The 72,089-nt window shown below is 40.5% G+C and overlaps 1 protein-coding gene and 3 pseudogenes across 1 annotated transcript; all 4 read right to left on the bottom strand.

Annotated features, from left to right (window-relative positions):
- Positions 1-5,848: 5,848 nt before the first annotated feature.
- LOC122495246 lies at positions 5,849-6,836 on the bottom strand (annotated as a pseudogene).
- Positions 6,837-34,885: 28,049 nt separating this feature from the next.
- Positions 34,886-36,898, bottom strand: LOC122495245 (annotated as a pseudogene).
- Positions 36,899-49,680: 12,782 nt separating this feature from the next.
- Positions 49,681-58,241, bottom strand: LOC122495244 (putative protein ZNF720). Its single transcript, XM_043600992.1, has 5 exons — positions 58,236-58,241; positions 57,552-57,558; positions 55,815-55,951; positions 50,452-50,578; positions 49,681-49,954 (listed from the first exon to the last, which is right to left on the bottom strand). Exons 1-5 carry the CDS (start codon positions 58,239-58,241, stop codon positions 49,836-49,838), a joined length of 396 nt encoding a protein of 131 aa, XP_043456927.1. The 3' UTR covers positions 49,681-49,835.
- Positions 58,242-59,133: 892 nt separating this feature from the next.
- LOC122495243 lies at positions 59,134-61,521 on the bottom strand (annotated as a pseudogene).
- Between the last annotated feature and the right edge of the window lie 10,568 nt (positions 61,522-72,089).

The raw sequence follows: 72,089 nt of genomic DNA, 5'->3' as shown, positions 1-72,089 counted from the left end.
CCTCAGGGAAATACAAATCAAAACCACAATGAGATACCACTTTACACCTGTCAGAATGGCTAACATTAACAACTCAGGCAACAACAGATGTTGGTGAGGATGTGACCTAAATATGTTGTTCCACTTTCTTTTGGCAAAAAGTTTCACTGTTAAAAGTCTAGTGATATTCCAATTTTCTCCTATTTTGCAAATGTAGCAATATATTAAATTCTGTTAAATAGGGGAAAAAAAGAGTCTTTAAGTCAAACCTCTATTCTTGCTGCACTTATATAAATAACCAGGCCAAGTGTTTTTCTCCTAAACTAGACTTTTTTTGCAATGAAATTTGGCTATGTTTGGTAAAAATGAGGGTGATTATAGTAAAAAATGTTTCAGTGAAACATCTTTGTGGATATTAGACTTAAATGCTATTCATCATAAACTGGACTAAAATGCTGGATCAGTGACATGAAACCTGGTCAACTTTTAATATGTGAAACTCCCAAGGAAGTTTCAGATGACGGAACGGAAGGGGATTTGGACAGACGTTCCCACCCCACCCCCATAATGTGCCAGTTTGGCCTGTGGATAATTTCAGCTGAAAATACCTGAAACTGCAGCCTCAAGAGGAAAACTTCTCCCTCCTTTAACCACACGGAAGAATCTGAAATTGGAAGTCTTTCCCAGAAGAACAATTATTAACAGAGGCAAAGTGTATCTCAGTGACCCATCTGTAAGTCAGGGCAAACATCTACCTAATAGCTGCTCTTACTGTCCTGTGAAGTCCATTCATTTCCTTAGGAGTTCTAGGCACCTACACCATTTTCCTTAGTTCAGGATGATATTTGTACCTCATCTTGCCTGACAGTCTTTGGAATGTCCCCATCTATGTGAATTCCTTGTATGTCTACCTATTAAATTTTATTTTCTCCTGTTAATCTCTGTCATGTCAATTTGATTCTTAGTCCTTCCAGAATGACCTTTGAGGGGACAAGAATTCTTGTTTTCTGACAGAGGATTTGATTTTAATACCTCATTTTCTGGCATCCCATTTCAAGTATAAAAAGATGGTTGAGAAGTAGGAAATACTTCTACAAGGGTTGATTAAAAAAATTTTTTTTAATGTTTATTTTTGAGAGAGAGACAACATGATCAGGGGAGGGGCAGGGAGAGAGGAAGACACAGAATCCGAAGCAGGCTCCAGGTTCTGAGCTGTCAGCATAGAGTCCGACGGCTCTATGGGGCTTGAACATATGAACTGCAAGATTATATAACCTGCACTGAAGTCAGACACTTAACTGACTGAGCCACCCAGACACCCTGGGGTTGGTACATTTAAGCTCAGTTTTTGTCACTATTTCAGAAGGCTCCTTTTTTATTTCTTGCATGGTAACTATCTTGTCACTGTTTCCTTTAAAAGCTTCTAAGTTGCAGTCAAAATATATACCCCATTTAATTTGTTTAGGTGAATAGATGGCTGTCTGGAGGAGGATGTATACGTATACAAATTGAGTATTTCTAGGGGTCTTCATTGAAGCCATGTGAATGTTAAAATCATGCCATGAGTCCCATGTTATGTTAAAAAACATCTAGTTAGAATTCAGCCTTTCGTTGCCTTGTTACAATAAGGTGAAATTGAGTATTTCTATTGTCCTTAGCTCACTAGAAATAATAGAAATGGTGTAATTTTGTGGGGTAAGGTGAATCTGCAATAAACAGAAAAGAAAAAATATAGTAGATCTCAGAAAAAAAAATGATAGTGCCATTGACTAACAAGGTCTGGTCAGCGGTCAGTGTGTCAATACTCTCCCCAAAATAAGCACTCTAGGCAGCTGCTGGCTGAAATCTTTGAGATGCCCCCACTGGCCAGGGGCCAATGAATCATGTATAGAACATCTACATGGGACTAGGTTCCCGCTGTGCTCACCAAAATAGTAACCAAAGCAAATGAGAGTTTGTCTACCATGTGCAGCAAACCATAAAATCATACACTGAGCTTTTTCAGTAAACCAATTTAAGCTATTTGTGTGGACCCACCCAGGAGAAGGAGGAGCTAATGCTCCAAAGACTTGAACTCCTCAATGGCTTGCAAATTAAGGTTTTTAAGGAGAAAATTGGGTTCAACAATATTCTGATGATACAGAGCAGAGACTAGATTCAGCTTTCCTCAACCATGAAATCCAGCATTTTTTGACTCCCTGGATAAGGGAGGGGGGGGGAACCAACCTAAAACTCTAGGCCTCTTTAGTAGTTTGTGTTGCAGGAATTCAGAGGGAGGATGCTTACTGTGAACACTGGTAAAGACGACCAAACTAGGGTAAGTCATGATGAATTCCCTGATCTCTAATTTAGGGGGTATGCCAGGGGACAGACACTTTCCTTTCCTTGGTGTTGTGTTCTTCATTCTCAAGCATGCAGCCCACTGAAGCTTTGCATGAAACTCCCAATTTGTTTCATTGTTGATTTCTATTGATCAGAGAGCTCAAGGACTGGGTCAGTTTTAGTATCACCGAGAAAGTGAATGCCCTTGATTGGAGACCTGTGAGGCCATGTTAGCAGATGTTACTTAATAACTTTTGGCCATACGTCACCTGGTACCCCAGAGGTATATTCCATCTCAAAAGTCTTTCAATCAGAAAAATATCTTTCTTCTTTATGTTAGAGGTTTCATTAGGGGCATCTGGTAGTTCTGTCAGTAGGGTAGTGCTGATAATGTGTAAGCTAGTGGGGATGCATTCCAATCTCTTGAGTCTAGGCTACCTGTTCCTTGGCTGGTACTGCTGTGCCTAGGGGCAATATGACCTGTGCACTGTTTCCTCTGAACCGTCAAGATCAATGCTGGCTTCATTAGATCAATTTTGTGTAGATAGTGTCAGGGAGCATATGAATTTCTTTCCCCTTTAAGGTCCTTCTAGCTGGACTAAGAATCCAATTGAAATAAGACAAATTAACAGGAGAAGATCAAATTAAATTTTGTAAGTAGAAGATACCCTCACAGACATGGAAATCCCAAAGATAATCAGGCAAAAGGAGGTATACATGTCATCCTGAACTAAGGAGGCAGGTCTGGGACTTCACGGTGGAGAAATGCCCTTCACAGGGTGATAATAAGAGCAGATGTTTGGTAATTAGATGTTTGCCCTTTCACACAGGTGGGTGACTCAGGAGAGATTGATCTCTGGTAATACTTATTCTGTGAGGAAAAAAAAAACACAACAACAACAAATTTTGATTCTTCTCTGTAGTTAAGGAGGGGCAAAAGTTTCTCTTGGGCCTACAGGGTGTCAAATGCCTTTAGCTCAAAAAACTCTTCCTGCCAAAGTGTCCCATCTTGGAGCAGCCTGCCCGGGCCACTAAAGAACATTGCTTTAAGGTAGTCTCTGTACATAGAGCTGTGTGTCATGTTAGATAAACTCTAGTTCAGGTAACCTTGGTTGAAACCTAGTTTGCCTTTATTGGTTGGTTGGCAAAATACTGTCATAAAAGAGGAAAAATAATATATTTGGTTTTTTTTTAAGTTTATTTATTTTGAGAGAGAAACAGAGCATGTGAGTGGGGGAGGAGCAGAGAGAGTGGAAGAGAGAGAATTCGAAGTGCTGTCACTGTAGAGACAGACTCTGGGCTCGAACTCACAAACTGGGGGATCATGACCTGGGCTGAAATTAGGAGTTAGATGTTTCACCGATTGAACCACCCAGGTGCCCCAATATGTGTAGCTTTAGAAAATTTTCTTTTAGGGGCGCCTGGGTGGCTCAGTCGGTTAAGCAGCCGACTTCGGCTCAGGTCATGATCTCACCGGTCCGTGAATTCGAGCCCCGCGTCGGGCTCTATGCTGACAGCTCAGAGCCCGGAGCCTGTTTCGGATTCTGTGTCTCCCTCTCTCTGACCCTCCCCCGTTCATGCTCTGTCTCTCTCTGTCTCAAAAATAAATTAAAAAACGTTAAAAAAAATAAAAAAAAAAGAAAATTTTCTTTTATTTTTTGCATTAACTTACAAAAATTGTTGTGATGTTATCCAGTGACCAGTAAATGTTTAAAGAGGATTATTGTTGCCATTCTTCATATAACCTATAGAACCTATAATTGTCATAAAAATTATTCCATTCACTCATCAAATAATATTTTGGGAAACTATTTCCTAGAATTCTACGACGTCCTCTCTTCTCTAATGAGGACAATACTGGATTGAAAATTAAAGAATCCAACAAAACTCATACTACTATTTTTAAAATAAATGAGTCTTGCAATATAGGATGAGTCTAAGCCCTATCTGATCACCTCATGGAGCAGAGAAGGAATCCTGGGATGTGAATAGAATGGAGCCTTACATCCAGGTAGGTTGGAATGAATGAAGCAGATGACCAACGTGAGGTCCAAAGGTCAAGCAGGAGACCAAATCTTAAAATGTGGATTGAGAAGCACTACTTGAAATAATTTTCCAGAAGCTTCAGTTCATATCTCCTGCTGTCACAGAAGGACAGTCCTATCCAACACTATCTTCCTATGTCTTCTAAGGATTCTCCTTCTGCTCCCCTGGTCTTCCATCATATTCACAGTGAGGGCCAAAGTGCTTTCCATAGTCTGTGAGGGCCTGCATGATCTGCCTGCTTTTCTATGGCTTTGGGGGGCGGTGGTCTGGGGAAATCTGTGCATATTTCTGAGGAGCTCTATGCTAAGCCATTTTTTTTAAGTTCATTTTTGCTCCATAACAGATGTCAATTGTTACTGTATTTCTTAACAATGATGATTTTCTAATTTTGTCTTGTATATATTAAGTTTGCATGACTGTGTTCTAGATGTTTTCACTTTGTGGTTAGTTTTCTGTGAAATTCAGCTGTGATTTTAATTTCTCAAGTTCTGACAGAACATGCTTGAATGTACATGTGTTTTAAAAGTAGTGAGTTTGATCATTAGTGAAAATCCCCATGTTTATTAAAATGTTTTGTTCATATATATAAATTTCCCTTGAGACAAAAAAAAATCATCAGGATTTTCATCCACTTTCCTTAAAATGTATCTGAATTGTGGTATGATTAATACCTAAATGTTTATTTTATATAGCTGTGATTCTCAGCATATTTTGCAATAATCGTGGTGTTTCTTTATTCAGAAATGTTTGTTATTGTTGTTGCTTCTAAGGAATGAATAAACAGACTTGCCATTCTGTGTAAAAATAGGAGTAGCTCTTAATAACACATTCTCTGATGTCATTTAAATATTTATCATACAAAATTTTTAAGTATTTATTTTGAGACAGAGAAAGCAGAGGAGGCAGAGAGAGAGAGAGAGAGAGCGAGCGAGTGAGCGGGAGAGAGACAATCCCAAGCAGACTCCATGCTGTCAGCACAGAGCTCAGCATGGGGCTCCATCCCAGGAATGGTGAGATCATGACCTGAACCAAAATCAAGAGCCAGATGCTTAACCAACTGAATCAGCCAGCCTGCCTCTTTCATAAGATTTTTATTAGAGCATTTTATGATCGACTATAGTGAATTTTCTGAACAATTTATGTCATATAATACATGCTACTTCAAATGCTTCTTTTCTTGAGTGCACAGTCTCAGTTTAAAATGAGAGTTCTGGGGCGCCTGGGTGGCGCAGTCGGTTAAGCGTCCGACTTCAGCCAGGTCACGATCTCGCGGTCTGGGAGTTCGAGCCCCGCGTCGGGCTCTGGGCTGATGGCTCAGAGCCTGGAGCCTGTTTCCGATTCTGTGTCTCCCTCTCTCTCTGCCCCTCCCCCGTTCATGCTCTGTCTCTCTCTGTCCCCAAAATAAATAAACGTTGAAAAAAAATTAAAAAAATAAAATAAAATGAGAGTTCTATAGAAGGATCCTTTTATAATAGAGTATCTATGTGTTGTTTTTAAAAAAAAATTTTTTCTGGCTGTTGATTTATTCGACACAAAACAATCTCCAGCTTTGATGAGGTGGCTGACCACATCCACAACCAAATCTGCATGTAAACTGGAATTCAGTTGCTGACCCAGCCCAGGCGCCAGCTTTCTTGTTGGCACCAGGGGGCACAGCGTTTCATCTGTTGGTATCTCTGTCAGCTTCCCCTTGTGTGAGACTTGCAGGTCACTTTCCCTCCAGGCCTTTGGGCCATGGCCTCCCTGTCTCAGGACCTCTGTGGGGCAGTGTGGCAGGCATAATTTCAGGGGGTAGGTGGAGGTAAGCATGGAGATCCTGGATACCCTCATTGGTAAGATGGCAGTAGAAATGTCTGCAGGCAAACTGTTCCTTTATGTAGCCTCATGATTTGAGAGACTGCATGGCCTTCATGATGTGAAGTTTGACATGTTCTTCTCTGCCAGCTCAGGGTGTTCTGGCATGTGGACATCCTTCTTGGCCACCATCACTCCCTCCTTGAAAGGGAGTTCATAAATGGCAATTCAGTTCTTCTCCGGCATCAAAATCTTGGCAGCTGCTATGTATGGGACCGGTGCTGGAAAGCTAGAATATCTAGGTTTTATTCAGAATTTTTTAACATTTCTCTTATTCTTTAAAAAATTTTTTTTAACATTTTTTAATTTTTGAGAGACAGAGAAGAGTGTGAGCAGGGGAGGGGCAGAGAAAGAGAGGGAGACAGAATCCAAAGCAGGCTCCAGGCTCTGAGCTGTCAGCACAGAGCCCGTCACCGGGCTCGAACCCACGAACACCAGATCATGACCTGAGCCGAAGTTGGACACTGACTGAGCCACCCAGGCGCCCCAACATTTCTCTTATTCTTGTTTTGCAATTCAATAACAAAGCTTCCTGTTTAATGATGGTTCCCACAGCATTAATTAGTTGTGCTTTTGTTTTTTAATCTATGTTTTATAATTTTGGATAACAATTCAACCCAGTACTTGAAGACCATGTAGGGTTTAATTCAAATAGGATTTGGGTTAGACTTGTCAATTGCCAATAAAAGTATACGTGTATTGTTTGTATAAATACTACCTATACAGTATTTATACATGACTTACCACATTTGTTTCATAAAAATAACTTTAAAAACTCATATCTCTATCAATTTTAGGTGTCATAATTTATTCTTAATTGTGGCAAAAAATATATGCCATGAAATGTACCATTTTAACCTTTTTTTTTTTTTTTTTTTTTTTTGAGAGAGAGAGAGAGCACAAGTGAGCAACGGGCAGAGACAGACAGGGAGAGAGAGAGAGTCCCATGTGAGGCAGAGAGAGAAGCAGGGTTAACCCGAAGCAGAGCTTGTGCTCACCCAAAGTGGGGCTCAAGCTCACCTGAAGTGGGGCTCCAACTCATGAATTGTGAGATCATAACATGTGTTGAAGTCGGATGCTTAACTGACTGAGCCACCCAGGTGCCCCTTAACCGTTTTTTTACTAAAGTGTTAAGTGTATTTACATTATTGTAAAGTCAATCTGGAGTTTTCTCATCTTGCAAAACTGAGACCCAATACCTTTTAAGCAGCCGGTTTGACATTTGTCTCCATTTCTAAGTCCCTGGCATGCTTTCTCTCTCTCTTTCTCTCTCTCTCTCCCCTCCTTCCTCCCTCCCTTCTTCCCTCTCCATCCACCCATCCACCCATCCATCCATCCATCCATCCATCCATCCATCCTTTCCTCCCTCCCTTCCTGCCTTCCTGCCTTCGTCTGCCCATCGTTTCATCCTTCCTTTTTCGTGAGGTTCTCGATACTAGGTTAGTCAGTTAAATGAATCATAGTGTAGCTCTCTGTGACTCATTTATTTCACTGAACATAATATCATCACATCTTAACCATGTGTATAAAGTGACAAGATGTGTTTCTTTTTTTTTTTTTAATTTTTTTTTTCAACGTTTATTTATTTTTGGGACAGAGAGAGACAGAGCATGAATGGGGGAGGGGCAGAGAGAGAGGGAGACACAGAATGGGAAACAGGCTCCAGGCTCTGAGCCATCAGCCCAGAGCCCGACGCGGGGCTCGAACTCCCAGACCGCGAGATCGTGACCTGGCTGAAGTCGGACGCTTAACCGACTGCGCCACCCAGGCGCCCCTATGTGTTTCTTTTTTAAAGCTGGGTATTATTCTAGTGCATGTATATGCTACATTTTCTTTATTTGTTCACGAACATTTCTATTGTTTTCATTTATTAATGGTTTCCTGAATAATGCTGCTATGAAACTGCTTTTGCAAATATCTCTTGAAGATAGTACTTTGAATTCTTTTGGTTATATACGCTCAAGTGGGAGGGCTGGATCATATGAAATATGATTTAAAAATTTTTGAGGAAACTCCATTCTCTTTTCCATAGTGGTTGTGCCATTTGCATTTCCTCTAGTGGTGCATAAGGGTTCCAATTTCTAGTCTTGCTTTCCAACATGTGTAGGTTTTGTTGTTGTTGTTGTTGTTGTTGTTGCTGCTGTTGTTTAATGGTGGGATCTGAACGGGTGTGAGGTGATACCTCACTGCTTGATTTGTATTTCTCTAATGAATAGGGATTTTGAGCATTTCTCATATGCTTGTCTATTTGTATATCTTTCTTGGATTATGTCCATTCAATCCTTTGTCCATTTTTTAATCATGCTAGTTGCTTTTTGGTTGTTGTTGCAAGAGTTCTTTCTATATTCTAGATGTTAATTCTTTATGCTGTAGAGGCTCTGTAAAAATTTTCCTTCCATTTCTCAGATTACCTTTCTACTCCACTGTTTCCTTAGAATTACTTTCTCTGAGTTCCCTGAGTTTAAATATATTGTGTTTCATTTCATTAGCCTCAAGATATTTACTGGTTATTTTTTGAATTTCATTTCGACCCATTGATTGTTCAAGAGGTGTTGTTCAATTTCCAAATACTTGTGGAATTTCCAATTTTCCATCTGGTATTCATTTTTAGTTCCATTCCATTGTGGTCAAAAAAGATACTGGTATGATTTTAATCTTCTTTATTTTGTTAAACTTATTTCATAGACAAACAGGTTGTCTCTACTAGAGAATGTTCCATGTGTGATTGAGAAGATTGTGTATTCTGCTCTTGCCTGGTGGAGTGATCTATGTTACGTCCATTATATGTAATTGGTCTATAACATTGTTCAATTACTCTCCTTATTGAACTTGAATGTAGTCTTTTTATCCAGTTAAATCGAAGTATTACCCTTTGCTACTATCATGATGCTGTTTATATCTTGCTTCTGTCTTTTGTGCTTCATATATATGGGATCTCTGGTGTTAGGTGCACACATAATGATAATTGTTCTGGTACCTGAGTAATTTCATCTCTTTATCTACATATAATGCCATTTTTCTGTTCCTGCACCCTTTGCACTTAATGTGTATTGTCTGATATTAATATGGCCACCTGTGCCCTCTTTTGGTCTCCATTTGCATGAAATGTTCATTTAAATACTTTTACTTGCGTCTTATGTGTGTCCTTAGATTTGATGTGACTCTCTTGCAGACAAGAGGTTGTTGGATTTTGTGTTTTACTCACTCAGCCAATTTATGCCTTTTAATGGGGGAGTTTAATCTACTTACCATCAAAGTAATTACTGAAAGGGAAGGGCTATTACTGCTGTTTTTTCATAGTTTTCTATACTTCTTGTGCCTATTTCATCCCACTTTTCCTCTTTTATTGTGTTCCATTATGTTTTTTTGATGTTTCTAGTGATATGTTTCATACCATTCTTATTTCCTTTTTGTGTCTTCTATAATTTTGTTTTGTTTTGTTTTTGGTTACCATGGGGATACTTAAAACATCTCAAAGCTGATATTGTCAATACGTACACAAATGTACTACTTAAAATGTCCACCCCTGCACCCACTTTATGTCACCAATAACCCAAATTCTTTTGTTTTATACTCTATAATTTAGATATATCATTTTTATGTCTTAAAAAAATTGTCACAAAAAGAGCAATTTGTGCTATTCATAGCAATAGTCCAATTTTCTCTACTTGTGTAAACACATTTACCAGAGAGCTTTATATTTTCACGTGGTTTTAGTTACTGTTTAGAATCTTTGCATTTTAAGCAGGAAGACTCCTTTTTTTTTTCTTCCTTAGTTTACTTATGTATTTATTTTGAGAGGGAGAGAGCAAGCAGGGGAGGGACAGAGAAAGAGAGAGAATCCTAAGCAGGTTCTATGCTGGCTTGATGTTATGAAGTATGAGATCACAACCTGAGCTGAAATCAAGAGTTGGATGCTTAACTGATTGAGCCCCTACAATATTTTTGGTTGATATTTTCTGATCTTTAAGTACTTGAATATATTATCCTATGCACTTCCTCATATATGTTCTGCTGAGAAACTATTCATATTCTTAGAGGAGCTCTTTTGCACAAGTTGGATTGCTTTTCTCATGATGTTTCACAATTCTCTGTTCACATGTGATTTTTGATAAATTAATTATAATACATCACTGTGTTAATGTCTTGACATCTATCCTACCTAGAATTCACTGAGGTTCTTGAATTTGTCTCTTTTCACAATTGTGAGAATTATAAACCAATAGTTCTTTATGTAAGCTCTCTACCTCCTTTCACTCTCCTCTCCTTAGGGGATCTCCTTAACTTGTATATTGGTCCACTTGTTGGTATCTCATAAGTCCCTTAGACTCTGTCCTTTTCCACATGTTTTTTTTTTTTCTCCTCTCAATGGGTAACTTAAACTAATGAGTCTTTAAATTGTCTAATTCTGGGGCCCCTGGGTGGCTTGGTTGGTTGAGCGTCTGACTTCGGCTTAGGTCATGATCTCGCTTGTGAGTTCGAGCTGCGCCTTAGGCTCTGTGCTGACAGCTCAGAGCCTGGAGCCTGCTTCAGATTCTGTGTATCCCTCTCTCTCTGCCCCTTCCCCGCTCATGCTCTGTCTCTCTCTGTCTCTCAAAAATGAATAAACGTTAAAAAAAATTAAATTGTCTAATTCTTTCTTCTGCTTGATCAAGTCTGGTGCTGGCCCTTTAGTGTAATTTTAAATTCAGTTATTGTGCTTTTCAGCTCCCAATTTATACTTGGTTGTTTTTCAAACTCTGTCTCTTTTGATTTTCATTTAAGTCATGCATAGTTTACTGGATATCATTTAGTTACTTATCTATTTTTGCCTCTTCCTTCATGAGCACCTTTATGATAGTTATTTTGAATTCTTTGTCAGGTAATTAATAGTTTTCTATTAATTTAGAGCCAGTTTTGTAGTTTTATTTTGCTCCCTTGATTGGAACATGTTTTTCTGTTTCTATGTATGCCTTGCGATCTTTTGGTGAGGATTGGGAACTTATTTTTCTTAATTTTATTTAAATCCAAGTTAGTTAACATGTAGTGTAATAATGGTTTCAGGAGTAGAGTTTAGTGATTCATCACTTCCATATAACACCCAGTGCTCATTCCAACAAGTGCCCTACTTAATGCCCATTGCCCATTTAGCCCATCCCCCCACCCAACACCCCTCCAGCAACCCTCAATTTGTTCTCTGTATTTAAGAGTTTCTTCTGGTTTGGCTTCCTCTCTGTTTTTATCTTATTTTTCCTTCCCTTCCCCTATGCTCATCTGTTTTGTTTCTTAAATTCCACATGAGTGAAATCATATATATGTTTCTCTGACTTATTTCACTTAGCATAATACAGTCTAGTTCCATCCATGTTGTTGCAAATGGCAAGATTTCATTCTTTTTGATTGCCAAGTAATATTCCTGTGTGTGTGTGTGTGTGTGTGTGTGTGTGTGTGTGTGTGTACACCACCTTCTCTTTATCCATTCATCTCTCAGTGGACATTTGGGCTCTTTCCACAATTTGGCTATTGTTGATAGTGCTGCTATAAACACTGTTGTGCATGTGCCCCTTAGAATCAGCATTTTTGTATCCTTTGGATATATATCTACTAGTGCAATTGCTGGGTCATAGGGTAGCTCTATTTTTAATTTTTTGGGGAAACTCCATACTGTTTTCCAGAGTGACAGCACCAGTTTGCATTCCCACCAGCAGTGCAAAAGGGTTCCCTTTCTCCACATCCTCACCAACATCTGTTGGTGGCTATGTTGATAATTTTAGCCATTCTGATAGGTGGGAGATGGTATCTCATTGTGGCTTAGATTTGTATTTCCCTGATGATGAGTGGTGTTGAGCATCTTTTCATGTGTTTGTTAGCCATCTGTGTGTCTTCTTTGGAAAAGTGTCTCCATGTCTTTTGCCCATTTCTTCACTGGATTATTTGATTTTGGGGCATTGAGTTTGATAAATTCTTTATGGATTTTGGATACCAACTCTTTGTCTAAAATGTCATTGCAAATATCTTCTCCCATTCCATAGATTGAATTTAGTTTTGTTGATTGTTTCCTTCTCTGTGCAGTAGCTTTTCATCTTGATGCAGTCCCAGTAGCTCATGTTTGTCTTTCTTTCCCTTGCCTCCAGAGACAGATCTCGTAAGAAGTTGCTCTAGTCTAGATCAAAGAGCTTGTTGCCTGTTTTCTCCTCTAGGATTTTGATGGTTTCCTGTCTTACATTTATGTCTTTCATCCATTTTGAGTTTATTTTTGTACATGGTGTAAGAAAATGGTATAGGCTCATTCTTCTCCATGTTGCTATCCAGTTTTCCCAACACCATTTGTTGAAAAGAAGGTCTTTTTCCCATTGGATATTCTTTCCTACTTTGTTGAATATTAGTTGGCCATACGTTTGTGGGTCCATTTCTGGGTTCTCTATTCTGTTCCATTGATTTATGTGTCTGTTTTTGTGCCACTATCATATTGTCTTGATGATTACAGCTTTGTAATACAGCTTAAAATTTGGAATTGTGATGTCACCAGCTTTGGTTTTCTTTTTCAACATTGCTTTTCAAGGTCTTTTGTGGTTCCACACAAATTTGAGAATTGTTTGTCCTAGCTCTGTGAAAAATGCCAGCGTTATTTTGATAGAGATTGTATTGAATGTGTAGATTGCTTTGTGTAGTATTGATATTTCAACAATATTTTGTTCTTCCAATCTATGAGCATGGAATGTTTTTCCATTTCTCTGTCTTCTTCAGTTTCTTTCATAAGCTTTCTATAATTTTCAGTGTACAGATCTTTTACTTCTTTGGTTAGGTTTATTCTTGGTATTTTACATTTTGGGTACAATTGTAAATGGAATTTATTCTTTGATTTCTCTTTCTGCTGCTTTATTATTAGTGTATAGAAATGCAACTGAGGGATGCTTGGGTGACTCAGTAGGTTAAGCATCCAGCTCTTAATTTCAGCGCAGGTCATGGTCTCATAGTTCGTAGGATCAAGCCCTGCATCAGGCTCCGCTCTGACAGTGCAGGACCTGATTCAGGTTCTCTCTCTCTCTCTCTCTCTCTCTCTCTCTCTCTCCCCCTCCCCCACTGATGCATGCTGTCTCTTTCCCACTCTCTCTCAAAAAAAAAAAAAGGAAGAAAGAAAGAAAATAAATGCAACTGATTTCTGTACACTGGTTTTATTCTATCTTGTGACTTTGCTGAATTTATGGATCACTTCTAACAATTTTTTGATGAGTCTCTTGGGTTTTCCATGTTGAGTTATCATGTTATCTTCAAAGAGTGAAAGTTTGACTTTTCCCCTTTGCTGCTTTCGTAATTCTTTCTTGTCTGTGTATTTTGTGAATTTGACTATGATATGCCTTGGTGATGCTGGGTTTTTGTTGAATCTAATGGGAGTTCTATGTGCTTTTGGATTTTGATGTGTGTGTCCTTTTCCAGATTAGGAAATTTGCTCACATAAGCCTCCTGCCCATTTTTCTCTATCTTCATCTTCTAGGACGCTTATGATTCAAATGTTATTTGTCTTTAATAAGTCACCAATTTTTCTAAGTCTTCACTCAGCTCTCTAGTCTCTGGTGTGGGAATTTTGTGCCCTTAGAGACATGCGATCAGGTACCCCTCCTTTGTCTCAGGTTTCTGTCCACTCCCCCACCTTTACCCTGTTTGTATCCAGGCTGTGTGCCTTCCAGATGGTGCCTTCCTCCAGAGTTTTATCTAAGATCGGGCTATGTTTCAAAACCCCATACTTCAGAGATCACTGCAGCTTGGACCCACACTGATTATCTGGGGTGGGTCTTGCTGAGCAATGGCTGGGTGCCACCTTGTCCCAGAAAACATTTGCATGATTGTACAGCAGCAGAGGCTCAGAATTTATGGTAAATGCCAATACACAGCTGGGATCTGGTTTTGCTGTGCTCTGGCATCTTTTTTCCAATATCCATAAATGTGGCAGCTCTTCAGGATCTGCTGGAACTTTTGCCCAGAGGGAAGCTGTATGGCCCCTAAGCCTCTATCAAACTCATTTCAAGCAGGGGAACCACTTCTGCCCATGTGGCACATGGAATCCTTAGACTGCGATCCTGCTTCTGGGGATTTGCCCTACTTCCTCACCAGAGCACCACCAGGCACTGAGAGCTCCAAAACTTCAGACTCTGTGCTCCACTGTTTATAGAATCCTGGTGGTATTGAAACCCTCTCCTTTCTCCCTGTCAATGGTTTTGGGGAACAGATTTCTTGTCCACTCCTCTACAAATATTTAAATATTTTCACTCTTTGTCTCCAGCTACTTTCGGGGGGTAATGGTGTTCTTGTGCAATCACAGTGTGCTGCACTCTCCCCTTTCTCTTTCTCTCTCTGTCCTCTTTCTGTGAAAACTGCTCCCTAAGGTCTGAGTCTCTGCAGCTTTTCTCTCCCCCAATTCACCTCTCCATACCACATACCTGCCAAGTTCTCTTGCTCAAATTATGCAGATTGTTGTTTTAATCCTTAGATCAACTTCCTAGGTGTTCAAAATGGTTTGATCCTGATCTAGCTGTGTTTCAGGGACAAGACAAGCTCAGGATAGATACCCATACTGAACGAATCCTCGAGGATTGGGAATTTAAAAAACAGCCATCGGGGCGCCTGGGTTGCTCAGTCGGTTGGGTGTCCGACTTTGGCTCAGGTCATGGTCTCACAGTTTGTGAGTTCAAGCCCTGCATCGGGCTCTGTGCTGGCAGCTCAGAGCCTGGAGCCTGCTTTGGATTCTGTGTCTCCCCCTCTCTCTGCCCCTCCCCTGCTCATGCTCTGTCTCTCTATATCTCTCAGTAATGAATAAACATTAAAAAACAAAAAACAGCCTGTGGTCCCAGGATTTATGGACTTGCTTAAATGGAGAACACAACAGCCAGCTGTACAGTAATTCTGGGGTCTGTCAAACATATTCTGGAGATGTGTAATGTCTGAGTGCTTGTAATTTCAGTTAAACAATTATTGTTTCATGTTAATTGCACATGATACACCCCTCTCCTGATGTTCCTCAGCTCTGCATTCTCTCTCGTGTTGGAACAAATACTTACCTATTCTGTGAATAACCACTACAATGCAACAAGAGGGTGTTCCCATTCCCTCAGCCCTCCATTTCAGGCATAACAGAAATAAGTCCTCCAGGCAGCTGCAAAGAATCAGACTGTTGCCCATATACATCACTCACGTCTTTCTCTCCTGAGCAGAGTTGAGAGTTTTCTCACAGTCTTGCCATGGAGTGCCAGGTAGGGTGAGCAGCTACTGTGGGCAAGTATAACAAACTTTTCTTCTTTCTTCAAACTGGATCTTCTTCATTTGTGCTTGCCTGTGGGTGCTGTGTTCTCCCAACTGGCTTTTGGAGCACAATTTGTGTCTTCATGGAGGAACAAAGTCTTGGTGCTTCCTATTTCTCCATCTTCCCAATGCCCTATGATGAATATGAATTTTGTACATTAACATTTTAAAGTATATATATACATAAGTGCAATAAGTGGGTTAATTCTTTTGATAACTTCCAGCTGTGTCTTCTCATCACATCCTGGGATTGTTGACAAAGACAGGGGAAGAAGATTTATTCCCTACAGTGGTACTGGGAAGATATGGAAGCTGTGGCTTCAAGAATTTGGTTAATAAAAGACTAAGAAGGTGATGGATAAAGTTGAAGGGTAGAAAGAATGTTATAATGGATGTAACTAAACTGGGACAATTACCTTTAAAGGAATCCTTACTCCCAGAAGAGATAAAGAATATAAAACATTTGGGGAAAGCCCCAGTTTAAGACACTGATGTTTGCAGAAGAAGGTCTTTATGAACACAAAGACCCAAATCCATTTTTTTTTTTTTTAGCATGTGTATTCTCTGAAAGGAAATTTGGAAATTCTGGAAAGCTACATATTCCATGCTGAAAGTAATGTTTTGGACCATTTCAAATATATGAAGGATTAATTACTAGAGCATTTTTGTAGATTAGAACTTTGAAAATAAAGATTTAAAAGGCTAAATATATATAGGGGAGCCTGGGTGGTTCAGTCGGTTAAGCCTCCGACTTTGGCTCAGGTCATGATCTCACAGTTCGTGAGTTCGAGCCCCGCATTGGGCTCTGTGCTGACAGCTTAGAGCCTGGAGCCTGCTTCAGATTCTATGTCTCCCTCTCTCTCTGCTCCTCCCCCACTCATGCTCTCTCTCTCCTTCAAAAATTAAAAAAAAAAAGGCTAAGTATAATCAATTTGAGAAGTCCTTTTCTAAAGGTTCATTATTCTTCTACCAACAAATTCTTCCTTGTTCCGAAGTCCCTAATTTTGATAAACACGGGAGCGTCTTTATCCAACCATCACTGTTAAATAGGTTTCACATAATACACAGCCTACAGCAACTATGTGTAATGCCTTAGGAAGGCCTTTTGTGAGGACTTTATCTTTAATAAGTATCAAAGTGTTTATAGTGGAGACAGAACTTATGAATACAATGAATCTGGGGAAAACATTTACAAGGTTGAAATCATAATAAAGTTTAGAGAACTCACTTTCCAGATATCATTATAAAAGAAAAAATGTCAGAAAGTCTTTTTTCAAAGCTTCAGCCTTTTTATATGTCATTGTATTCTTAGTGAATAGAAGATTTACAAATGTGAATGTGGCAAATCTTTTTTCCAGTCTTCAAAACTCACTCATCAATAGATTTCATACTGAGAATAAACCTTACATATGTAAAGAATGTGGCAAAGTCCTTAACCAGTAATCAAAATTATCTGGAAGGTACATACTGGGGAGAAACCTTGAAAATGTCAAGAATGTGGCAAAGCCTTTAATCAGCACACAAACCTTTCTGAATATAAGAGAATATTTACTGGGAAGAAATATTAGAAATCTGAACAATTTGGTGAAGCCTTTAACCACTGCTTAAATCTTCTTTGATATCAGAGTATACATTCCTGGGAGAAACCTGAACAACATAGAAATCATAGCAAAGCCTTTCACCAGGACAACATAAGTTAAACAAGCATACTGGGGAAAAAACTTATAAATGTAAAGAATGTGGAAAAGCTTTACGTGGAACTCAACATTAGAGAATGTATAGTGGATAATAACCCTTGAAATGAACAGACAAAAAAAGTTGTTGTAAATGTACAAATTAGAAAAAAAGAGAATCATACAACATAAAAATTTAAATATGTAAAGCTGGCAATGTGTAAGATGAAAAAAAATATATAATTAAGAGCAGAAAATTCACAGTGAAAAGCACTAAGTGTACACAACTTTTTAGATATTAATCTAAATCAGCATATTTATTACTGAGAATAAAACAGGTTAAAACACATTGTTTATAGTAGAGCCTTCCACATGTTAGGGGCTCTGACCTCTATGCAGTTGAAATAGGTGTGTTGCTTTTGATTCCCACAAAATTTAACTATTAACAGCCTACTATTGACCAGAAACCTTATGAGAATATAAACAATTTGGTCAACATATATTTGGAATGTTATAAGCAAAACCATGGAAACCACAACTCTCAGATTATTATATCAGAGAAAGAAGACTGGTTATTGAATGTTTGTAGTCTGTATTTTGACCAAGTATTATACAGTGATTTTGCAGTGGTTTTTTTTTGAACTGAATATATTTTAATTAATAAAACTGAATGGGTTTTCATGTGTTAACACTGATTTGTAATGAAGGAAGTGTTATCCTTGAACCAACCTTAACCTACTCTGTCTTAAACAACATTGTAGGTAAATAGACTGTAATGACAAAGTACACTTGAACCTTGAACATGTGGTTTTGCACAGTGCATATCCACTTACATCCATATTTTTTAATGGTACAATACTGTAAGTGTATTTTCCTTATGATTTTTGCAATAACATTTTTTGTCTACCTTAATATAGTTTATGATATGTATAACATAGAGAATATGTGTTTATGGACTGTTTATGTTTTCAGTGAGGATTCTGGTCAACAGTAGGCTATTTGAAGTTAAATTTGGGGGAGTGAAACGTTATATATGTATTTTCAGCTGCTGGGGGATTGAAGAATCAACCCCTCCATTAGTCCACAGTCAACTGTACTTATGAATGCCGTGGGATAACATCACAATATTCCCTTTTTCCAGTAACCTGAAATTATTTGAGATTATTTTCCCCCAATTTATGTACTGTATCTTTTCCTCCATTTTGTAACTACTCAGACATTATAATGGTTCAAATATAGATGATATAAAAGTATTATTGAGAGTGTAGCTAATTTGTTTATATTGCACTGGACTCCATTTTATATAACCAGGTTGCCTGTAGGAGGTTCGAACTGACATTAGCTCCTTCTAATAGCTAATGTATTAGATAAAAGCCCCCAAAGTCACAAGCTAGTGTATGTTCCTGATATGACATCCCCATTAGCCCTTGTGAACACCAGTCTCCACCCCCAGTGTATTTACCTGTGCACCCTTTGGAGAAGACGCCCACAGAGTTTACCATACTCCACTCATTTTGCTTCAGATTGTGCATTTTAGACTTGGCCCAGGCATGGCAAGGCATTACAACCATGAACCATAATAAAGGCACCTGCCCCAGTTCCTGCCAGTCTCTGCCTCAACTTGAAGGCATACTGTATACATGCTCTTAGGTCTATGAGTAATAAACCTATTTCAATTTCCTCTGTGTTCTTGCATTGAACTATGGCTCATGATCTAATTCCCAGGGGCTCTACTTAACAAATAATAATTTACCACAGTCACTGCAAATATAATTATAAGCCATACCTGCACAATTCTAAATCAGTATTTGTAAAATTTTGTTCTGTAGTATCCTTTGCTCATGTCCTTTTTCTGAGTGTTCTGAACACAAAAGACTCCCATGATTTTGATATGCATGGAATGCAAATTATAATTTTACCAAGCTTAAGATATAATTGAGGTGTAACAGGACTAATGAGGGAAAAGTTTGTGCGTGTATGTGTACCAATATCTTCACAATAAAAGGGAACATCAGATCAATGTAGGTAATGTCAAAGTTTCAAAATTGATTTCCTGGCAAACTCAAATGTTACAGATTCATAATAAGAACACTTTTCTGTACATTGTGTTGAATTTTTCTCTCCCAAATCTCATGACTCTTGATGTGAGAATCTGCCCATGCAAATCCTGTCATGTCTATCTGCCTATTACTTGTGTGGGATATACTCTGTTTTCCTTGTTCCAATGTTCATGAACCATTGTTTGTATGACTTGCTCAGGGATTTTAAGAATGGCTTGCATTGAATTACATGCTGTGCAGATATTAATTAACATGGGGTTAGTTATACAGTAAGCCTATTAAGTTCCATGTGTAATTGATATATTTCATTCTGTCTCAGTGGGACAAGAGCACTGTTTCAGCTTTCTTTAGTTAATGTTTCCTTCACTTTTTATAAATGATATGTTCCATGTTGTTCACATTGCTGTGACAATCAGGCAATGAGAAAGCATGAAATATGGCCTTTTGTAGCAACGTGGATGGAACTGGAGAGCTTTATGCAAAGTGAAATGAGTCATACAGAGAAAGACAGATACCATATGTTTTCACTCTTAGTGGATCCTGAGAAACTTAACAGAAGACCATGGGGGAGGGAAAGGAAAAAAAAAGTTAGAGAGGGAGGGAGCCAAACCATAAGAGACTCTTAAAAACTGAGAACAAACTGAGGGTTGATGGGGGGGTGGGGGGGAGGGTGGGTGAGGGGCATGGAGGAGGGCACCTGTTAAGATGAGCACTGGGTGTTGTATGGAAACCAATTTGACAATAAGTTAGATATTAAAAAATAATAAGTAAATAAAAAAATATGAAGATGTCATAAGTCATGGGTCATTTTGATATTTGAAGTGAACAAGCATGGGACAGTTCTGGGTGTGTAGCAGTTTTCTATACTTAGGAAGATAACAGTATTCCATTGGGAGTAATTTTACTGCCCCATGTAAGAGATGAAAACAATCAGATGAAGTCTTGGCCTGAATTCTGCATGTAGAGAGAGACAGCACACTTGTCCTGGGCTGCACTAGTGACTCTTAACTTAGGAAGGTAAACTCTAATCGTTTTCTTTCCAAATCATCTCTAGTTCTTCGATGTCTCCTCATTTCTATTCCCATCAACCTAGGCATCAGAGCTGTCCTACTCCCACATCAGTCACTCGGGCCCTTGTAGGTTTGTTCTCATGAGCAGTTTGGATTTTTTTCTGAGCAATGAGAAATGATCTTTTTTTTAAAAAAAATTTTTTTACATTTATTTATTTTTGAGAAACAGTGAGACAAAGTGTGAGCGGGGGAGGGGCAGAGAGACAAGGAGACACAGAATCTGAAGCAGGCTCCAAGCTGTGAGCAAGCGGTCAGCACAGAGCCTGATGCGGGGCTCGAACCCACAAATTGTGAGATCATGACCTGAGCTGAAGTCAGATGCTCAACTGACTGAGCCACCCAGGTACCCCGAGAAATGATCTTTAAACAGATCATTGGAGGCCATACTTAAGACTTTTTTTTTTTAACGTTTATTTCCTTCTGAGAGACAGAGCACGAGGCAGGGAGGGTCAGAGAGAGAGGAAGACACAGAATCTGAAGCAGGCTCCAGGCTCCGAGCTATCAGCACAGAGCCCCATGTGGGGCTCGAACCCACGAACTGCGAGATCATGACCTGAGCCAAAGTCAGCCCCCCAACCAACTGAGCCATCCAGGCGCCCCTATGTATAAGATTTAAATACAACATTGTCACCACTTCATTAAGATAAGAGGAAAGAGGTGTCAGTGGACCACAGGTTTAATTCAGACACTTGGCACTGAGAGAGTTATGAGGGCAGATAAAACATGATGATGGTATCCTTTGAGAGAAAGATAAGACTGACCTAAGAAAATATGGAGAACTCTTGAAATGTGGGTGCACAAATGGGAGGGAGTTCTTTTTGTCACTCCAAAGGCTTAGGAACCTACATGTGATGAGCAAATGTGACAGAGATGGAGACTTGGGAAATGTGGGTTTCAGAGAAGTCAGTTCCTATCTTCATGAGTTCATAAATTTTATGTATTGCTGAGGACAGGGGATGCCGGATGACATAGATTCCTGTACTTTTCAGGCCAAAATCAGTTGTGGTGGATGGAGAGGGTTTGCTGGAAGATGCAAATGTTGTGGGCATAGCTTTCCAATATCACATGGCAGAGTAGATACGGGAAATGAGGAAGCCTTGTGGACCCTGGCAGGAACAGCAAACTGCACTGACCTTCCACAAAGCACTAGAATCTTAGGTTTATAAACGCATATTGGTCTGATCCACTGTAGATGGATGACATTCCAGTGAAGCTGATCCACAGCTGGGAGGAAAACTCAGTCCTGCTTGAGCCCCATGATGAGTGTTCTACTCAGGATTGTGCAAGGTACTGATTAGTTGGGGAGCAGTTCACCAGTCTGAGGCAATGAGTATTTCTGCCCCAAACAGTTCACTCACTAGTTTTTAGGCTAGAAGCCCCTCTGTTCATTCACAGCCCATGTAGCATTTTTTTCCTATCTGATGTGTGTCTGTGTGTGTGTGGGGAGAAACAGGATTTCTGTCCATCGTGGAGACAGATGATATCATGAAGTTGGGAACCAGGTTATGCTTGCAATTAACATTAGCACAAGTACTAATAATAATGCATTTGGGGGTAGCTGTTCTTTTGTGTTCCACTATACCATGAAAAGGCCAATGTGTACGTAATACAAAAGAAGATGTATATTTGTACTATGTAAACAGTGAGTAGATAAATGTTCATGTCTGATAAAATGGCATATACACTCTATGGTGCGCTCTAGCTTTTCCATTTCTTCCCTGTGGTGTTGCCCACCTGCAGGCGTTGTGGTCACACTTGCTCTCTCGTGGTCATAGATGCTTGCCCCACTATCAGGTATCAGACCGTGTTCCACGCAGCAAGGAGGGTGTGTAAATATGATGGGACTTAAGGAACTTACTCTGCAACACTCCTTTTTGTCTCAGGATAGGCCATCCTTTTCAAGGCAGTTCTGTCTTGCTGGCATACCACAACTCTAAGTAAAAACATATCTGTAACACAGGTGGATATGTGAGATTGTTGGGAATGGCCAGTGTTACCTGAAGTGTTTCAAGGCATCTGACACAAAGGACATCATGCCTTGCACTGGAATCAGCTGCTACGGAAAGCACCTGAAATTTAGAGTGTGCTTACTCAGATGCACAAGAATTGTATAATGTATACAAAAGGAGTGCTAATTCTTTATACTTGGGCACAAAGAGCTGCTTAAGCATGCAATTATTTATTGTCTTGAACTAAAAATCATGAAATACAGATTCATAGTGAGAATGCTGCTTTATTCAATTCCATTATAAAATATAACACCTGTTAATGTGTGGCTATATGTGTTTAATATCTTATCTGATGAAATGTTTGAATAAATGCCAATTCACAATAAATTGTATTATTTGATGAAAGCTTGTGAGGACAGATGTATTTTGGGTAATTTCAGGATGCTCAAGGAGGGTGTTGAGGAGAAAATGAGTCATGGAAGACATTAAAGCTGAAATAGACCATGTTAGAGTCAGACTTATTAACATGTGTATGTTTTTGTGTGTGTGTGTGTGTGTGTGTGTGTGTGTGTGTGTTCCACTATGTTAGTGGAACATAGAGGGTTCCTAAGACTGACTTTTCTGTGCATAACTCAGGGATGACCTTTGATTTAGTTACTACAGAGACTGTCAAATTAATTTTGGATCAGATTTACTTGGGGCATTTACAAAATATCAGATATCTAGGCCTCTTCCCATGTTACTCTTTTTTTTTTTTTAATTTTTTTTTTTTTTTCAACGTTTATCCATTCCTGGGACGGAGAGAGACAGAGCATGAACGGGGGAAGGGCAGAGAGAGAGGGAGACACAGAATCGGAAACAGGCTCCAGGCCCTGAGCCATCAGCCCAGAGCCTGACGCGGGGCTCGAACTCACGGACCACAAGATCGTGACCCGGCTGAAGTCGGACGCTCAACCGACTGCGCCACCCAGGCGCCCCATATTTCTTTTTTTTTTTTTAATGTTTTATGTTTTTTTTTTTTTTTTTTTGAGAGAGAGACAGAGTGAGAGTGGGAAGGAGGAGCAGAGAGAGAGGGAGACACAGAATCCGAAGCAGGCTCCAGGCTCTGAGCTGTCAGCACAGAGCCCAATGTGGGGCTTGAACTCATGAAATCATGACCTGAGCCAAAGTCGGATGCCCAACCGACTGAGCCACCAGGTGCCCCCCATGTTACTATTTCAATAGTTCTGGGCTGTAACTCCCCAATTTTCCTTTCTCACAAGTTCTCAGGTGACACCTAAGGGCTAAGTTTTGGGAAGCTACTTGGAGAAAAGATGTCTGGGGGCATATTTATGGTTGTCATTTTCAATAAAGATATTAGCCCATGGTGGTGCCTCGGTGGCTCAGTTGGTTAAGGATACGACTTCGACTTAGGTCATGATCTCGTGGTTTTTGAGTTCAAGCTCCACATCGGCTCTGCCCTGACAACATGGAACCTGCTTCAGATTCTCTGTCTCCAAGTCTCTCTGCCTCTCCCCACGATGCACTCACTCACTCTTTCTCAAAATAAACAAACATTAAAAAAAAAAATCAGCTCGGGACGATGTAATCAGACACACAGATGACCATGAATTATTGTAGGTGGACTCTGATCTTGGTTTCTAGATGGGAAACCTGTGTTTTAAGCCTGAAAGGTTGACCAGTGTACCTTGTCCTCAGTAGTAAAATAAATACCCACTCTGTTATCTAACATCAGTAGAAAAGGAATCAGATATGTCCAAATGCATAAAGCCATAAGGGTTAAATCATTAGAATAAAGCATTAATAACAGTGAACCATACATTTTAAAAGCTTTAGAATGACTTTAGACTTTGGTGAATAGTGTAGATTGGATTTCATTTTTTGTGAGCCCACAACTCATGTTTCCCTGCTGTTTTCACTGTTTCTGAATATAAATATTGAACCATGGAAAATGGTAGCTGTGTATTGAGAGTGGAAATGATCTTCCTGGTCCAGATTTTCACTGGAAACCTGCAGGATTTCTAATGTCATCATTTTCCTTTACTGTAGTGGAACCAGGCAAGGTTGACAGGTTTTTCTTCTATGGGACCTGGAACACCAAATGATTTATATGCACATGAAAACTTAGCAGCACAGAAGTGCTTATCAGCCTGGGTTTACAATAAACATCCCTTGGCAGGTTTTAGAAACCAGCATCACCTGTGCTCCCTCTGAGAGTCTGTCTATTGGTCAGAGTGAGAGCATTGGTGCTGCTTTAACTACGAGCTCCAGGTGATTCTCAGGTGAGGTCAGGGTGAAGCACGAGGATTCGCAGGCATATTTGGGAGGGCTGGGTCTGCCTTTCAGTAGAAGAGATGATGATAGTCTGTCAGGGACTTGGAAGGGGCAGGTCAGTGCAGCCCCATTCTCTGAGCTGTGGCAGGAAGTGTGGCTGTCTGTAGGAGGGGAGGACATCTGAAACCGGGAAGGAGAAACTCACAGGTAAGTGTCCACGGAGGAGCTCCTTTATTCTGAATCTCTCCTGTGACAAAGTCAAGGAGAAGGCAGCGTTTACTGCATTTCAAGATTCTTCTGCCTCTGAGGTGATGAAAGCAGGTGAAGAGGCTGTGGTGAGGCCTTTAAAGGCCTACAGGTGTGATTTCTCCACCTACTAGCACCTCAGAAAGCACTTGAGAGCAGAAGGGAGAGGAAGAAACGGCTGCTTCTCAGGTAAATCTTGTCCTGACTGAACTCAGGGCCTGTGTCCTCATCTCTTACTGAAATGCTATGACTGTAGAGCTTGAAAACATTTTTTTTTTCTTAACCTTTGATGGACCTGTCTGGCAAATTTCTTTTGGACTAGTATTTATCCCTTTTATGATAGTCAAATTCAGCTCTTTAGGACATTCCTGTGTTACATCCCTGGGCCTTCTCTCCATTCTCTCCAACTGGGGTTTCCATACAGCATGAGGACTTGTACCATGAATTCATGAACTGCAACTATTGAAAATATTCCCTCTGTGACAGATCCATATGGTGCTGTGTTGATACCCAAGATTCTCACTGAGATGGGTCTGGTTTCAGGACCCCAGTGAAGGGGGAGAATATGTAATATTTAGGGACTGTCTGGGTGTGGCCTGAGTCTATGTAAACTAGTTAATGAACATGAACAAACAAAACAGATGACTGTTGGGCCCCAAATAAGTGGGTCTTTGGAACAGAGAGCCTTGCTGTTGAGATTTCTTAAAAAAGAAAGAGAGAGACTATTTAAAATACACTAAAGATGATAGGACATGGAACCAATATGTCGCTTGAAATTCGTATAAAGCTGCTGTATTTTGCATGTTTGGAATTATACCATGATTTGTGTTTGGTTTGTGTTTTTGGGAACTATATCACAGCAGCAATGAGTCATTCTCTGCATCAGGACACTGGTTATCAATTTGATTCGTTACAGTTCATGTTGACTTTATTCACTTGGTTCAGGGTCTCTCTCCCAGATTCACCCAGAAAGTGAAAGCTCTCACCTTTCTTTACTGGAGATCCTGGTCTTTGCAAATAAAAGTTCATATTAGTCCTTGATCTCTTAAGATTCCACTTTGTTCTGCACATTGTCACAGATATTCTCTCATTTATCACTCTTTTATTTTCAGCAAAAGGCAATCAGTATCCTATAATTATGGTATGTTCAAGTATCTTAAAATTCCATAAAGGACATCATTTCAAAAAGGAACTAATAAGGCATTTGTTGGTGTAAAGGAGAAAGTATTCATGATGTTTTATCTTTACTTGAACCTTCCCTTTGCCCTGAGGTAATATGATCCTCACTCTAGATTAGATATAATTCTAGGACCTAAATGGCATGGAATATTGTTGTACACATTGCGCAAGCAGCTATCTATTCTTTATTTTGACTCACTAGTACTTCAAATTGGAATTAAGGAGTGGAACATTGAAAAGACTTCCCAAGTGCTCTAAAGAGGCCACCAGGAAACAGGGTTGGGAGAAATAATTTTGTATATCGTTTGTAATATGCTGTCTTCTCTGATAAACATAATGCTTGAGTTGAAATCCTAGATTCTCCAGCAAGACTCATGTTTTTTGTTTTCTTTTGTTCTTGGTAAATAGGTCTTGCTCTCTCCAGATCTGGTCAAGATTTCTGGAAAAGGAAAGAGCCCTGACATGTGAAGAGCAAGGAGACGTTACCCACACATGCAGGTAAGTGGGAATGAATGCACCAGATGACAGAGGTAAGGGCCAAAGATCAAAGGAGAAAACGTGACCTTAAACTGTGGTTTTGAAAGCTCTGCTTCAATGGACTGATTCTGGAAACCTGGGTTTATTTCTGTGGTGGTCACAGAGGGACCTATCCTGCCTCCCTCTTGTCGTGTTCCTACATCCTCTAAAGAATTCTCTTCTGTGCCAATGTCTTCCATGGCATTCACAGTGAAACCCAAATGCCTCCCCATGGCCAGTGAGGGACTGTGTGATCTGATGGCTATTCCATTGCTTTTGGGTGGCATGTGAAAATCTCTACACATAGGCAGTTTCTAAGTAGAGGCCCCAATGTGATTTACTCTTCGCCCACTTTTGGGTACTCTTGTCTGTTGCAGACATGCACAAACTCTGGTACATCAGGAATGTGTGGGTAAATTGAATCTCCCATATCAAATAGTATACAGAGCAGCCTTCCCCATAGAGGTTTCCCTATTGACCAGACCCTATACTCCATCCTCAGAAATGTACCTTGGAGCATGGTGCTTGGGTGGCTCAGTCAGTTAAGCGTCCAACTTCGGCTCAGGTCATGACCTCATGGTTTGTGGGTTCGAGCCTTGCTTTGGACTCTCTGCTGACAGCTGAGCCTGGAGCCTGCTTTGGATTCTGTCTCCCTCTCTCTCTCTCTGCCCCTCCCTGGCTCACTTGCTTGCTCTATCTCTCTTAAATAAACATTAAAAAAAAAGAAATGTACCTGGGAGCCTCAGTGTTCACATTGGCCTCACAATGGAATACGTTGGGCCACTTCATTAATACCTAATTGATGCTAGGCCCCATCAAGAACTAAGTGCCAAAATCTTTGGGGTTGGGACACTGGAGATGGTAGTGCAAAAACGACACAGGGTATCCCAACGGGAAGGCAAAGCTGAGAAGAACTTTTCTAAATGTTGCTTGTCAAAATTTCATGTATATACCAATCAATTCAGGTTACCATTAAAAAAGATTCTAGGGCCCAACATTCAGATATCATGACTCCCTAGGACTAGACGAAGGTCATTAGTTTGTACTTTTAACAGCCATTGAGGTTGGTAACCCAAGACTACATTTCCAGTAGCACTAAGCTAGAGAAAGCAGAAGAGCACACCCGAGCCCCTTACACCCAACCATCTTATCTCAACGTAAACACTGCTGTTGCCAGTGTGAAGATTAACAGATTCTGGAAAGAAGGCCTTTTCTGCTCATCCCCTGCAAGTTGGAAAGGGACTAGATAAGGCAGGGATGTCTGAGCAAGGCTGTTTGGGGTACATAATAGGTACTCATTCTTGAATGTTAATGAGCATCTTTTCCATGCTCTAGGTATAGGAGGATGCAGTGTGCCCAAGATACTGTGCAGGGAATCAGACCCACATTACATGAGTCAATCTTTCCAAGTACCTTGGGAGTTGGGTACTGCACATTCATTTTTTCCAGGTGGGTTTTGGATGCTGGGTGAGCCTTCCTGGGATGAGAGATGGCTTCTCTTCTTTTTCATCATCAGTAATCTTGCAACAATGTTGGATATAATGGCACAAATATAGAGAAAAGATTGGGAAAGAGAAAAGAAGGGTGGATTAGAGGGATATTTAAAAGACCAGTAATTTTCCTTACCTATTTGGTTAATTTTATTAAAGAATTTTTTTAATGTTTATTTATTTTTGAGAGAGTGACAGAAAGAGAGAACGAGTGGGGGAGGGGCAGTGAGAAGAGACACAGAATCTGGAGCAGGCTCCAGGTTCTGTCAGCACAGAGCCCAAAGTGGGTCTCCAACCCACCAAATGTGAAATCAAGACCTAAGCAGAAGTCAGCGGCTTAACCATGTGAGCTGAGCCTCCCAGGCACCCCTAGGCACCCAGTGTTTGGTTAATTCTAAATGTGGACTCTCAAAGGATGTCCTGGGAATGGAAGATGGGATGCTTTGGGTTACCTTGGAAGCACTGTTTTAACCAGATAGGTGAAAAGGATTCACCAAGTTGTAAGTGCTTAACTCTCCTCTATCTGAGTCTGAGCCTCAAGAAATTTTGAGCATCAACTTGGGCCACCCAGTAGGTGGAGCTGCCGGAAACTCTGTCCTCTGAGCTGTTCTTTGAAAGGAGGATCAGGGACTGACTGTGGAGGCATGGAGGGCAATATCAGGGCCCAACAGGTCATCTTTGACAGAATCTGAAGGGAAAATTCTCTGTTGGGCTTTGCAAGCTGCATTTAGGCAGAGGGTCTCTTCCCAGTGCAAATTCAGGGGTAGCTGAGCTCTGTGCCCAGTGTTAGGCCCGAAGTATGGATCAGGAATGGGGCTGGGGGTGGTGTGTCATAAGGACCACTGGAGGTGGGATTGATGGGTCTGGTTGAGCCAAGATGCAAGGCTGGTGCTGGGGAGCCCTGGGCAGGTAAAAGGAGAAGCCCGTGACTACAGGTTTAGTCCCAAGAGGAAAGGTCTATGCTACAAGTCCCCTGTGCGCATGTGCCACACTTGGTAGCAACCTATCTGCGCAGGCGCGGTGGGGAGCCATTACCAAGAGTGAAGTCTGGGCAAGTGAGGGCAGAGTTTTATTGAGGTCTTAGGTGCACATGCAAGAGTGAGCAGCGAGGGGCAGGGAAAGAGGTCACACTGACTCTTAGGCCCACAATGCAAGTGGGCAAAACGGAAGGTGATATTGTGTGGTGGTAAATGATGAACTGATTTACATTCACATTTTCAAGGGTTATTTGATCATTTAATTGATCTATTCAGATGATTGGGCATGTTCCACTTGTAGGAGGTAGTGATAAGGATTTTACAGAGAAGAGGTGGAAGCCAATGAAGGAGAGTGTTTCATTGCACACGTGTACCTTAAGCATTTCCTTGATTTTTGGAAGGCCTATTTGACTGTAATTGCTTAAGTTCATTTTCTTCCTTTCCAGTGCAGTGACTGCGAATTACATCACAGTTTTCCTACAGATGCTTTGGTGGCATTAGAACCACTGCAGGCTATGGCTTCCCTATTTAACTGTGGAAACATAGTTGGTAGGATATCATGTGGTCTTTGTTTTAAATCCATTAGCAGGGGACATGTAGAAATAGTCCATTCAGTGTAAGAATGCAGTCATGATGATGCAACAATCTCCAGAACCACCCAGTTAAGTCACATGTGTTCACCTCAAAGATCACATTTCATGATGTGTGTGATAGGAAGAGACAGACACATTCAACTATGTAAGCATATAAACAAGAAACTGTTGGAACAAGGACGTTTTCTTTACAATTACCGTGGTATATGATGCATTTTTGTTTTTGTGAAATTGAATTCTACTGGTGTGAAAATACCACCCTCATGTAGCATTAAGAAAAACAATTTGAGAATAAGTTTGATGTGACAATATTTATAGAAACATTGAACCAAGCACAAGATATTTTAGCGCCTGTGTGTTACTCAATTTCAAGGGCAATTTCACATACACTCTGAATTTGCATAAGACGGAGGATCCACCTCTACTTGAAAAAGATATGTGTGAAGATCTAGCTATTTTTGACAAGAATTAATGTTACTTTTTATTTAAATATTTTGTGAGCATATACTTTATAATTTTCATATTATAATTAATGATATGCCTAAGATAGTTGTTTTCTATCACTACCATAACCAGTCATCATGATTTTAGGAGGGAATGTAAACACAATTGTGTTATTAATAAATGTGAATTTCAGTGGACTTGGCTTTACTTTCTGTTCAGGGTCTTGTGAGGTTAAAAATCAAGGTTTCATGAGGCAAATATCTTTTGGGTCACCACCCTCATTCCCTTATCCTTATGTATGCACAACCACTAGTCTGCTTAGGTTTTTTTTTCTACTTTTATTCAGAGAGAAGCTGTACACCTTAGTCTGATATGTGTCACTTAAGGATTTGATACATATATATATATATTGCAAAGTATTTACCATAAATCTAGTTAACATCCGTCACCTCAGTTAGAAATTTCTTGGGTGTGATAAGAAGTTTGAGGAGCTACTCCCTTGAGCATCTTTCAAATAGGCAATACAGTATTGTGAATTAAAGCCAGCATATACCTTATATATGCATCACATTATCTACTTCTCTGTCAGGGGCCACAAATGTTTTTCAAGTCCTGGCTTTTAGGAATGTTGGATTTTGTTGAGTTTTCACACTTGAGATTTTTATTTTGTTTTGTACTTCTGAATGACTTCTGGTTTTATGTCATTGTGGTTGAAAAAGATACTTGATGAATTTTTTTTTTTTTTTAAGTTTGTTCCTTTGGAGATAAACAGCATCAGAGTGAGCATACGAGCAGGGGAGGGACAGAAAGAGGGAGAGAGAGAGAATCCCAAGCAGGCTCCACCCTGTGATTGTGGAGTCTGGGGGGGTGGGGCTTAAACCCAAGAACTGTGAGATTGTGACCTAAGCCAAAGTCAAGACTTGGACACTTTTGAGCCACCCAGGCACGCTGCTTCATAGGATTTCAATCTTAAATTTATTAAGATTGATTTTGTGACCCAGCATATAACATATACTACAGAACATTCCATTTGTACATGAGAAGAACGTGTTTCTTGCACCTGTTGTATGGAATGTTGTAAGACACCTACTTAATTGCATTGAAGTCAGATATTATTGATTTTCTGTCTGGATAATCTACTCATTATGGGAAGGTGCACTATTGAAGTCCCCTGCTAATATATCTTGTCTTTTTCTCTATTCTTGTCTGTTAATAGTTGCTTTATATTTAGGTGCTTTTGTGTGGTGTGGACAAATATTTACCAAAGTTTTATCCTTTTGTTGAATTGATTCGTTTAGGTTCTATTAGTTCTTTAAAAAAATTTTTTTTTTAATGTTTATTTACTTTTGAGAGCAAGAGAGAGCTTGAGTGGGGGAGGGGTTGAGAGAGAGGGAGACACAGAATCTGCAGCAGACTTCAGGCTGTGAGCTGTCAGCACAGAACCCGATGTGGGGCTCAAACTCAGACCGTGAGATCATGACCTGAGCCGAAGTCGGCAGCTTATCTCACTAAGCCACCAGGCACCCCTCTATTTATTCTTTTTTTTTTTTTAGGGAAACCTGGTTTATATTTCTTTAAAAAAAACTATAAAAGATTTCTATATATATATTTAACAAACTAAAGTAGTTTTCAAAAATAAATAACTCTAATGTACCAAATGTTGACCACATTAACACAACAATCTGATGCACAAAAAGATTATTATGAACCTCAAGGAGAAAAAGCAACAAACACAATTAAATGTCTTGTCAACGCAGACACTACATGAATATACAAATCTATTGGTTTAATGTAACACGGACACATTCTAAATACATGCATTAGCTACCTTTCTGCAACATGAAAGGATTCCTGTTTTCTATTTGGTGAATACATATATAATGTATAAAACCTTTAGTAACAGGTACTGGAGGTCTACCAAGTGTGAGCCAAGTAGAATGTAAGGTTTTCATCTATCATTTCAGAAAGAACCCAACATAAAATAAATCCACTATCACAACTATTGCAAAGGTGATCCATAAAAAGTGATGACTGGCAATTTCATACAAAGAAAAAGTCCTCAGAGATGAATGTTATGAATTTGACAGACAGGTAATTTGGTAACCTGCCTGAAAGGACCAATAACTTATTTGGGGGCTTAATACATCAGATAACAATGCAAATTAATTGATATGTGAGAGGAAAAAAATGCAGTGTATTACAGCAAGAGGTTAACAAATGGAATACTGTGGAAAAGATTTATTAGCCTCCACAAGTTGGTTTTGAAAAACCATTGGTCACTTGTTACAGTCAAGTACCCAGATCTTCATTGCAACATTTTCCCACACTCATCAAAACCTGGAAGCGATAGGTGTTTCTCAAAGTGTCATTCACTGTTCTTTTATTTCCCCCCAACCCTCAAATCACAGGAATAGGTTTTTGAATATCAACTAGCCATTTAGGAGACTCCTCAGGTACAGATTTTCATAAACATTACACAAGCTATAATTCAGATAACTGCACAAATACCACCAACATTAATGGAAAAATGTGTTGGTTTTCAAAGTGTTAAACACTACATGAGTTACACGAAAACACTCTTGGTGTCCTTCCCAAACAAAAATGGGTGAACACCTTATTGCCATTCTGCCAAACACCACATAACTAAAAACGCTGCATGACGTGACCCCTCTATTTTGTAAGGACACGCACTGTGACTTCTTAGTCTTGGGCTTAAAGTCTGTTTTGTCTGATGTAAGCATGGCTACTCCACATTCTTTTGTTTTCCATTGGCATGGAAGATCTTTTTCCACACCTGTGCTTTCAGCCTGAGTGTGTTCCTACAGCTGAAGTGAGTCTCTTGAAGGCAGCACGTATCCTTAGTTTGTGTGCTTCTTTCCTTTCAGCCAATGTATCTTTTGGTTGGAGAATTTAATCCCTTTATATTTAAAGTGAGTATTGACACAGGTATGGATGGAGTTACTCTTGTCATTGTTTTCCACGTTTTTAGCTGTTGTAGAATTACTTGCCCCTTTCTTATACCTTTGGTCTTTTTCTTTGTGATTTGTTGATTTTCTAGAGTGGTGTACTTTGATTCCTTTCTCTTTGTTTTGTGTATCTACTACAGGTTTTGCTTTGGGGTTACCAGGAGGCTTTAAGGAGACATCTTATAAAAATCTATTTTGTTAACACCTTAATTTTGCATACCAGAACACTTTGAGACCTGAGATAATTCTTAGAAGATGTCAATGTACAATCCTATGCCATGTTAGGGAAGAGTTAGTTCCTCCCTTTCTGATATGTGTGAAGGTTTCTTCCTTTCAACCACATCAACTGGTATTCTCTACTTTTTTTTTTTTTTTAATGTTTATTTATTTTTGAGACAGAGAGAGACAGAGCATGAACAGGGGAGGGTCAGAGAGAGAGGGAGACACAGAATCGGAAACAGACTCCAGGCTCTGAGCTGACAGCAGAGAGTCCGACGCGGGGCTCGAACTCACGGACCGTGAGTTCATGACCTGAGATGAAGTCGGACGCTTAACCGACTGAGCCACCCAGGCGCCCCTGGTATTCTCTACTTCTAACTACATTGTTAAGAACTTGTCTCAGTATGTGCCTGGACTGCACAAAACCAATAAACAAAACATTTTATTTGTAACATTCAGAAACGTTTTCAGCTTTAATAAATGTTCAAGAATGACATTGTGAACACCCATTTCGTAATAACTTACATCAGTGTTAGAAACATAAGTGACATCTCCAGTTAGGTCTGTTCATAGATTGTACATGATATTGTCCTCCATCTTCCATGGAAAATCAGGTATGCAGGAGTCCCACCTAAGAGGGAAGGGCATCTGATATCTTTGATGCAGGAAGAATCAGCCACATACTTTCAACACCCACTGGGAATCAGTGAATTTTCTGAAGTGATTTAGGAGCACAAATAATGACATTAATACTTGTAGTCAACATCTTAAAGAGGGCCAAGGTAAAACAAAAACACGTTGAAATTACTTATTCCTATGCAAAAAACAGCCCCATGTCTATTTTCAAGCATACCTGCATATTCGATATCTAAGTGTTCAACTTTGTTTTATCCCATATGGTTAAGTATTTTTATGGAGAATAATGTCTGAATAGAGTGACCAATATACTCCTTTCTACTGTGAATTGTGACGTTTATTGACAGTTGATGTTCAGATAATTAGATGACTAACTATATCTTTCAAGTTACTTTCCTCTCTGTATGGTTTTGTTTTCCAAAGTGTATACTTAAAAAGGTCTTTCCTTATTCATACATTATCCCCAAGTAGGCATTTGGAGATACTGAGTCATGACTGAATTCCAGTTAAAGGCATGGCCACTCCCTTTACATGTTATACTTTTGTTCTTGTATCATAACTATGATACTGAGGCAGTTGTGAGGTCCAGGCTAGAGTTTTGCCACATTCATTACATTGGTAACGTCTCTGTGCGACAGGAACTATGGTAATGAGTAAGGCTTGAGCAGTCTGAAACGTTTTTTACCACATTCTTTGTAAGTTTTCTCTGCAGTATGAGTTCTCTGATGTTGGATGGGGCTTGAGTACTGATTAAAAGGCTTGCCAAATTCTTTGTATTGGTAAGATCATCTCCAGTATATATTCTCTGATGAAGAATCAGGGTTTAAGCTTTGCTTTGGTATCTTGCCACATTCCCAATGGGTATCATTACTCTCACTATGAATTATCTGATGTGGAATAACAGTGGAGCAGTCCTTAGAAATTCTGTCATAGTCTGAACATTTAGAAGATTTGCTCTAGTATGAATTCTGTGTTAATAAGTCAAAGTTGAACAGTAATCAAAAGTTTTCCCACGCTCTTTACGTTGGTAAAGTTTCTCTCCAAGATGAATTCTGTGATGTACATTAAGATGTGCCTGGGGGGAAAGGCCTTGCCACATTCATTACATTGGTAAGGTCAATCTCCAGTATGAATTTTGTGATGGTTGGTAAGGCTTGAGTGGTGCGTAAAGGCCTTGCCGCATTCTTTGCATTGGTAAGGTTTCTCCCCACTGTGAATTCTGTGATGTCTCTTAAGGGCCGATTGACAGTTAAAGGCTTTGCCACATTCTTTACATTGGTAAGGTTTCTCTCCACTGTGAATTTTGTGATGTCGAGTAAGTTCTGAGTGCCCTTTAAAGGCCTTGCCACACTCTTTACATTGGTAATGTTTCTCTCCAGTATGAATTCTGTGATGTACACTAAGATGTGCCTGGCGGGAAAAGGCCTTGCCACATTCTTTACATTGGTAAGGTTTCTGTCCGGTATGGACTCTGTGATGCATATCAAGATGTTCCTGGCGGGAAAAGGCCTTGCCACATTCTTTACACTGGTAAGGTTTCTCTCCACTATGAATTCTGTGATGTCTCTTAAGGGCCGATTGCCAGTTAAAAGCTTTGCCACATTCTTTACATTGGTAAGGTTTCTGCCCAGTATGAATTCCTTCATGTTGTCGAAGGGATGATTGCTTGTTAAAGGTCTTGCCACATTCTTTACATTGGTAAGGTTTCTCTCCACTGTGAATTTTGTGGTGTCGAGTATGTTCTGAGTGCCCTTTAAAGGCCTTGCCACACTCTTTACATTGGTAAGGTTTCTCTCCAACATGGATGCTGTGATGTACATTAAGATATGCCTGGCGGGAAAAGGCCTTGCCACATTCTTTACATTTGTAAGGTTTCACTCCAGTATGAATTCTGCGATGTTGTATAAAGTTTGAGACGAACCCAAAAGCCTTGCCACATTCTTTACATTGGTAAGGTTTCTGTCCAGTATGGACTCTGTGATGTACATCAAGATGTTCCTGGCGGAAAAAGGCCTTGCCACATTCTTTACACTGGTAAGGTTTCACTCCAGTATGAATTCTGCGATGCGTCTTAAGGGCTGAAAGCCGGTTAAAGGCTTTACCACATTCTTTACATTGGTAAGGTTTCACTCCAGTATGAATTCTGTGATGTTCTGTAAGGACTGAGGCCCGGGAAAAGGCCTTGCCGCATTCTTTGCATTGGTAAGGTTTCTCTCCACTATGGATTCTCTGATGTAACTTAAGGGCTGAGTGCCAGTAAAAGCCTTCGTCACATTCTTTACATTGGTAAGGTTTCTCTCCAGTATGAATTCTGTAATGCTTTGTAAGGGCTGAGGGCTGGGTAAAGGCCTTGCCACATTGTTTACATTGGTAAGGTTTCCCTCCACTATGAATTCGGTGATGTGTCTTGAGGGCTGAGTGCCAGTTAAAAGCTTTACCACATTCTTTACATTTGTAAGGTTTCACACCAGTATGAATTCTGCGATGTTTTATACAGTTTGACAAGTACCGAAAGGCCTTGCCACATTGCTTACATTGGTAAGGTTTCTCTCCAATATGGATTCTGTGATGTACATTAAGACGTGCCTGGTGGGAAAAGGCCTTGCCACATTTGTTACATTTGTAAGGGTTCACTCCCGTATGAATTTTGCGATGTTGTGTAAAGGTTGAGAGGTGCCCAAAGACCTTGCCACATTCGTTACATTGGTAAGATTTCTCTCCAGTGTGGATTCTGTGATGTCTCCTAAGGGCTGTGCGCCAGTTAAAGGCCTTGCCACACTCTTTGCATTGATAAGGTTTCTCCTCAGTATGAATCCTGTGGTGTTCAGAAAGTTGTGAATGATGCCTAAAGGTCTTATGACATCGTTTACCTTTGGAAGGTGTCTCTGCAGTATGAATTCTTTGATGTCTTGTAAGGGATGAGGGCCGGGTAAAGGACTTGCCATCCTCTTTATCTTGGTACATTTTCTCTCCAGTATGAATTCTTTGATATCCTGTAAGGGTTGAGAACTAGTTAAAGACATTGCCACATTCTTTACATTGGTAAGGTTTCTCTCCAATATGAGTTAACTTATGTTGAGTAAGGGTTGGGCACAATTTTAAAGCTCTTGCCACACTCTTCACATTCATAAGGTTTCTGTCCAGTATGCAGTTGCTGGTAGTCAAAGGCTTTGCCACATACGTTGCCTATATAACTTTCCTCTCCTGTACCAGTTGTCTGACCTGTACTGAATCTTGATGAATGACTAAACATGCTCCCAGGTTGATTACATCTGCAATGGTTTCTTCCCTCATGAATCCTCTGATGACCACCAACATTGGAAGACTGGTTAAATTTTTCCCCACATTCAATATATTTATAAAGACTCTCTCTCTTAGGGATACTGCTGTGTGGATAAGGCTGGCGCTTTGATAAAAGACTTCCCCGTATATATTACATTCATCATTGTTCTCTGGAAAAGGAGTCCCCAGATACCTTTGCCCTTCATTATGCCCAACCTTGGTCCATTCTGTTATTAAGTGTACATTCTCAAGAAAACTGTGTTTATATCTACTCATGACCCTTTTTGGAATGAAGCATCAATGCATGACTGTGGCAGGAATGTCTCGGTGCCATGTGAAAATATAGCTGACTGAGATCAAAAAAGAGAAAAGTAAAATCATGGGGTACGACTCTCAGAGGAATGTACTGACAACTTCTAATATAGAACCTTAAAATCAATCAGAATATCAGGAAGACAGCTAAGAAGAAACCACCAGGACTTCCTTCTTCCATGGACACGTAAACTTGCACACAAGGAATTGACCACATAGCTTAGTCGAGAATTCTGTAGCATCTCTTGCTGTAGCACAAATCACGTTCTTGTCTCTCAGAAAGTGAAGTGCTCAAAATTAGCAGAAGAAAGGCAATTGAAACCTAAGACAGAAATGAAAACTGTAGAATAAAGCAAAAATAGGAACAATCATCAACTTCTGAAAAATTGGTGTCAGAAAACCCCCCAAAGTCAACAGACCTGTCTCTAATGTAGTCAGAATGATAGAGAAGACTAAAATCAGAAGTGAAGAAGTGAAGGCAGACACAGTATACCTGATCCCATAGAAATAAAAATAAATCTAGCCCACAATAGATAATTATCTGGCAAGAAGTAGATAACAAAGAATGGTTATGACTTTCCAAAAAGATAAAACCTACCAGGACTCCATCATGAAGACATCTGTCTGTCTGTCTCCCCAGCGACCTAGCTACGTACTTACCTACCTACATATCAATCTGGGGTGTTTAACACAGCATAGAGATTTTGGGTACCTGGGGGAAAGAAAGGTGCATTTTGGCACACTGTTCAAGGTCATTTGGAGAGTAGAGCAAGAGCCCAGGCATGTACCACAATGGCATTTTGACTCCCTCCCTTACAGCCTTGAGAACTGTACCAGTACTCTTGTGGTCAGAAAGCATCTCCTGCCCAAGACTTTGGAGGAAAGATCATTCTCCTCTTTTCCACATCCCCAAGAAATGATTGTTACAACAACTGTGCCTCTGATTTTGAAGAACTAGACATAGATTTCCTTGTATTTGGAGTGTCAGGAGGTGAATTGGCACAGCTCCACAGGGTAAGAGGGCTTGATTATTTATAACAGGTGGTCTGCTTGAACATTTGGTACTTGCAGGCCTGTCCTGGCAGAATCATTGGTTGCCAGGACCAGAGGCAATACTGGGGCTCAAGCCTCCATTGTCTGGGGAGGGGCTCATTTGAGATGAGGTAGACTGTGGGCAAGCAGCATCTCAGTTTCCAGGTTAAGAGCTAGCCAGTAGATCCTGGTCACCTCACGGTGGTTTTCTATGGCTTTGGGCACATTTTGAATGTAATGGCATTGGGCAGGATATTATTGAACACCTGCCAACAATTGTGATATAATGAGAACTGTCCAAGGGGAGAATACTGGTTGTTGCTTTATTGGAATAAGCTAGTTTCTTAGGTGACACTAATATTTACACTGACTTTCAAGTTTTAAATAGATCCTAAGGATGAGAATCTTAAAATGATAGAAATGTCTCCCTCCTATCATTTAAAGGATTATAAAATTATTATCCGTATAATTATCCATGTATCCACCTATTAATACTCTACCAAAATACAAAGCTTTCTTTCCTTAGGTACTCTCCAAAAGTGTTTCTTTTTTTAATGCAATTATAAATGCAGATTATTTTCCTCCTTCCTTATAGTTGGGCATTATTCCATTTCATTGGTTTTCTACCAAAGGATTTTGGGTTGTTCCCAATCTTTGGCTTTTACATAGGGGTGGTGAATACTTGAAGGTCACTGTTGTGCAAGTTTACAAGTACTGTGTAGGTAAATTTGAGGGAACACTGTTAGCGAAGAGACGAAAAAGTATATATAATTTTCTCTAGATATTACCAAATTGCCTTCCACAGCTACTTAGATAATTTCACCCCCAATAGCAAGAATGCCTGTTTCTCCCCAAGGTCACCCAGAATGATTGGCACTATTTTGCTGATCTTTTAAGGCACATAGTCGGAGTTCAGTATTTCTGGCTTGAGTCTGCTTCATAGGCCACCAGTTGTGGCTGTCACAAATTTCCCTCAGCTAGTGCACCCTTCCCACAATCACTTGGCAATGAATGTGTGTGCAAATGTAAACTGGAGAATTCGGAACCCAAATTCTGCAATGTGAATGAAACACACAAAACGGTCTTTGCCTTTAAGGAGCGGCTGGGTGACTCAGTGGGTTAGCATCAGACTCTTGATTTTGGCTCCTTTCATGATCTCATGGTTTGTGACATCCAGTCCCTTCTCAGGCTCTGTGCTGTCCATACAGGGCCTGCCTGGGATTCTCTCTTTCCAAAAACAAATAAATATTAAAAACAACAACAGGGGTGCCTGAGCCCCTCAGTCGTTTGAGCAATTGAATTTGGCTCAGTTCACAAACTCGTGGTTAGCCAGTTCAAGCCCCACATTCAACTCTGCAGGAGGAGAAGGAAATACCAAGGAAAAAATAGAAATTCATAAAATAGTTGGGGCACCTGGGTAGGTCAGTCTGTTAAGCGTCTAACTCCTGATTTCAGCTCAGGTCATGATCCCAGAGTTGTGGGATCAAGTCCCGGGTACGGCTTCACTCCCAGTGAGGAGCCTAAGATTCTGTCTCTCCCACTCTGCCCCTTGCCCCAGCTTGCATGGGCGCTCTCTCTCGCTCAGAATAAATAAACAAATAAAGAAAACTAAAAACTTAAAAATTAGAAATGAGAGATCAGAATAAACAGTAACATGGAAAATAATGCCCAGATTTCTCAAAACAAACAAAAGTGGAAATTATCCAACTCCATTAACTAAGAAAAAAGGAGAGGTAACAAGCACCAAATGGATAAATGGAACAGAAACCTCACAACAGATAACCACAGAAATATATAGTGTGATAACAGATCACTATCAACAATTATATACTAACAAGTTAGACAAAGTAGAAAAACAATTAATTTTAAAGAACGCACAAGTTACCAAGATTGAGAAATGAATTTTGAGCTCAAGAAATAAGGAATCTTCTTAGACCATCACAAATATACAAGTTGAATTTGGAATAAAAAACCTCCCAGCATAGGAAAGCCCACAGTCTCTTGCCTTCATTGGTCAATTCTAACAAATATTAAAAAGAAAACAAAATTTAGGGCACGCTTCATCAAAATCTTAAAAATAGAATAGAAGGAACCCATTCAAAATAACCCTAGGAGGCCAGCATTACCCTGGTACCAAAGCGGGGTAATTGCCACACAAGAACAAAATATCTGGTTTGTCCGCCCTAAGTATTGCTACTCTGGCTTTCTTTGGACCTTCATCTGCATGAGAAAGGTTTCTCTATCACCCTCACTTTGTACCTGTGTCTTCAGGTCTCCATGGAGTCTCTTGTAGGCAGCACATAGATGGGCCTGGGCTTTATTTCTTGTTGTTTTTGTTTGGTTGCTTTATTCCATCCAGAGACCCTATGTGTTTTGATTGGAATGTATAGTACGTTTTCATTGAAAGTATTTATGGATACGTATTTATTGCCATTTTATTAGTAGTTTTGTCATTGTTTCTAGAAACTTTCTTGATCCTTTTTCTGTGTCACTTTTGGTGTCTTCTTTGCACTTCAAGATTCCCCTTTGACATTTCCTGCAGGGCTAGTTCAGTGGTGAGGAATTCCTTGAGATTTTGCTTGTCTGGGAAACTCTGTCTCTCCTTCCCTTCTGAATGATAGCCTTGCTGGATAGAGAATTCCTGGCTGCCTATTTCTCCCAGTCAGCACGTGGAATAGATGATGCCACTCTCTTCTGGCTTGCCAAGTTTCTGTTGAAGAATCACCAGATAACCTTATGGTTCTCCCTGACAAGTGAAAGATGTCTTCGTGCTTTGAAGAGTTTTTATCACCGTATTTTGAAAATTTAATTCTAATATATCTTGCTGTGGGCCTGCTTTTGTTGATTTTAACGGGAGTTCTCTGTGCCTTCCGGATTTTTTTTTATTTAAAAAAACTTTTTTTAAGTTTTTACCTTTGAGACAGAGAGAGACAGAACATGAACAGGGGAGGAGCAGAGAGAGAGAGGGAGACACAGAATCTGAAGCAGGCTCCAGGTTCTGAGCTGTCAGGACAGAGCCTGATGTGGGGCTCAAACTCACGGACTGTGAGATTATGACCTGAGCTGAAGTCTGACGCTTAACTGACTGAGCCACCCAGGTGCCCCTGTGCCTTCTGGATCTGTTTCCTTAGCCAGAATAGGGAATTTTTTGGTTATTCTTCCTTAAAATATGTTTTCTACCTCCTTTTCTCTTCTTCCAGTACCCTTCTAGTACTATTCCAAAATTTACAAGTACTCCAGATGATTCTGATGAAAGCTAAATTTCACAGCCTCTGCAGGAACTAAGTCAGAGATCATCCTTGACTTGGCCACAGATAAGTGACTCTCAGAAATCTCTGTTTGTGATCATGCTCGTGTGGTCTCACACTCACCATAAACAAGAGGTTTTGAAAAGAACAGCTTTAAATCCAAATGACAGCCCTGCCTTAGTTTAAAGCTAAAGTTCTCTTTTCTGCTTATTATGGATCTTTGATAAGAAATACCATTGCTGAGAAGTCTGTTTTGCTTGCTGTTTGCTACGAGCATTGTGAGGCCTTTCCTGAATGTAACCCGCTGTGTAGTAGAATGGGTTGTAAACCTTCCTAAATGTAGTCTGATATGTGATGGAATGAGTGATTGTACATAAACTAACCGGCATTTCTCGCTTCTGTAAACCTGCTTGCTTAGCACGTTCCTCACCTACCCTACCCCCTTCCCCCTTTTTCCTCCCGCCACAAGTAATGGACAAAGCCTTCCCGCCAAAGGACAAAGGACGCCCAATCAGAGAACAACAAATGTCCTTACTTTAAAATCAACTAATCAGGCCCCTCATAATTTGAAACTTCCCCTGTGCTATTTGTCCCTGTCTATAAAAGCGCTGTACCAACCCTGATCGTGGCCTCTTGCGTCACCAGCGACGAGTGCGCAGAGGACCAGGTTCGAACCTGCAATAAACGACCCTTGCCGCTTGGCTTTGACTTACGACTCTGGTGGACTTTTGTGGGAGGTTTCGGAACTTCGGGCATTACAGTTTACTTTCTTCATAAGTAAAACTGACTCTGATAACACAATCTGTACAAAACATGAATACATGTTATATGTTGTAAAGAGACCAAATATAGCCTTCTCACTATAAATCTGTACTTGCTGGCTTCTACCCTAAGACCATCAGTAATTGCAGGTTTATGCGGTTCTTCCTCAGCAGTCCATGTGCATGTAGAATACATCCCGTGCATTACGTTTAAGGATATCCTAAATTTAAGGGTTAATCAGGGCAAAGTGTGATGGCCTTTTTGTCAAATACTGTGAAACAGTTCAGAGAACGGAAGCAGTTTGCAAATATCTTATGTGTCCACCAGTGCTATGATGTCCAATTAGACTAACCCATATATCACAGTTCTGGTCCAAGACTTATAGGGAGTAGTGACTTGGGGAGGAGGGCCTTCCCTGAATGGAAACAGAAAGACTTCAGATCCAGTTCTCTAAGTCCTATCAGATTTACATTGCCTCCTTTGCTGCATGCAACATGGTTCGATGCATGTTGGTGGGGCAGGTACCCTGGGCCATGAGTGAGCAAGTATGAGGATAATCACAGGCACAGAAAATGCCAGAGCAAAGAAATAACCAGTATAGAGTATACTCTAGGGTGCTTGAGGTATTTTTTTTGTTCATTATAATTTTTCTATTATTTTTAAAATTTACATTCAAGTTAGTTAACATATAGTGCAACAATAATTTCAGGTGTAGATTCCTTGATGCCCCTTACCCATTTAGCCCACCCCTCCACCACAACCCCTCCCATAACCCTCTGTTCTCCATATTTAAGAGTCTCTTATGTCTTTCCCCCTCCCTGTCTTTACACTATGTTTTCTTTCCTTCTTTTGTGTTCATCTGTTCTGGGTCTTAAAGTCCTCATATAGTGAAGTCATATGATATTTGTCTTTCTCTAATTTGGCTTAGCATAATACTCTCCAGTTCATCCACGGACTTGCAAAAGGCAAGACTTCATTACTTTTGATTGCCGAGTAATGCTCCTTTGTGGATGTATGTATGTATGTATACATACATATATATGTGTGTGTGTGTATATACACACACACAAATATACTCCACATCTTCTTTATCCATCCATCGACGGGCATTTGGGGTCTTTCCATACGTTAGCTACTGGTGATAGTGCTGTTATAAACATTAGGGAGCATGTGCCGCTCTGAAACAGCATACTTGTATCCCTTGGGTAAATACCTAGTAGTGTGATTGCTGGATAGCAGGGTAGTTCTTTTTTTTTATTTTTTGAGGAACCACCATACTGTTTTCCAGAGTAGCTGCACCAGTTTGCATGCCCACCAGCAGTGCACAAGAGATCCTCTTTCTCCACATGCTTGCCAAAATCTACTGTTCCCTGAGTTGTTCATGTTAGCCATTCTGATAGGTGTGAGGTGGTATCTCATTGTTCCTACATCACTCTTTAAAATGAATATTCCTTACCTGACATTGCCAATAGGCCTATGGTATTATGGAAAGACACAAGTAAAAGATACACAATCAGTTCTCTCACTTACTACACTCACATGCATACATGTTAAAATGCTAATATGCAAAATTAACACCCATCACAGGACATCAGCAGTGGAGAATAAGGAAGGACAGGGAGGTTGCTCCTCCATGGAGACAGAAATGGACTAAATTACCTTGTGAGTTCTCCAGAAGGCAATTAGGAGAACCCCACCCAGGCAGGCAAGTACAAAAGACAAAGAAAAACATCAAAGAGACAAAGTTTGTGACACTGGCCCACAACAGGTACTCACCCTTCCTGACACTCCTTGGCAAAACTGTGTGGAAACAGTTACCTCTCATCAGGAGGCGAAAACACAGGAGTGACCTCTATGTTCAGATATCTGGCTTTTTTGCAGGTGCTTGACGGACTTATTTCTGTCACGAAGGACATGGAAGCAGAGAGAATGAGGGCACCTGCTGGATGCACTGTAATGGCTGCTCAGAAAACAGGTGAGCTTTTGTTTACACACTGGAGAGACTACAGAGCTGAGGACAACAGAGGAAGGTATCACGGGCTCTAAAGAAGTAACTATACTTCCGTAAACTGGGAAATTCCACAAATTCAGACATTACCAATTACTTGTGTTCTCCTGTACAAACAAGTTCATAAGCCTAAACCCAGAGTTTGTTTTCTTAAATTCACTAATCTCAACAAAAGACCACAAGGCCATGAAGAAATAGAAGAACTTGTTTTACTCACAGGAATGAAATAAATCTCCAAAACTGACCTTCAATTAATTAGGACGTATTAATGGTATGACCAAGAACTCAAGAAGAAAACATCATAAAGATGCCTATGGAGGAAGAAGAGAAAGCAGACAGGTAACTAAATGAGAGCAGAAAAACCATGCATGACCAAAATGTAAACCCAAAGAGGCAAAGTATAAGAAACAATCACCCAGAATTTGGGAGCTCAAGTGGAGAATCTTTGAATTTAAAAATATACTAAGGAGTCAGCAACAGACTTGGTCAAGCAGAAGAAAGAACTGGGCAACCTGAAGACCCCTTGTTTTAAATTACCTAAGAGGACCAAAGAAAATTGTGGAAAAGAACAAAGACTCGGGATACATGGGACACCTACAAGTGGGCCAATGTGTACATTATGGGGACCCCATAAAGAGAGCAGAGTGAACGGGGGCAGCGAGTTTCCATGAAGAACTAAAGGCTTGTAGTTCCCCTGTATGTGGGAAGGAGAGACAAATTCACAAGCACAGTAAATTCACAGTAGGATAAGTATCAATGGCGGGAGATGGGTGAGGGACAATTTGCTTGGTGATGGCTATTAAGGAAAGCACTTGTTATGATGAGCACTGTGTGCAAATGATGAGCCACTGAATGAATTATACTGAAATCCATATTGCACTGCATATTACCTAATTAAAATTTAAATAAAAATTGAAGGAAAAAAGACAAGACATGAACACAGTTGTAATTAACCGACCAAAAATGACCAGTGAAAAGAGAATTTTGAAAAGCTTGACAAAGGCAACTTATCTTGTACAAGAGAGCTCCTACAAGATTGTTAGTGGGGTTCTCGGTAGATGTTATAGAAAGAAAAGCATTGAACGATGTATTCAAATACTGAAAGATCAAAAAATATCCACCAAGAATACCCTACCTGGCACAGCTATTTTCCATGCATGGAGAAATGAAGACTTTGCCAAGGCAAAACCCCTCTAAGTTTATCAGCAGATCTGTCCTACAAGAAATGTTTCTTTTTAAACTTTTTTAAACAATGTTTTATTTTTGAGACAGAGAGAGGCAGAGCATGAGCAGGGGAGGGGCAGAGAGAGAGGGAGACACAGAATCCGAAGTAGGCTCCAGGCTCTGTGCTGTCAGCACAGAGCCGGACACGGGTCTTGAACTCACAGACTGTGAGATCATGACCTGAGCCGAAGCTGGACGCTCAACCGACTGAGCCACCCAGGCGCCCCTACAAGAAATGTTAAAGAAAGTCCTTCTAGGGGCACCTGGGTGCATCGGTTTGTCAAGTATCCAACTTTGGCTCAAGTCATGTTCTCACGGTTCGTGACTTCAAGCCCTGTGTTACTATCTTGCTGACGACTTGGTGCCTGGAGCCTGCTTCAGATTCTGTCTCTGTGTCTCTCTCAAAATATAAATAAACGTTAAATTTTTTAAAAAAAGTCCTTACTGAACTAAACAGATTCTAAACAGTAACTGAAAACACATGATAACCTAAAGCTCTGAGAAGTATAAATATTTACACAATTATAGAAACCTGTAGTGTTGTAACAAGGTAGGACACATCACATTTATTTCTGCTACAGTCTTTTTCTTAAAGCATAAAAATCAAATCTAGGTAATAATATATGCAATATAAAAATAGAATTTATGATGTCATCAACATAAAGTGGTTTCAGGTGCAGAGATGATAAGTACAAGAATTTGTATAAAATTGACACTATCGGCTTAAAACAGGGTGTTAGGGGCATGAAGGTGGCTCATTCGGTTATGTGTACAATTCCTGATTTCAGTTAAGGCATGGTCTCCCAGTTTGGGAATTCATGTCCTGAGTTGAGGGTTGCTTCAGTGGCTCATTCGGTTAAGTGTTGGACTTCAGCTCAGGTCATGATCTTGGGGTTCATGAATTTGAGCCCCGCATTGGGCTCTATGCTAGGAACAGCAAGGAGCCTGGAGATCCAGATTCTGTGTCTCCCTCCCTCTCTGCCTTTCACCTGTGTGGGCTTGGTCTCTCTCTGAGGAATAAAAACATTAAAAAAAAAAAAAAAAAAAAAGCAAGCCCTGTGTTGAGCTCTGCACTACAGCGTGTATAAAGGTTTGTTAAACCTTTAAGATGCTTTAAATAATCTCTAAGGTAACTGGAATGAAAATACATACAGACATTACATTCATCAATAAATACATGATGAAATTTTATTACCATGATAACTCACCTAAACAGGATACAACATTCATTTACCACTAATCAAGGAAAGAAATACACAAGATGAGTCACAAGTATGCATAGGTAATACTGCTACAAATACATAGATACTTTTATTAGCAAAGGATATAAAGCTGATCTTATCTGAGTTAGACTTACTCACATTGTCCAAAAACATTAGGAATTGAAAATTGTCACCCTATGGGGCACCTGGGTGGCTAAGTCGGTTGGGAAACCAATTTCATTCAGGTCATGATCTCACAGACAATGAGTTTGAGCCCCACATCGGGCTCTGTGCTGACAGCTCAGAGCCTGGAGCCTGCTTCAGATTCTGTGTCTCCCTCTCTCTCTGCCCCACTCCCACTCACATTCTCTCTCTCTCGCTCTCGCCTTCAAGAGTAAAATAAGACATAAAAAAAAATTGTGACCATAAACAAAATACAAAGGTAAAAGCAAAATCCCACCTAAATAATGCTGTGGGAAGTTCCATACAAAAGGAAGCACATTATTATGGAATGGCAAGACCAGACAAAATGTAACCCAAAAAATTCTACATAAAAATGATGAAGTATTTAAAAGAGGCCCATGATGAATGTAAATATTTTTTAAAGCTTATTTTGAGAGAGAATGCTCTCCTAAAGCAGAGGAGAAACAGAGAAAGAGGGAGAAAGAAAGAATCCCAAGCAAGCTCCACGGTGTCAGCTCAGAGTCCAAAGCAGTCCTCAGACTCATGAATTGTGAGATCATGACCAGAGCCCAGGGTTCCCTAACTATAGCTCTAATTTTCAAGTGTGACTGTGTACCCATGAAAAAGGAACATTTTCAATTACTGGCATGTCTTCATGGGCATTACAATTGTCAAGAATGTTCCTTAAAATCAACCATGGAAACCTCTAATGAACACTTTTGTGAATTAAGCACCTAAGACATTAAACAATGTGTTATGTTAATAGATCCCTCCTATCACACAGATTTCAGGGTATAATCCATTGTTCATTTTTTTAATGTTTATATATCTTAGACACACAGAGAGAGAGAGAGAGAGAGAGGGAGTGAGCGCACAAGCCAGGGAGACTTAGAGAGAGAGGCAGACACAGAATCCGAAGCAGGCTCCAGGCTATGTGAGCTCTCAGCACAGAGCCAGACATGGGGCTCAAAGTCACAAACTGCAAGATCATTTCCTAAGCTGAAGTTGAAGTCTTAACCAACTGAGCTATGCAGGTCCCCTATAATCCATTCTTTAGAATCAAGCAAACAATAACCTTTCATTTCTTTTTTGTGAATGTTTAAAAAGTTTGAGAGAGAAAGGGAGAGAGGGAGGGAGGGTGGGGGAGAGAGGGAGGGAGGGTGGGAGAGAGAGAGAGAAGGGAATTCCAAGCAGGCTCCACACTGGGTACAGAACTGGACTTAGGGCTTAAATTCAAACCATGAAGTCATGACCTGCATTGAAATCAAGAGTCAGATGCTCAACCCTCTGAACCACTCAAGTGCCTCAAAACCTTTCATTTCTAAATAAACAAACACAATCAAGAGTATAAAATAGGCCAACAATTGCTTTATAAAAAAAATCTTTGGTATTAAATTCAGATACATTCTGACGAAAGTAAAAAAAAAATAAGTGATTTTTTCTCACGTGAAATTACATGTATCATTAACTCTTTTTCTAAACATAGGACGTTTCCTAATTGTCTGCCTCACTTCTTATAAAGCAAATGCCCATGTTATGTCAGGACTTTTGATATAACACATCATAAAGGAATCTCCTATATAACGACTCAGAGTGAAAACATATGACAAAGTCACAGGGACTTCATATTATACAAGATAAGTTCATAAAAGGATTCAATTAAGAAATAAAGAAACAATTGAGACTTTATTATAGGCTGTGAATTGTCACTTCTAAATATCCTAGCTCCCCTATGGCATTAATTTATATAGAATTATATGAAAATAATAGGTTCTTTAAATTATTTCACCATTGAGGAATGCAAAACATTGAGTGGAAATTTCTTATTTTACTTAATACAAAGAAAATGAAAGTTTATTTAGACAGAGATAAAGAGCAGTGTGGAAAGGGCAGAGAGAGAGAGAGAGCGAGCAGGGAGAGGAGGAGGGAAGGAGGGACCGTGGGAGGGAGGGAGAAACCAAGCACCATCTCGGCTGTCAGCCCAGAACCCTATGTGGGGCTTGAACTCAGAAACCCTGAGATCATGCCCTGAGCCAAACCAAGAGTTGGACTCTTAACCAACTGAGTCACCCAGGCATCCTGAACTTTCTTTCTTTTTTTTTTAATATTAATTTTTGAGAAACAGAGAACATGTGCCAGACAGACAGAGAGGCAAAGGATCCCAAATGGGTTCTTCACTGACAGCAGAGAGGCTGATGCAGGGCTCAAATTCAAACTGTCAGATCATGGCTGGAGCTCAACCCAGACACTTAACCAACTGAGCCAACCAGGCAACCCAAGAAATGAACTTTTGAAGTGAAACAAAGAATGAGATTTCCTCATATTAGGGAGTTGCTTTATCACCTGATGTGATTACTGGGTCTGTATTTTGTATGATTAAAATGAAAGCCACCTTAATCCTGGAAAGGATCAACCCGAAAACTTGTGATGTCTCCCTCTAGCGTTCCTGGGATTTCTGCACCTCACCTCAAGGTGCCCACCACTATCCTGACACACTTCACACAAGAAGCAAAACAGAAGTCAGAAATGCATTAGCATACAGTTCCTCAGAAATACAGAGATTTCCGCAAGACCTCAAAGCAAATGGAGAACCAGTTAGATTATGGAGGACCTCACTGTGGATGTGAAGAACCCTCAATGGAACTGAAGGAGAATCCTTAGAGAATGGAAAGCATGGTATGTTGGAAAGCAGATGTCCCATGTGAGAGGAAGAGCCCTGAAACTGGCCTTTTCAACCTAATTTCCATTCAAGGAGAGCTGCTCAACCACTTTCTGAGGTCCAACTCCTCCTTCACGACTGGCCCTTACCTCTGTCATCCGCTTCCTTCCCACCTACCTGGGTGTGTAGCTACTGTCTCCTTTCTCTTCACGGCCCAGACATCCTTCTTGTGTTCCAAAAAGATGACCAGGTCTGGCTTTGACACAACAAGACCTGTTTATTAGAAAAAAAAGAATGTGAGTGTGGTTGGGGATTCTAACTTCTGATCCACTATTGTGCTTAGTAGAGCAGAGAGGACAGAGTAGAAGCTAGAAAATGATTTCCCAAATGCTGTGGGCCAACATCCCCTTTAGAACACGCAGGACGAAGTTTCCATGTTCAGATCTTGACCTCCACTTCTGAGTATTACCATGACAATAATGAATAGAAATCGGTATTTAAGACAAAAAAGATACCGTTTTATGCCACTTAGCCGTTAGAATTGTCATTAATGTACAGAAATGATGATGTTACCCTAAGGAAGAAAAGGTAAAGCTGAAAAGGAAACACCAAGAAGATTTTTCTGTACAACCACAAACCCCTACTTCTTTCCCTGACTGCAGGGATCTGAATCCCAGTCATGCAAAGAGGAAGATTCCAAGAGACAGTCGTCAAGGGAAGGAACAAATCCCTGAGTATGGTTTGGGCAGTGTGGAAGGAGTTATCCTCACCCAAGAAAAGGAGGTGTCCGTAGTTCTCTAACATCACATCCCTGTACAGTTCCCACTGACTGTGGTTCAGGCACCCCAGCTCTTTCCGAGAAAATTCTATGGCCACATCCCTGAATGTCAGCAATCCCTGCAATAAAAAACACAGTTATCAAGTGGCCACAGGCAGAGTTCCTAATGCTAGGTCAAATGAAAGAGGCAGTTAATGTCACCAGCCGGACTCCAAGACCTGACTTTAATGCTTGTGCTTGTACCCACCGATCTTAGTTCCACATTGTACTTAACCTCTTTTTCTATCTTATCTTTTACTTCACAAAAAACACCCCATGGGTATAGTCTCCTGTAGTGGAAACAGAAACCATCCAACAAAAGGTAATGACTGCCCTGAGGAAGAGCTTGGATGAGCTCAGTTGGAGATTAACCCCTGACTCACACCTAAGCAAACGCATAATAAACTACGGAGTGAGTACAGTTCCCTTCATCTCATTCAAACATTTTATTTTAAATCTTACATCTTTGAGGGAGATAGAGCATGCACAAGTGGAGGGGGGGCAGAGAGAGAGAGACAGAATCCCAACCAGGGTCCATGCTCAGAATGGAGCCTGATCTCAGGACTTTCATCCTGACCTGAGGCTAAATTAAGAGTAGGACGCTCAATGGACTCAGCCACCCAGGAGCTCCCTTTTACCTCATTATAATACTAAAATCTCACCCAAGGAGGAGCACAAACCTCATTTCCTATGAAATATGCAGAGTATGTACACAACTGTTCTCTGAAGGCTTATGTGCAACCTTACACACCACTTGGCATAAGATGATGGCCTCCCCTTTCTGAATATCCACGCTAACCCTAAATGAAACGACACCATTCCCCCTTCCTCCGTGAGTATCTGATTTGGAAGTTCCTCCCTGTGATTTCCTTGTTTCTTGTAAATCATTTTTGCTTTGCTCACATCCTCACCTGGTATAGTTTTTTTGTGATCCACCAACGACTGAACTTCTGTTAGTTCAGTTATATCAGGAGAACTGGTTCTGGCTTAGGTGAGGTTCCTGCTTGATGAGGTAAGATTATTTGTCACCCAGTATTATGCTCTAGTATATTCTTTACCTTGCAGGTAGGAACCTTTATAAATACTGTGTTTCTTCAAGAGAATTTGTAAAATGAAGGCATCAACACAGGCAAATACATTTTGAATATTGTATTTACATCATACAGTACATGTGCTTTCTATTTCTTCAATGGAAAGTTCTGGGGAGTGACAAATGTATTTAGCATATTCTAATATGAATTAGAATTTCACAACAGGACCTTGGGGATCTTGCTAAAATGCAGATACTGCTCAGGAGTTCTAGGATGGGGTAGATGTCTGCATTTCTAACAAGGCATTAGTCTATGGGCCAAGAGATACATATTTCAATAACGATGAACAACTCAAAGACAGGAACTTTTGGGGAACTTGGAACTGAATGGGATTCATAGCAATTACAGGTTCTACTAGAATAGCAAGAATGGCAATAAATCTTTCCAAGCATTTCCTGGTTAGTAGAGAGCATTCAGAGTTTTTCATACCTTATTGGAAAATAAATCATAGTCTAAGACAACGAACACATTATTCTTCTATTTCCATGTGAATATTTTTTCAAGCATCCAGTACATCGTAGGATCAGGTTTTAACCCAGGTCATCTGACCTGGAGTTGACCTAAAATGACACCGAAAATATACGGAGGGGCCCCTAACCAAATGATCATAGCAAGTGTCAAACCTGAAGAATGATGGAAAGAAGGTATGCACACAAAATTGATCACCTTTATACATTCCATGCTCACATCCATAAATATTCAAAGAAGGTGTATAGATATTAAATGTAGAAAAGTATACTGGTGTCTAGGGAATATTTTCAATGAAGGACACCTGGGTGGCTCAGGTGGTTAAGTGTCCACCTCTTGAATTTGGCTCAGGTCATGATTTCACACTTCACCAGTACAAACCCCACCTCAGGCTCTGTGCTGACAGTCTGGAGCTGGCTAGGGATCCTCTCTCTCTGCCCCTGCCTCTCTCTTCCTCAAAAACAAACAAAACATTTTCAGTGACCTGAAACTCATAAAACTAATTGTAGATAATGATGCTTAGGTCTTTTACTCACACTATCAACACAAACACACATTAAGATACAAAGACAACAGTTATTTCTGACTCTAGTATGATGAGGGTTACAATCAGAAAAATTTTCACCTTTAGCACAGAAAGCTAACATACAGTTGTATTATTTGGACATTCATCAAATAAAGGCTGGTTCCTACATTTTTCTTTAAGTTTACTTATATTGTAAAAGAGAACGTGGGTAAGCACGGTGTGAAAGGTGGAGAGGCAAAGAGAGGGAGAGAACCCCAAGCTGTGACTCCAGGCTCCAGGCTGTGACTGAGCCACCTAGGTATCCCTGGTTAGTACATTTTTACAGGGTCTCCTGACCACGGGTACATGTCACCACTGCTTCATATTGAACTGAATGGTAAGCACCAGAGAAATCTTGCAGAAGCAGTCTTACACGTAGAAATTTACAGAAACATTTGTGATTGAACACTCTGTGCACCTACCCTCCCCTTGAACATAGAAGCTTCATGCAGCCAAAGTACAGTTCTTTCTGCCCACGGGTCCTGCCCTGTGCTACTTCAATAAACTATCTGGCACCACAGAGTATCTCAAGAGTTGTCTTGACCGTAGTACTCCATGATCTGCTAATATAGTGTTTATTTGAAAGCTTTTTTAAATTTTATTTTATTTTTTTAATTTTTTTCAACGTTTATTTATTTTTGGGACAGAGAGAGACAGAGCATGAACGGGGGAGGGGCAGAGAGAGAGGGAGACACAGAATCGGAAACAGGCTCCAGGCTCTGAGCCATCAGCCCAGAGCCCGACGCGGGGCTCAAACTCACAGACCGCGAGATCGTGACCTGGCTGAAGTCGGACGCTCAACCGACTGCACCACCCAGGCGCCCCAAATTTTATTTTTTAATTAGTTATTACTAAGGAGACAGAGACAGAGAGAGACAGGGAGAGAGAGAATACGAGGAGGGGCAGAGAGAGAGGGAGAGAGAGAAAGGGAGAGGCATGGCTCCTGTTCACCTGATGCTGGGCTCCAGCTCAGGACTGGTGAGATCATGACCTCAGTGGAAGTCTGACGCTTAATGAACTGAGCCATGCAGGGGCCCCTCATTGAAAGCTTTATTTCATTCATCATTTGTGCTGTTTTATTTCAGGATTTTAAGACACTCAAACATGGTAGTTCTTGGTACTATGTGATTCTTCTTTCTTTTTCTGAAATACACAGAAGTCAATAGAGTATGCGTGTGTCATGACTATTGAGCAAAACAAAAAGCTACAGGATGAAGTTCTGACTCAATGAGAACTCGATGTAGAGGTCATTACATCTACTAGACAACACTGAGGGCATCATTGTCCGGTGGTGACTCATGTGACGTGGGCCAGGAGACAATGTTCAAGGAAAAGGTCTTGAGCCTTTTTGGTAAACGAGGCTGTTTGTGTGAAAGCACAGGGACAGGATCTGTGGGAAGAATGAGCTGCAGGGTGATTGAGAGGAGCTGTTGATTATATACTTTAAGTTTGGGGGGGGGGAGAAATATGTTTCTACAGGGATTTCATATGTTAAACAAGACTTCCAGGACCTGGAATTCTGTCTAGGGTAAAGCTAAGCTTGCTGTTTGCCTCTAGGAAAGCATCAACATTAAAGCAGTTGTGAATTCCTTGAGGAGTATCTTCCTCTGCCAGTCTCGAGTATTTCTGCGGGGGTTGTAAGTTGTGAGAAATTTTAATTTTATCCGCATTGCTTTTGCATTTGTCCTCCTCCTCAGAAACTACAAGGAAGGGGTGCCTGGATGGCTCAATCAAGCTTCTGACTTTTGAATTAGGCTGAGGTCAAGACCTCTTGATTTGTGAGTTCGAGCTCCGTGTCCCACTCAGTGCTGACCCTGTGTCACCTACTTGGGACTTGGCTCTATGTTGGCCACTCCCCTGCTCTCTCTCTCTCTCTCGCTCTCGGCCTCTCGCTCTCTCTCTCTCAAAATAAACTTAAAAACTTAAAAAAGAAAAAAAGCTACAAGGTAAAAAAAATACAAGAAAAGTAAAACTAGGAGAAAGATATTTCCAGTTTAAAAGTGATGGTGTCTGGAAATTGCTCAGGGAATCTGGCTGAAATCATTACAACTGATAAGAAAAATATGAACATTACAGGGGAGGAATCTGGCAGAGAGCACAAACCCAAGTGATAGAAGGTAACATCAGCTGTAAGGAAACAAATTGATATCAGTGCCTAAGGCATACCTCAGGACACGGGATCGCCTGTGCGCTCTTGTGACCCCAAACAGTAAATCACAATATAAACAAGTTAAGGACACAGTGGATGTATAGAGACTACCGCATATACTTGTCATTTCCTGGAATATCTAGGATATCTTAAAGTAGCTTTTTCACATCCTCAAGAGCATGAACATTCTAAATTATTCTGTGCCTCATATCCATCTTGTGTGTTTGTGCATTTTCATAATCCTCCTCTACCCGGGGCAGAGAAAGCATTCGGATAAGACCTAAATGGGAATGGTTTTCCTTGATTGCTATCCCAGGACCAGACCCCATCAGCAACAGGACAACTGCTGTTGCCCTACTAGAAGCCACATTGGAGAAAAGGGAGAGAGGTCTCTGGGATATAGGGGAGGAGTGTTCTGAAGACATAACCTGGAATATCATTTCTGAAATGTTAATAATTAGGGGAATATCTGGGGCACCTGAGTGGCTCAGACTGTTGAGCGTCGACTGCGGCTCAGGTCATGGTCTCGATGTCTGTGAGTTCTAGCCCCACATCAGGCTCTGTGCTCAGAGCCTGGAGCCTGTTCCGGATTCTGTGTCTCCCTCCTTCTCTGACCCTACCCTGTTCATGCTCTCTGTCTCTGTCTCAACAAAGTAAATGTTGAAAAAAATTTTTAAAAAATTAGGTGAAAACCTAAAGCAGAAACATAAGAACTAAACAAATAAAACCACTGGCATTTACAATTTTTTCATTTAGAGAGAGAGAGAGAGAGAGAGAGAGAGAGAGAGAGAGAGAGAGAGAGAAAATGCATGCAAATGGAGGACAGGGACTCAGATAGAGAGAGAAAATCTTATGTAGGCTCCAAGCTCAGAAGGAAACCTGATGCAGGGCTGGATAGCAGGTCCCTGGGATCAAGACCTGAGCCTAAATCAAGAGTCATATGCTCAACTGAATGAACCACCCAGGTGCCCTGCAATTTCTACATGCATGGATTATCCTGAGAACAAGGTGACAGGTCCTCTTGCAATGGACTCAAGGCTTACCTGAGAATTGGCCATTTCTCCTTTCCTCTCCTCTTCAAGATTTTTCTCAGAAGATTTTTGTGGAGAAATCCCAGCTGAAGTGGGAGCAAATGCCTTTAAAGCCACCACTGCAACCTCTTCACCAGTAGCTTGGTCACCTGCAGGCAGGGCTTTGAAATGCAAAAAAGACCCAAGTTCCTCATCATTTGTGTCAGGAGCTATTCAGAAACTAAGGTGTCCCACGTGGAGACCAGCCTCTGAGTTTCCTGTCTCTGCTTTCAGGGGTCCTCCCCTCCCACAGAAGCCCACAAATTCTGCTTGAGCATAGGAACAGTGTGTTACATGGACCTGAACCTCCCCAACTCCTGTACAGGAGACCCTTGAGCCAAAGCCCACACTCAACTCTGATAACTCAATGGGAAGCCTTTCTGCTTAACTCTGGCTTCCCTTAGCATTTTGTTAGGAAAAGATAGGGTTCAGTAGGGAGAAAGGGAACCATTAGGACCTGAGGCCCCTGGGTGGAGAAAACACATTTTGGAATGTCTGACTACCGCAAACCCCCTCAGGTGCAAGGTTCCTCTTGAGAATGTGACAGATACCACCTATTCCCCCTTAGGAATTTGACTAAAGACCTAACTAAAAACCAGTAGTAGATTATAAAACTTAAAACCCACAAGGAGCAATATGGCCATAGACCACCCCTCCCGCAACGGAAATGAGCCAATCAGGAAGGGAAAACCTAGCACTTCGAGTTGTTAATCCAGTATGCATAGGACTTGAGAAGGAACAAGGCAGAAGGGCAGGGGAAGAGACCAGAACGTTATACCACAAAGGCCCTTGCCTATTGTCACTGGTATTCACATTCCAATGCCCCCTCTCTTTAAAGAGAGCTTTCCTACTACTCTTCCTGTCTTATACTCTAATAAAGTTTTAGCCTGTTGCTCATTTTGTGTCCACCTCTTTATTCTTTGAATCGGTGAGAAAACAAATCCCTGAATCCTGGGTATTGATGTAAAAATCCCATAACAGAAATCCCTGGAACACTTCACTAAAACAACACTGTTGTTTCCACCCACACCAGTTGAGGGAATCTGAGGGGGAGGGTAGCAGCAATGATTATTAATGCAAATTCCACACACGATCCTATTGGGAAGCATTTGGGAAGTGAGCAAGCAAAACACAGTAACAACATATATGGTTAGTGTCCAGATTTGAATCCATGCCTTCTCCACTGATCAGAGTTTCTGTAAATTTACACATTCTCCTCCTTTCTGCTTCACAGAAGGACATGCGTTTACAAATGGAGCTTTCCCTGATACATGTGAATGAGCAAGTTTTGGGGTGATAGTGGGGTGGTCCAGAGCTGATGGCCAAGAAAGAATTCTTGAAGACATTTTCCATTGGTATGGAAGATCTTTTTCCACACCTGTGCTTTCAGCCTGAGTGTGTTCCTACAGCTGAAGTGAGTCTCTTGAAGGCAGTACATATCCTTAGTTTGTGTACTTCTTTCCTTTCAGCCAAGGTATCTTTTGGTTGGAGAATTTAGTCCCTTTATATTTAAAGTAACTATTGACATAGGTATGGATGGAGTTATTCTTGTCATTGTTTTCCATGTTTTTAGCTGTTGTACAATTACTTGCCCCGTTCTTATCCGTTTGGTCTTTTTCTTTGTGATTTGTTGATTTTCTAGAGTGGTGTACTTTGATTCCTTTCGATTTGGGTTTTGTGTATCTACTACACGTTTTGCTTTGTGGTTACCAGGAGGCTTTAAGGAGAAATGTTATAAAAATCTATTTTGTTAACACCTTAATGTTGCATACTAACACTCTTTGAGACCTGATGTAATTCTTAAAAGATGTCAGTGTACAATCCTATGCCATGTTAGGGAAGAGTTAGTTACTCCCTTTCTGTTATGTGTGAAGGTTTCCTCCTTTCAACCACATCAACTGGTATTCTCTACTTCTAACTACATCTGTTAAGAACTTGTCTCAGTATGTGCCTGGACTGCACAAAACCAATAGACAAAACATTTTATTTGTAACATTCAGAAACGTTTTCAGTTTTAATAAATGTTCAAGAATGACGTTGTGAACACCCATTTCGTAATAACTTACATCAGTGTTAGAAACATAAGTGACATCTCCAGTTAGGTCTGTTCATAGATTGTACATGATATTGTCCTCCATCTTCCATGGAAAATCAGGTATGCAGGAGTCCCACCTAAGAGGGAAGGGCATCTGATATCTTTGATGCAGGAAGAATCAGCCACATACTTTCAACACCCACTGGGAATCAGTGAATTTTCTGAAGTGATTTGGGAGCACAAATAATGACATTAATACTTGTAGTCAACATCTTAAAGAGGGCCAAGGTAAAACAAAAACACGTTGAAATTACTTATTCCTATGCAAAAAACAGCCCCATGTCTATTTTCAAGCATACCTGCATATTCGATATCTAAGTGTTCAACTTTGTTTTATCCCATATGGTTAAGTATTTTTATGGAGAATAATGTCTGAATAGAGTGACCAATATACTCCTTTCTACTGGGAATTGTGACGTTTATTGACAGTTGATGTTCAGATAATTAGATGACTAACTATATCTTTCAAGTTACTTTCCTCTCTGTATGGTTTTGTTTTCCAAAGTGTATACTTAAAAAGGTCTTTCCTTATTCATACATTATCCCCAAGTAGGCATTTGGGGATACTGAGTCATGATTGAATTCCAGTTAAAGGTATGGCCACTCACTTTACATTTTACAGTTTTGCTCTTGTATCATAACTGTGATATTGAGACAGTTGTGAGATCCAGCTAGAGGTTTGCCACATTCATTACATTTGTAATGTCTCTGTGCAACAGGAACTATGGCAATGAGTAAGGCTTGAGCAGTCTGAAACGTTTTTTACCACATTCTTTGTAAGTTTTCTCTGCAGTATGAGTTCTCTGATGTTGGATGGGGCTTGAGTACTGATTAAAAGGTTGCCAAATTCTTTGTATTGGTAAGATCATCTCCAGTATATATTCTCTGATGAAGAATCAGGGTTTAAGCTTTGCTTTGGTATCTTGCCACATTCCCAATGGGTATCATTACTCTCACTATGAATTATCTGATGTGGAATAACAGTGGAGCAGTCCTTAGAAATTCTGTCATACTCTGAACATTTAGAAGACTTGCTCTAGTATGAATTCTGTGTTAATAAGTCAAAGTTGAACAGTAATCAAAAGTTTTCCCACGCTCTTTACGTTGGTAAAGTTTCTCTCCAAGATGAATTCTGTGATGTACGTTAAGATGTGCCTGGGGGGAAAAGGCCTTGCCACATTCATTACATTGGTAAGGTCAATCTCCAGTATGAATTTTGTGATGGTTGGTGAGGCTTGAGTGGTGCGTAAAGGCCTTGCCACATTCTTTGCATTGGTAAGGTTTCTCTCCACTGTGAATTCTGTGATGTCTCTTAAGGGCCGATTGACAGTTAAAGGCTTTGCCACATTCTTTACATTGGTAAGGTTTCTCTCCACTGTGAATTTTGTGATGTCGAGTAGGTTCTGAGTGCCCTTTAAAGGCCTTGCCACACTCTTTACATTGGTAAGGTTTCTCTCCACTGTGAATTCTGTGATGTCGAGTAAGTTCTGAGTGCCCTTTAAAGGCCTTGCCACACTGTTTATATTGGTAATGTTTCTCTTCAGTATGAATTCTGTGATGTACATTAAGATGTGCCTGGCGGGAAAAGGCCTTGCCACATTCTTTACATTGGTAAGGTTTCTCTCCACGGTGATTTCTGTGATGTACAATAAGATGTGTCTGGTGGGAAAAGGACTTGCCACATTCTTTACATTGGTAAGGTTTCTGTCCGGTATGGACTCTGTGATGTATATCAAGATGTTCCTGGCGGGAAAAGGCCTTGTCACATTCTTTACACTGGTAAGATTTCTCTCCACTATGAATTCTGTGATGTCTCTTAAGGGCTGATTGCCACTTAAAAGCTTTGCCACATTCTTTACATTGGTAAGGTTTCTGTCCAGTATGAATTCCCTCATGTTGTCTAAGGGATGATTGCTTGTTAAAGGCCTTGCCACATTATTTACATTGGTAAGGTTTCTCTCCACTGTGAATTCTGTGATGTCTCTTAAGGGCCGATTGAGAGTTAAAGGCTTTGCCACATTCTTTACATTGGTAAGGTTTCTCTCCACTGTGAATTTTGTGATGTCGAGTAAATTCTGAGTGCCCTTTAAAGGCCTTGCCACACTCTTTACATTGGTAATGTTTCTCTCCAGTATGAATTCTGTGATGTCTCTTAAGGGCCGATTGACAGTTAAAGGCTTTGCCACATTCTTTACATTGGTGGGTTTCTCTCCACTGTGAATTTTGTGATGTCGAGTAAGTTCTGAGTGCCCTTTAAAGGCCTTGCCACACTCTTTACATTGGTAATGTTTCTCTCCAATATGAATTCTGTGATGTACACTAAGATGTGCCTGGCGGGAAAAGGCCTTGCCACATTCTTTACATTGGTAAGGTTTCTGTCCGGTATGGACTCTGTGATGCATATCAAGATGTGCCTGGCGGGAAAAGGCCTTGCCACATTCTTTACATTGGTAAGGTTTCTGTCCGGTATGGACTCTGTGATGCATATCAAGATGTTCCTGGCGGGAAAAGGCCTTGCCACATTCTTTACACTGGTAAGGTTTCTCTCCACTATGAATTCTGTGATGTCTCTTAAGGGCTGAGTGCCAGTAAAAGCCTTCGTCACATTCTTTACATTGGTAAGGTTTCTCTCCAGTATGAATTCTGTAATGCTTTGTAAGGGCTGAGGGCCGGGTAAAGGCCTTGCCACATTGTTTACATTGGTAAGGTTTCCCTCCACTATGAATTCTGTGATGTGTCTTGAGGGCTGAGTGCCAGTTAAAAGCTTTACCACATTCTTTACATTTATAAGGTTTCACACCAGTATGAATTCTGCGATGTTTTATACAGTTTGACAAGTACCGAAAGGCCTTGCCACATTGCTTACACTGGTAAGGTTTCTCTCCAATATGGATTCTGTGATGTACATTAAGACGTGTCTGGCGGGAAAAGGCCTTGCCACATTTGTTACATTTGTAAGGGTTCACTCCCGTATGAATTTTGCGATGTTGTGTAAAGGTTGAGAGGTGCCCAAAGACCTTGCCACATTCGTTACATTGGTAAGATTTCTCTCCAGTGTGGATTCTGTGATGTCTCCTAAGGGCTGTGCGCCAGTTAAAGGCCTTGCCACACTCTTTGCATTGATAAGGTTTCTCCTCAGTATGAATCCTGTGGTGTTCAGAAAGTTGTGAATGATGCCTAAAGGTCTTATGACATCGTTTACCTTTGGAAGGTGTCTCTGCAGTATGAATTCTTTGATGTCTTGTAAGGGATGAGGGCCGGGTAAAGGACTTGCCATCCTCTTTATCTTGGTACATTTTCTCTCCAGTATGAATTCTTTGATATCCTGTAAGGGTTGAGAACTAGTTAAAGACATTGCCACATTCTTTACATTGGTAAGGTTTCTCTCCAATATGAGTTAACTTATGTTGAGTAAGGGTTGGGCACAATTTTAAAGCTCTTGCCACACTCTTCACATTCATAAGGTTTCTGTCCAGTATGCAGTTGCTGGTAGTCAAAGGCTTTGCCACATACGTTGCCTATATAACTTTCCTCTCCTGTACCAGTTGTCTGACCTGTACTGAATCTTGATGAATGACTAAACATGCTCCCAGGTTGATTACATCTGCAATGGTTTCTTCCCTCATGAATCCTCTGATGACCACCAACATTGGAAGACTGGTTAAAATTTTCCCCACATTCAATATATTTATAAAGACTCTCTCTCTTAGGGATACTCCTGTGTGGATAAGGCTGGCGCTTTGATAAAAGACTTCCCCGTATATATTACATTCATCATCGTTCTCTGGAAAAGGAGTCCCCAGATACCTTTGCCCTTCACTATGCCCAACCTTGATCCATTCTGTTATTAAGTGTACATTCTCACGGAAACTGTGTTTATATCTACTCATGACCCTTTTTGGAATGAAGCATCAATGCATGACTGTGGCAGGAATGTCTCAGTGCCATGTGAAAATATAGCTGACTGAGATCAAAAAAGAGAAAAGTAAAATCATTCTGGGGTACGACTCTCAGAGGAATGTACTGACAACTTCTAATATAGAACCTTAAAATCAATCAGAATATCAGGAAGACAGCTAAGAAGAAACCACCAGGACTTCCTTCTTCCATGGACACGTAAACTTGCACACAAGGAATTGACCACGTAGCTTAGTCAAGAATTCTGAAGCATCTCTTGCTGTAGCACAAATCACGTTCTTGTCTCTCAGAAAGTGAAGAAAGTACCGTATGTGCTCAAAATTAGCAGAAGAAAGGCAATTGAAACCTAAGACAGAAATGAAAACTGTAGAATAAAGCAAAAATAGGAACAATCACCAATTTCTGAAAAGTTGGTGTTCAGAAAACGCCCCAAAGTCAACAGACCTGTCTCTAATGTAGTCAGAATGATAGAGAAGACTAACTAAAATCAGAAGTGAAGAAGTGAAGGCAGACACAGTATAACTGATCCCATAGAAATAAAAATACATCTAGCCCACAATAGACAATTATATGGCAAGAAGTAGATAACAAAGAATGGTTATGACTTTCCAAAAAGATAAAACCTACGAGGACTCCATCATGAAGACATCTATCTGTCTGTCTCCATAGCGACCTAGCTACCTACTTACCTACCTACATATCAATCTGGGGTGTTTAACACAGCATAGAGACTTTGGGTACCTTGGGGAAAGAAAGGTGCATTTTGGCACACTGTTCAAGGTCATTTGGAGAGTAGAGCAAGAGCCCAGGCATATACCACAATGGCATTTTGACGCCCTCCCTTACAGCCTTGAGAACTATACCAGTACTCTTGTGGTCAGAAAGCAGCTCCTGCCCAAGATTTTGGAGGAAAGGTCATTCTCCTCTTTTCCACATCCCCAAGAAATGATTGTTACAACAACTGTGCCTCTGATTTTGAACAACTAGACATAGATTTCCTCGTATTTGGAGTGTCAGGAGGGGAAGTTGGCACACCTCCACAGGGTAAGAGGGCTTGATTATTTACAATGGGTGGTCTGCCTTGCACACTTGGTCCTTGCAGGCCTGTCCTGGCAGAATCATTGGTTGCCAGGACCAGAGGCAATACTGGGGCTCAAGCCTCCATTGTCTGGGGAGGGGCTCATTTGAGATGAGGTAGACTGTGGGCAAGCAGCATCTCAGTTTCCAGGTAAGAGCTAGCCAGTAGATCCTGGTCACCTCACGGTGGTTTTCTATGGCTTTGGGCACATTTTTTTTTTTTTAATTTTTTTTTCAACGTTTATTTATTTTTAAGACAGAGAGAGACAGCATGAGCGGGGGAGGGGCAGAGAGAGAGGGAGACACAGAATCGGAAGCAGGCTCCAGGCTCTGAGCCATCAGCCCCGAGCCTGACGCGGGGCTCAAACTCACGGACCGCGAGATCGTGACCTGGCTGAAGTTGGACGCTTACCCGACTGCGCCACCCAAGCGCCCCATGGCACATTTTGAATGTAATGGCATTGGGCAGGATATTATTGAACACCTGCCAACAATTGTGATATAATGAGAACTACGGTCCAAGGGAGAATACTGGTTGTTGCTTTATTGGAATAAGCTATTTTCTTAAGTGACACTAATATTTACACTGACTTTCAAGTTTTTAATAGATCCTAAGGATGAGAATCTTAAAATGATAGAAAAGTCTCCCTCCTATCATTTAAAGGATTATAAAATTATTATCCGTATAATTATCCATGTATCCACCTATTAATACTCTACCAAAATACAAAGCTTTCTTTCCTTAGGTACTCTCCAAAAGTGTTTTTTTTTTTTTTAATGCAAGTATAAATGCAGATTATTTTCCTCCTTCCTTATAGTTGGGCATTATTCCATTTCATTGGTTTTCTACCGAAGGATTTTGGGTTGTTCCCAATCTTTGGCTTTTACATAGGGGTGGTGAATACTTGAAGGTCACTGTTCAAGTTTGCAAGTACTCTCTAAGTAAATTTGAAGGAAAACTGTTAGCGAAGAGATGAAAAAGCATACATAATCTTGCTAGATGTTACCAAATTGCCTTCCACAGCTCCTTAGATAATTTCACCCTCAATAGCAAGCATGCCTGTTTCTCCCCAAGGTCACCCAGAATGATTGGCACTATTTTGCTGATCTTTTAAGGCACATAGTCGGAGTTCAGTATTTCTGGCTTGAGTCTGCTTCATAGGCCAACAGCTGTGGCTGTCACAAATTTCCCTCAGCTAGTGCACCCTTCCCACAATCACTTGGCAATGAATGTGTGTGCAAATGTAAACTGGAGAATTCGGAACCCAAATTCTGCAATGTGAATGAAACACACAAAACGGTCTTTGCCTTTAAGGATCGCCTGGATGACTCAGTGGGTTAGCATCAGACTCTTGATTTTGGCTCCTTTCATGATCTCATGGTTTGTGACATCCAGTCCCTTCTCGGGCTCTGTGCTGTCCATACAGGGCCTGCCTGAGATTCTCTCTTTCCAAAAACAAATAAATGTTAAACACAACAGCAGGGGTGCCTGAGCCCCTCAGTCGTTTGAGCAATTGAATTTGGCTCAGTTCACAAACTCGTGGTTAGCCAGTTCAAGCCCCACATTCAGCTCTGCAGGAGGAGAAGGAAATACCAAGGAAAAAATAGAAATTCATAAAATAGTTGGGGCACCTGGGTAGGTCAGTCTGTTAAGCGTCTAACTCCTGATTTCAGCTCAGGTCATGATCCCAGAGTTGTGGGATCAAGTCCCGGGTACGGCTTCACTCCCAGTGAGGAGCCTAAGATTCTGTCTCTCCCACTCTGCCCCTTGCCCCAGCTTGCATGGGCGCTCTCTCTCGCTCAGAATAAATAAACAAATAAAGAAAACTAAAAACTTAAAAATTAGAAATGAGAGATCAGAATAAACAGTAACATGGAAAATAATGCCCAGATTTCTCAAAACAAACAAAAGTGGAAATTATCCAACTCCATTAACTAAGAAAAAAGGAGAGGTAACAAGCACCAAATGGATAAATGGAACAGAAACCTCACAACAGATAACCACAGAAATATATAGTGTGATAACAGATCACTATCAACAATTATATACTAACAAGTTAGACAAAGTAGAAAAACAATTAATTTTAAAGAACGCACAAGTTACCAAGATTGAGAAATGAATTTTGAGCTCAAGAAATAAGGAATCTTCTTAGACCATCACAAATATACAAGTTGAATTTGGAATAAAAAACCTCCCAGCATAGGAAAGCCCACAGTCTCTTGCCTTCATTGGTCAATTCTAACAAATATTAAAAAGAAAACAAAATTTAGGGCACGCTTCATCAAAATCTTAAAAATAGAATAGAAGGAACCCATTCAAAATAACCCTAGGAGGCCAGCATTACCCTGGTACCAAAGCGGGGTAATTGCCACACAAGAACAAAATATCTGGTTTGTCCGCCCTAAGTATTGCTACTCTGGCTTTCTTTGGACCTTCATCTGCATGAGAAAGGTTTCTCTATCACCCTCACTTTGTACCTGTGTCTTCAGGTCTCCATGGAGTCTCTTGTAGGCAGCACATAGATGGGCCTGGGCTTTATTTCTTGTTGTTTTTGTTTGGTTGCTTTATTCCATCCAGAGACCCTATGTGTTTTGATTGGAATGTATAGTACGTTTTCATTGAAAGTATTTATGGATACGTATTTATTGCCATTTTATTAGTAGTTTTGTCATTGTTTCTAGAAACTTTCTTGATCCTTTTTCTGTGTCACTTTTGGTGTCTTCTTTGCACTTCAAGATTCCCCTTTGACATTTCCTGCAGGGCTAGTTCAGTGGTGAGGAATTCCTTGAGATTTTGCTTGTCTGGGAAACTCTGTCTCTCCTTCCCTTCTGAATGATAGCCTTGCTGGATAGAGAATTCCTGGCTGCCTATTTCTCCCAGTCAGCACGTGGAATAGATGATGCCACTCTCTTCTGGCTTGCCAAGTTTCTGTTGAAGAATCACCAGATAACCTTATGGTTCTCCCTGACAAGTGAAAGATGTCTTCGTGCTTTGAAGAGTTTTTATCACCGTATTTTGAAAATTTAATTCTAATATATCTTGCTGTGGGCCTGCTTTTGTTGATTTTAACGGGAGTTCTCTGTGCCTTCCGGATTTTTTTTTATTTAAAAAAACTTTTTTTAAGTTTTTACCTTTGAGACAGAGAGAGACAGAACATGAACAGGGGAGGAGCAGAGAGAGAGAGGGAGACACAGAATCTGAAGCAGGCTCCAGGTTCTGAGCTGTCAGGACAGAGCCTGATGTGGGGCTCAAACTCACGGACTGTGAGATTATGACCTGAGCTGAAGTCTGACGCTTAACTGACTGAGCCACCCAGGTGCCCCTCCCTGTGCCTTCTGGATCTGTTTCCTTAGCCAGAATAGGGAATTTTTTGGTTATTCTTCCTTAAAATATGTTCTCTACCTCCTTTTCTCTTCTTCCAGTACCCTTCTAGTACTATTCCAAAATTTACAAGTACTCCAGATGATTCTGATGAAAGCTAAATTTCACAGCCTCTGCAGGAACTAAGTCAGAGATCATCCTTGACTTGGCCACAGATAAGTGACTCTTAGAAATCTCTGTTTGTGATCATGCTCGTGTGGTCTCACACTCACCATACACAAGAGGTTTACTTTCTTCATAAGTAAAACTGACTCTAATAACACAATCTGTACAAAACATGAATACATGTTATATGTTGTAAAGAGACCAAATATAGCCTTCTCACTATAAATCTGTACTTGCTGGCTTTTACCCTAAGACCACCAGTAATTGCAGGTTTATGCGGTTCTTCCTCAGCAGTCCATGTGCATGTAGAATAAATCCCCGTGCATTACATTTAAGGATATCCTAAATTTAAGGGCTAATTTCAGGGCAAAGTGTGATGGCCTTTTTGTCAAATGCTGTGAAACAGTTCAGAGAACGGGAGCAGTTTGCAAATATCTTATGTGTCCACCAGTGCTATGATTTCTAATTAGACTAACCCATATATCACAATTCTGGTCCAAGACTTGTAGGGAGTAGTGACTTGGGGAGGAGGGCCTTCCCTGAATGGAAACAGAAAGACTTCAGGTCCAGTTCTCTAAGTCCTATCAGATTTACATTGCCTCCTTTGCTGCATGCAACATGGTTCGATGCATGTTGGTGGGGCAGGTACCCTGGGCCATGGGTGAGCAAGTATGAGGATAATCACAGGCACAGAAAATGCCAGAGCAAAGAAATAACCAGTATAGAGTATACTCTAGGGTGCTTGAGGTATTTTTTTTGTTCATTATAATTTTTCTATTATTTTTTAATTTACATTCAAGTTAGTTAACATATAGTGCAACAATAATTTCAGGTGTAGATTCCTTGATGCCCCTTACCCATTTGGCCCACCCCTCCACCACAACCCCTCCCATAACCCTCTGTTCTCCATATTTAAGAGTCTCTTATGTCTTGTCCCCCTCTCTGTTTTTACACTATGTTTTCTTTCCTTCTATTGTGTTCATCTGTTCTGGGTCTTAAAGTCCTCATATAGTGAAGCCATATGATATTTGTCTTTCTCTAATTTGGCTTAGCATACTACTCTCCAGTTCATCCACGGACTTGCAAAAAGCAAGACTTCATTACTTTTGATTGCTGAGTAATGCTCCATTGTGTATGTATCTGTGTATGTAAACATACTTGTGTGTGTGTGTGTGTGTGTGTGTGTGTGTGTATACACTCCACATCTTCTTTATCCATCAATCGACGGGCATTTGGGGTCTTTCTATACTTTGGCTACTGGTGATAGTGCTGTTATAAATATTGGGGTGCATGTGCCCCTCTGAAACAGCATACTTGTATCCCTTGGGTAAATACCTAGTAGTCCAATTGCTGGATAGCAGGGTAGTTCTTTTTTTTTTTTTTTTTTTTTTTTTTTCAGGAACCACCATACTGTTTTCCAGAGTAGCTGCACCAGTTTGCATGCCCACCAGCAGTGCACAAGAGATCCTCTTTCTCCACATGCTTGCCAAAATCTACTGTTCCCTGAGTTGTTCATGTTAGCCATTCTGATAGGTGTGAGGTGGTATCTCATTGTTCCTACATCACTCTATAAAATGAATATTCCTTACCTGACTTTGCCAATAGGCCTATGGTATTATGGAAAGACACAAGTAAAAGATACACAATCAGTTTTCTCACTTACTACACTCACATGCATACATGTTAAAATCCTAATATGCAAAATTAACACCCATCACAGGACATCAGTAGTGGAGAATAAGGAAGGACTGGGAAGTTGCTCCTCCATGGAGACAGAAATGGACTAAATTACCTTGTGAGTTCTCCAGAAGGCAATTAGGAGAACCCCACCCAGGCAGACAAGTACAAAACACAAAAACATCAAAGAGACAAAGTTTGTGACACTGGCCCACAACAGGTACTCACCCTTCCTGACACTCCTTGGCAAAACTGTGTGGAAACAGTTACCTCTCATCAGGAAGCAAAAACACAGAAGTGACCTCTATGTTCAGATATCTGGCTTTTTTGCAGGTGCTTGAGGGACTTATTTCTGTCATGAAGGACGTGGAAGCAGAGAGAATGAGGGCACCCGCCAGATGCACTGTGATGGCTGCTCAGAAAACAGGTGAGCTTTTGTTTACACACTGGAGAGACTACAGAGCTGAGGACAACAGAGGAAGGTATCATGGGCTCTAAAGAAGTAACTATACTTCCGTAAACTGGGAAATTCCAAAAATTCAGACATCACCAATTACTTGTGTTCTCCTGTACAAACAAGTTCATAAGCCTAAACCCAGAGTTTGTTTTCTTAAATTCACTAATCTCAACAAAAGACCACAAGACCATGAAGAAATAGAAGAACTTGTTTCACTCACAGGAATGAAATAAATCTCCAAAACTGACCTTCAATTAATTAGGACGTATTAATTGTATGACCAAGAACTCAAGAAGAAAACATCATAAAGATGCCTATGGAGGAAGAAGAGAAAGCAGACAGGTAACTAAATGAGAGCAGAAAAACCATGCATGACCAAAATGTAAACCCAAAGAGGCAAAGTATAAGAAAAAATCACCCAGAATTTGGGAGCTCAAGTGGAGAATCTTTCAATTTAAAAATATACTAAGGAGTCAGCAACAGACTTGGTCAAGCAGAAGAAAGAACTGGGCAACCTGAAGACCCCTTGTTTTAAATTACCTAAGAGGACCAAAGAAAATTGTGAAAAAGAACAAAGACTCGGGATACATGGGACACCTACAAGTGAACCAATGTGTACATTATGGGGACCCCATAAAGAGAGCAGAGTGAACGGGGGCAGCGAGTTTGCATGAAGAACTAAAGGCTTGTAGTTCCCCTGTATGTGGAAAGGAGAGACAAATTCACAAGCACAGTAAATTCACAGTAGGATAAGTATCAATGGCGGGAGATGGGTGAGGGACAATTTGCTTGGTGATGGCTATTAAGGAAAGCACTTGTTATGATGAGCACTGTGTGCAAATGATGAGCCACTGAATGAATTATACTGAAATCCATATTGCACTGCATATTACCTAATTAAAATTTAAATAAAAATTGAAGGAAAAAAGACAAGACATGAACACAGTTGTAATTAACTGACCAAAAATGACCAGTGAAAAGAGAATTTTGAAAAGCTTGACAAAGGCAACTTATCTTGTACAAGAGAGCTCCTGCAAGATTGTTAGTAGGGTTCTCAGTAGATGTTATAGAAAGAAAAGCATTGAACGATGTATTCAAATACTGAAAGATCAAAAAATATCCACCAAGAATACCCTACCTGGCACAGCTATTTTCCATGCATGTAGAAATGAAGACTTTGCCAAGGCAAAACCCCTCTAAGTTTATCAGCAGATCTATCCTACAAGAAATGTTTTTTTTTAACTTTTTAAAAAAATGTTTTTATTTATTTTTGAGACAGAGAGAGGCGGAGCATGAGCAGGGGAGGGGCAGAGAGAGAGGGAGACATAGAATCCGAAGTAGGCTCCAGGCTCTGTGCTGTCAGCACAGAGCCCGACACGGGGTCGAACTCACAGACTGTGAGATCATGACCTGAGCCGAAGCTGGACGCTCAACCGACTGAGCCACCCAGGCGCCCCTACAAGAAATGTTAAAGAAAGTCCTTCCAGGGGCACCTGGGTGCATCGGTTTGTCAAGTATCCAACTTTGGCTCAAGTCATGTTCTCACAGTTCGTGACTTCGAGCCCTGTGTTACTATCTTGCTGGCAACTTAGTGCCTGAGGCTGCTTCAGATTCTGACTCTGTCTCTCTCTCAAAATATAAATAAACGTTAAAGATTTTTTAAAAAAAGTCCTTATTGAACTAAACATATTCTAAACAGTAACTGAAAACACATGATAACCTAAAGCTCTGAGAAGTATAAATATTTACACAATTATAGAAACCTGTAGTGTTGTAACAAGGTAGGACACATCACATTTATTTCTGCTACAGTCTTTTTCTTAAAGCATAAAAATCGAATCTAGGTAATAATATATGCAATATAAAAATAGAATTTATGATGTCATCAACAAAGTGGTTGCAGGTGCAGAGATGATAAGTAGAAGAATTTGTATAAAATTGACACTATCAGCTTAAAACAGTGTGTTAGGGGCATGAAGGTGGCTCATTCGGTTATGTGTACAATTCCTGATTTCAGTTAAGGCATGGTCTCCCAGTTTGGGAATTCAAGTCCTGAATTGAGGGTTGCTTCAGTGGCTCATTCGGTTAAGTGTTGGACTTCAGCTCAGGTCATGATCTCGGGGTTCATGAGTTTGAGCCCCGCATTGGGCTCTATGCTAGGAACAGCAAGGAGCCTGGAGATCCAGATTCTGTGTCTCCCTCCCTCTCTGCCCATCACCTGTGTGGGCTTGGTCTCTCTCTGAGGAAGAAATAAACATTAAAAAAAAAAAAAAGCAAGCCCTGTGTTGAGCTCTGCACTACAGCGTGTATAAAGGTTTGTTAAACCTTTAAGATGCTTTAAATAATCTCTAAGGTAACTGGAATGAAAATACATACAGACATTACATTCACCAATAAATACATGATGAAATTCTATTAGCATGATAACTCACCTAAACAGGATACAACATTCATTTACCACTAATCAAGGAAAGAAATACACAAGATGATTCACAAGCATGCAGAGGTAATATTGCTAAAAGTACATAGATACTTTTATTAGCAAAGGGCATAACGCTGATCTTATCTGAGTTAGACTTACTCACATTGTCCAAAAACATTAGGAATTGAAAATTATCACCCTATGGGGACCTGGGTGGCTCAGTCAGTTGGGCAACCAACTTCATTCAGGTCATGATCTCACAGACAATGAGTTTGAGCCCCACATTGGGCTCTGTGCTGACAGCTCAGAGCCTGGAGCCTGCTTGAGATTCTGTGTCTCCCTCTCTCTCTGCCCCACCCCACTCACATTCTCTCTCTCTCTCTCTCTCTCTCTCTCTCTCTCTCTCTCTCTCCTTCAAGAGTAAAATAAGACATAAAAAATTTTTTTTTTAAATTGCGACTCTAAAACAAAATACAAAGGTAATAGCAAAGTCCCACCTAAATAATGCTGTGGGAAGTTCCATACAAAAGGAAGCACATTATTATGGAATGGCAAGACCAGACAAAATGTAACCCAAAAAATTCTACATAACAATGATGAAGTATTTAACAGAGGCCCATGATAAATGTAGATATTTTTTAAAGCTTATTTTGAGAGAGAATGCTCTCCTAAAGCAGAGGAGAAACAGAGAAAGAGGGAGAAAGAAAGAATCCCAAGCAAGCTCCACGGTGTCAGCTCAGAGCCCAAAGCAGTCCTCAGACTCATGAATCGTGAGATCATGACCGGAGCCCAGGCTCCCCTAGCTATAGCTCTAATTTTCAACTGTGACTGTGTACCCATGAAAAAGGAACATTTTCAATTACTGGCATGTCTTCACGGGCATTACAATTGTCAAGAATGTTCCTTAAAATCAACCATGGAAACCTCTAATGAACACTTTTGTGAATTAAGCACCTAAGACATTAAACAATGTGTTATGTTAATAGATCCCTCCTATCACACAGATTTCAGGGTATAATCCATTGTTCATTTTTTTAATGTTTATATATCTTAGACACACACAGAGAGAGAGAGAGAGAGAGAGAGAGAGAGAGTGAGCGAGCGCACAAGCCAGG

The sequence above is a fragment of the Prionailurus bengalensis genome, chromosome E2 (assembly GCF_016509475.1).
Source record: "Prionailurus bengalensis isolate Pbe53 chromosome E2, Fcat_Pben_1.1_paternal_pri, whole genome shotgun sequence".
Lineage (NCBI taxonomy): Eukaryota > Metazoa > Chordata > Mammalia > Carnivora > Felidae > Prionailurus > Prionailurus bengalensis.
Note: the sequence above shows the minus strand (reverse complement) of the source record. Positions and strands in the feature narration are given on the sequence as shown.

Bases quoted from the DNA above. Each gene is read 5' to 3' on its own strand.
- LOC122495244 (XM_043600992.1), bottom strand. The intron at 50,579-55,814 runs GTAAGCCTTGAG...TTTTTATTGCAG, and splicing joins GAGAAATGGCCAATTCTCAG to GGATTGCTGACATTCAGGGA. The intron at 49,955-50,451 runs GTGAGGATAACT...TCTAATAAACAG, and splicing joins CGGACACCTCCTTTTCTTGG to GTCTTGTTGTGTCAAAGCCA.